The sequence below is a fragment of the Gossypium raimondii genome, chromosome 12, assembly GCF_025698545.1.
Source record: "Gossypium raimondii isolate GPD5lz chromosome 12, ASM2569854v1, whole genome shotgun sequence".
Taxonomy (NCBI): domain Eukaryota; kingdom Viridiplantae; phylum Streptophyta; class Magnoliopsida; order Malvales; family Malvaceae; genus Gossypium; species Gossypium raimondii.
The window spans coordinates 4,752,898-4,824,986 of record NC_068576.1 but is presented as its reverse complement, the minus strand read 5'-3'; the positions used below and the strand labels follow the sequence as shown (position 1 = coordinate 4,824,986).

Genomic DNA, 72,089 nt, shown 5'->3' with positions numbered 1-72,089 from the left:
ACGTATTATAAATTAAAAGAAAAAATCTCAAATTTCAAAAAGTTGAAACTTATCAAAGAACCCAGATAATATAATAGAACATTTTGCTCCTCTCTTGCCCTTTTTTCCTAATTTTTTCTCCTTTTTTTCATAATTATCAAGAAAGTCCTATAAATAGGTGGTTGACGGTAGAATATTTACGATTCTCAAAAATGAAAGTAGTGTTGCAAACCTAGGTTTTGTTTCTTGAAAACTCGAGTAGCAACAATCAATCTAATAGTAGAATCCAAATTTTGCATTTAAATGTATTTTGCTAAGACTTTTAGGGCTTTAAGGAAAATAAAATGCAAAGTAATTTCTGAATAAAATAACATGAAGTTGATGTGATTGAAGTTGTTCATCAATGGTGGAAAATAAATGGAAATTAGTTTGAAATTTTTAAGATTTTTTATATAATTAAAATTTACAGGAAATGTTAATTTTAAACTTTTTTTTAGTTTTAATTTTAATTTTAATTTTTTTAGATTTATATATATTTAAATATTGGGTAAACTACAAAAATAGTCACTTTTGTTTGCCTCAGGTTACATTTTAGTCACTTATGTTTGAAATGTTACGTTTTAGGCACTTATGTTATTATTTTGTTACGAAGTGATCACTCTTCCGTTAAGTTCCGTTATCTCCCTAACGGTAATCCTACGTGACAGTCCAACTAGATTTTAAGTGCCAATTTGGATTTCCTAATGGGATGAGAATAGATTTTTAATTAAATAAATTTAATTAATTAAAAATTTTAAACTCTAAATCTTAGTTAAAAAACCGTTCATCTCCCCCTTTTTTTTAGTTTTCTTTTTCAGGTGGCTAAGAAAGCTATTATCATCAAAATTTTTTATTCACCTACAAAAACAAATTGTTTTAGCTTTTCATTCTAGGATGTTAACTAGAACACCATTTTTTCACATGTTGCAATCATTGCAGTTCATCTTATTACATAAATTTGTCGACAACCACTTGATTTTAAGTCTTAGAACATAAATTTGTCAGTGAAGAAGACATACCTGGACCCTTCATTGAATCCTCTTTTGTTTTTGTAGGTGAATAAAAAATTCTGATGATAATAGCTTTCTTAGTCAACTGAAAAAGAAAACTAAAAAAAAAAGGGGGAGATAAACGGTTTTTTAACTAAGATTTAGAGTTTAAAATTTTTAATTAATTAAATTTATTTAAATGAAAATCTATTCTCATCCCATTAGGAAATCCAAGTTGTCACTTAAAATTTAGCTGGACTGTCACGTAGGATTACCGTTAGGGAGATAACAGAACTTAATGGAAGAGTGATCACTTCGTAACAAAATAATAACATAAGTGACTAAAACGTAACATTTCAAACATAAGTGACTAAAATGTAACCTGAGGTAAACAAAAGTGACTACTTTTATAGTTTAGCCTTAAATATTTTATATTTTTATTGAATAATATTATTATTAAATTTAGATTTGGATAGTAATATTTGGAAGGTGGCCTTCCTACTTGGAGAGTGTCCCATCAATTTTACTTTATCTATATTTTATAACGTTATTGTTTATACCAATTAAATTAAATCAAAAATAATAATTTTAAAAAAGAAGCATTTTATTGAATTAAATGATAAATTGTGTTATTAAACTACCATTAATGTTATTAAATTATTAGTACGTTTACATTTTGATCATTTAATTTTAAAAAGTTACAAAATAGTTATTTAGCTATTTGAAATTTGCATTTAAGTCACTAGGCTATTAAAATCGTCGCTATATGTTTGTATGTTCGTGCTACCTACACCAATTGAAAACACTCTCGTTCCCCTTTTCTTTTACAATCTAGTTTTTTTCATGAAATTGATTTGAACATTACGAATTTGCAAACCAAAATTCAAATAGTTTTCTTTTTCGATCTTCGACATTGACTATCATATCGACTTAGATTTAATGTATGTTCTACTCGTTGATGGGTTTTAATCTACCGTACCGGTTTTCGAATTTTTACTCGGAATTTGCTAACCAAACTTAAAAAAAAAAAAACTTTAACCAACATAGACTTAATATTAACAAGTTTTGAATAGTTCGGTGACTTAAAAAAAAATCTTTTTTGTCACCAATTTATGAAAAAGTTACAAAATAATTATCCAACTAATCAATTTTTTTATTTTTTTGGTCACCCGTCGTTAAATAACTAACAAAAAGTTGATGTGGTAGTTTTTATTTTTTTTTTTTGAAGAAAAAAATTGGCTTAATAAAAACTTTAACCCTCACTATTTATACAATGGGCCAATTTAGTATTGATTCTAAAAAATTAAACCCTCAATGTTTACACATTATGTAATTTGATCATTTTTCAGTTTTGCTTTCTTTGTGACCCTTTCTAATGTTGTCCTTACGTTTGATTCAATGAAAAAATTAGCAATAAGAACAGACAAATGACCCAAAATTTGAAAAATGGTCAATTCGTCAATTCAATTTCTTGAAAATAAAAAAAATACTCACTTCGTCAATTCAATTCAATTGTGAATCTAACAACTTAAAATAATTTAAGTTTGATTTGTTTCACGACCAGCTCAAGTTAAAAAAATGAATTAATAATATTTTTAAAAAAATATTTTTGAGGAAAACTATATATTTGAGGATTGTCTTGTTCAATAATAAATAGATTTTTTAAATATTTTTAGGAAAGTTATGTATTTGTGGATTATGTAGTTCAACAATACACATTGTATATTGAATTATATTTTCATGTAAAAATAGAATAAAAGTAAGCAATGTGTAAACATCGAGGGCTAAATTTTTAAAGATTAAGACTAAATTGATACAATGTGTAAATATTAATGGTTAAATTTATTATTATGACGATTTTAATAGTTGCCACATTATTTTCTGTTAGCCATTTAACGGTGGGTAATTAAAAAAAATGGCATAATTGAGTGGCAGTTTTGTAACTATCATAATTTGAGTGACAAAAAAACGAATCTTACTAGTAGCTGGATGACTACATTTTTAGTTTACCCAAAAAATATTTTTCTTTTTAAAAAAAATAACAATTGGACTTTATTCGAAGTAATTAAAGGAACGGTTCTCAAAAAGAAAAACAACAAAAATAATGAGTTAAAATGACTCCCAAAAGCAACAATACTATCCAACCATAAAATAAGATTTTAACCTACCCAAACCAACATACAAGGCATCACAAACATTAAAGCATAAGCTCATTTAAAAACTTAAATCGTCCCTGTAAAAATAAGCTTTCAGGGATTCTAGGTAAGACTGTCGATCTCCCTTCCTAATCTAGCCAGTCCACCCACCATCAGTCCTTCTCGACTGCATTTGTGGCAAAATCAGAAACACCTTGCACCAGATAAGTTGTTCCCTCCTTTCTTAGTCCTTTAAAAACTAAAATATGTGCCACTTCATTTGCTCCTCGTAGTGCATGTCGAAAAATACACTGATGATAGCCTTCGCATATGAATATACAGCTTATAATATATACACTTATCTCTGATCTGTCATCATTCTATAAAATGAGTTTTTTTTTATAACCGTGAGAGCATCCCCTTCAATTTCCACTTCTAAGAAACCCGAATCGAGGCCCCATTAAGTTGCTTGGACACATGCAATTTCCTCCGCAACGAACACCAAGGGTATATGGTCATTCATTATTATCTTTGGTCCCAACACCCCACCATTTTCATCTCTGATAATAATACTTTTACATGATCTTTTTATGTGATTTTGAAATGTAACATCGAAGTTTATCTTCACCAGAGGACTCTCTAATGATCTCCAGCGTTCAAGCCCCATCTTTTGAACATGTATTTTCTGGTTAATTACTTCCAATTCTCGATATAGGAGAGAACAAAATGTTTAGTCTCACTTGCTTTCTGTTTTAACTCCCTCATGAATAGCTTTATTCGAACCATCCAAATAGCCTATATTGTACATGCCATGATCCTACAATGAAGATTAAATATGTTCATTAATGTTACTCATCCAATCCCTATATTCCATTTCTGATACTATATGTGGTCAACAAATGTTTAGTGATTGCCAAATCTCTTTTGCAGTGGAACAGTCTCTAAAAAATTGTTCAATAGATTCCATTCCATCAAAGCACTTGGGACAATTTGTTGAACCAATAAGTCATCTATTGTATAAATTATGAAACGTAGAGATGTGATTTTGGAACACTCTTCAATTTGTAATATTCATCTTAGTCAGAAGGTTAAGTTGCCATAATTTCTTGTAATAAGGAGAATAGGTAGTATGCACTGTGTTAGGTATTTATGTATTACCTCATTGTAACAAGCAGTTATACCTAATCTATCGTAATTCGGCGTCACAAATTAAACTAGTTTTCGCACTTTGGGAGCTTGAGTACAAACCTTTTTATTATGTTCTAGTTATGTTTTTGTAGTTTAGTTTGAATTCAATAAAAAGTGTAATTTGAGTCTTTTATTGACCTTAGGGGCTGGATGAAACCTAAAGGCGAGCTAATATACTTAATGAGTGTGCAGGAGAAAATCCAAGGGCATAAAACTCAATATTGGTCACTGTGTTACAACACAAGGAGTTTGATGTCGCAACATAAGAAACAAAATGCAATAATTTTGAGATTGCCTTTGGTGTCACGACACAGAAAAGGGATGTCGCGACACACCCCTGAAGCCACCCTGAATCTGAGCATACTGCCTTTGATATAGCGACACAGGCACCAGGGTGTCGGATATCGGTCCTGTACGGAAAACACTTATTAGCTAAGGGTATTTTGGTCTGTACAATCAAAAGTTAAACACGAGAGCGTCAGCTGACCTACGATTGAGGACGATGCAACCCTAACTCTATAAATAGGCTCTTAAAACACTCATTGGTGCACAACTTTCATATTGTATAACTTTCTTCCTAGATTTAGTCTTTAGCTTTTCTCTTTTCTTAGGCTTAGGTTTTATTTCAATTCTTGTTATTTGTTTTTGTGGGAGAAATCATATTTGTAAAACACAATCAAACTCTATGAGGATTTTGTGATTAATTTTAATACAAATCAGACTTATTCTAAATTTTATACTCTTGAATTATTATTCATGTTTACTTTTTCTATCAAGTTTATATTGTTTATTAGATCTATGAGGAACTAATCCCCATGTGGGGGATTAGTGAGTGGGGGTATGATTAATTAACTATTTTGCAAGGTTCTCTTAACGGATCAGCTGTTCAGGAAAGGAAGATCCTAAAACCTTAGGCCTGGTAACCCTAGGAAGTCATCTAGGTGGGAATTAACCCAAATTTCGTATGGCCTATTCGTAAATACCTTAACCCTGAACCGGTCTAGATTGTGAGGTCGAGAGATAAGAAGTGTTTGCCGACTCAATATATCAATAGAAGATCGAAAGATCCTGTTGGGGTATTGACTAGTTCATTGAACAAGAAAACATGAAACAACAGTTGGTTATGATTACTGAAGCGAGCTAATCACCCATGCCCATATTTGATATACATTTCACTATTTGATTTCTCGTGATTATTTATTTCTTTTTTTTTATTATTGTTAATTTAGATTACCAAAACCTTTCCTTTTATTCATCGTAATATAATCTATTTAAAGTACTAATTAAATCTATTTATGTTTAGATTAGAATTAATTTAGTGCTCGCCTCCATTGGGTACAATCCTTAGAGTACTCTCCTACTCCATTGTAACTATATTACAACCAGACCCGTATACTTGCGGATACCGCCTTTTATATATTTTGTACAGGATTTCTACTCTAGACGTTGGTACATCTGAAGGCGGTCAATATCCACTTCACACGAAATACTCCCCTAAGCCTTCCCTCTGCCATACCAGTTTGTCTTCATGTGGGGCACTAGCAAATGGAATGCAAAGAATTCTATTCGCAACATCATCATTAAAGGTATTATATATCAACTTTGCTCTCCAACATCTAGTTGTAGGCTCTATCAAATCGACCACTATTTGAATAATTGGATTACTAACCATGTTCCCTATTATGTTAACAGCCTCTAGAATCCAATCCCCAGTCCAAACCAAAATTTTGGGACCTTGTTCCCACTCTCCTACACATGCCATCTTGAAGAAGCTTTTTGGCCTCCTAAATGCTTTTCCAAGTATAAAAAGGGTGAGCTCTCAAACTTGCATTAACAAAATTTAAGTCCGGGTAATTTCTAGCTTTTGATGTGTGAGATAATAACAAATCACTATGACAAATCAAATGCCATCCCTGCATCGCAAGCAAAGCCAAATTGAATTTCACCAAACTCCTAATTCTCATTCCCCTATTCTCTTTAAGCTCACATAACCGCTTCGAATCACACTAGTGGATCCCACATTTACCATGGTTTTTCTACCACCAAAATTCGCTAATTATTCCTTCCATTTCTAAACATAAGGAATTAGGTAATAGGAAACACATAATCGAGTAAGTCGGGATTGCTTGCAAAATCGCCTAAATCAAAACTTCCTTTCCCCCTTATGAGAGATACTTTATACTCCAGCCTTTAATCCTACTGCTCATGTGATCTTTTAACACTTGAAAGCTAACTTTTTCACCCTTCCAACTAAATTTGGGAGACCTAGATATTTTTCTCGGATTTGTGAAAAATCTAACATTTAGAATATTGGAAACATGAAATCATAACTCTTCAATTACATTTGAGCTAAAATAAAGCAAAGATTTATCAAAGTTAATACACTAGACACGTATAAACTTCATATTCACGAAGAATATCTTTTATAATATGAGCATTTCTCGTTGTAGCTTCACCGAATAAGATGCAATTGTCAGCAAATAATATATGAGAAATTAATGGTCCCATTTTGCAAACCTTTGCTTCATTTAGTAAACCATCATTTTCCGCTAATCTCATCAAAGTTGATAAACCTTTATATAGATTAGAAAAAGGTATTCAAGGGATCCCCCTGCCTAAGTCTTCGAGATGGTGAAATAATTTTCCTTTTTCGTCATTTAGCATAATCGAATATTTAACAATACTAATACAATGCATAATAAAATCCACCCATGAACTATCAAACCCCATCTTCAACGTCATACTTCTAAAAAAAGCTCATTCCACTCTATCATAGGCTTTGCTCATATCAAGCTTTAGAGCCAAAAAACCTTTTTGACCGGTTCTTTTTTGTTTAAAAGTGTGCAATACTGTAACACCCCTAACATGTCTTCATCGCCTGATTAGGGTTACGAAGTATTACAAAACAAATTGAAACATTCAACATCATATAGAATCAATTATTCAAATTTAAATATTAACATTCAATTTCAAGTTTCATTCATAGCATAAATACATTTACGGGCCTTAAACCGAGCCTATGAGGCCTTAAAAATAGTTTGGGAACATTTAGGGACTAATTTGAAACAAAATAAAAAATTATAAAAAATCTTGAAAATAGGGGTCACACGGCTCTGTGGCCAGGTTGTATGGCTCAAAAAAAGGCCATGTAGCCAACCGTGTACAATTTGAAATATGGGTGACACGGTCGTGTCCCAACCCGTGCACCTACCAGTGTGAGTATTCGAAATAACGTCACACGGCTGTGCCGCAGGCCATATGTCAAACCGTATTTGTATTTGAAGTAAGGTCACACAACCGTGTAATTCTCTATGACCATGTGGACCAACCTGCACTTATAATTTAAAATGACACACAGCTGTGTGGTGTGACTGTGTGTCGCACACGCCATGTAACAACCCGTGTCCCAGGTCATGTGCTTCCAAAATGACCCCTGATGCAAGCCAATTCATCAACCCTTTTTTAAAAACCAAGCCAAAACATTTCTAATTACTTTCACATGATTAAAACACATTTAAAAACACCAAAAACATGTTAAAATCATTCAACCTATGTGCCTAACCAATATGCCATCACTTGGCACCACAATTCATACACCAAATGAATCCAAATTCAAAGCTACATGTCCATATCATAATCATGTATCAAACATACCAATTAACCAATTCATATACAATCCATTCCACCATTAACTATCTACTTTAAAGGCATCAATAAGTAACCAAAGACATATATACTTAGACATTTACAAGCTCAAAAGCAAGGTCATATATATACAAGTAAGCTAGTAATAAGTTCAAACCACACCACATTAGTACAATAACATAAAAGCTTCTATTACATGCCATTTATAACCATCAACAAAATAAACAAAAACTACCAAAATGATGGATGGATAGTGTGTATGCACTCCGACAAGGTTCCAACCGATCTAGCTTTTTGATGATCTACAAGAAAAGATAACAACTAACATAAGCAACTAGTGCTTAGTAAGCTTAATCATAAACGTAAACTTACCTAATAGGCTCAATTTATATATATTTGATGCATAATTTCCTTATCATGCTCATGAATTCATTAAATCTTATACACATCACAAGTACCATAAGTTAGTGAGCTCAATAAGGAAACATATAATCTTATCATGTCATAAAATACATAATAGTAACATATAAAATATACCTTACATTCATCACATTACCAATTTGAATTACTCATCCAAATCAAAGCATTATGCCAAAATATTCCATTTCCTCTTTCATAATCACATAACATTTCATATAATTAAGCTCACTTGTTTTAGTCTTTATTACCCGTTGAACTAAATGAAGCAACGTTGGATACACATGAACCATGCTCACACAAAGTGTGTTAGTATCTATACTGTAACCATATCTGCAATACTCACACGAGCTGTGGGTTGGAATGTTAAGCTATATGATGCTGCTCACATGAGCTGTGGAGAATCAACAACAAATGTAGGACCTCAGCCATCGGTAGGACATCCAATACCAACACCCGGAACCATATAACCTCTAATGACATGTCATGTGTATCCTAGGTATTCACAATGTTCAAACGGGACACTTTACATATAATTATCCTTTAACTTCATTTCCGTTATAACATTTCATACTCACATACATGTAATCCATATTATCTACAAATTTCATCAATTGATTACTATAGAAATTTAATCCAATTTAGCATATAATATACACTAAACATTTAAGTTACCTAGCATAATTATTCATTAGCATTTAAAAATTCCACAAGAAATAAATTAACTATTATACGAACTTACCTCGACAAAAACAGTTGCAAAAACAAAGCCAACGATTGGTCTGATACTTTAGCTTTTCCACGATTTAAGTCTAATTGGTTCGTTTCTTGATCTAAATAATAATTTTCATTCAATTAAACAATTCAAATTGCTTAAATAATTAATTCAAGCCTATAACCCTTATCAATGTGAATTTATAAATTTACCCTCACATTTTAACATTTATGTAATTTAGTCCCTAAACCTGAAATTTACAAATTAACCATATTTAATCAAAATTCATGCTAGACAAATTTCTTAGGGTGTCTCTACAGCCCACATTTATCACAATTTCACCAAAATTCCATGAATTTTATCATTTAAACAATTTAGTCCTTTAGCATTAAAATCAACAAAAATTACTTTACAAAATAGTCATATTTAACAATCAAGCTTAATAATCTATCAATTAAGTTCACAAACACACTTAAACCATCATGGTAAGTCCAAAAAATTTTAACAGTTTTACGAATGGACTCTTAGGTTAACTAGATTAAGCTAAAACGATCACAAAAACATTAAAATTATTAAAAACAGACAAAATTTACATACCATGCAAGATGAAATTAACTAGTCGAACCAAGCTCCTTCAATGGTGTTTTCTCCCTTAAAAATTTCGGTAATATCTTAAGAAGATGATGGCTTTCTTTTATTTGATTTGTTTTAGTTTAATTTATCTAATTACCAATTTACACTTAATAAATTAACTAACAAAATCACAAAACATTTTCCATAAATATCCACTACCTATATGCATGGTATATTTTCCTTTTAAGTCCATTAATTTACATTTCTATGTCAATCAATACTTTAACTAATAAATATTAACTTCTACAACCTTTACGATTTAGTTCTTTTTATTTATTAACTATTTAAATGTTAAAATTTCTTAACCAAATTTTTATATGACTCTAATAAATACTCATAAATATTAAATAAATAATATTTACTGACTTACTTATCGAAATTGTGGTCCCGAAACCACTATTTTCGACACCACTGAAAACGAGCTGTTACAAATACTTCATAGGCAAGAAGAGTATTATCTGTAATAGATCTTCCAAGCACAAAAACACTTTGCACTTTATCAATACATGCATCTAAAACTTGTTTAAATCGATTAGCCACCATCTTAGAGATTATCTTATAAAGTACAACGAAAAGACTAATTGGACGAAAATTCCTTAGGTCACTCGGGTAAACAACCTTCAAATTTGAATAATGTGAGTGAGATTTAAGAACTCTAGGGAAGTACCTCGATTAAGAACATCCATACAAAATGAACCAATGTCTTGCCCAACAATGTGCCAATATTTATGAAAACATAAAGTTGGTATACCATCTGTACCTGAAACTTTTGTTGGACCCCTCTCTTTTAAGGCTGCCAAAATCTCCTCTCTACTATATTCGGCTAGGGGGCTTTGATTCATACTTTTTGAAATACAACTTTCCACTCTCGAGAGAATATGATCCGTGTCTCCAACCCCTTGAGAAGAAAAAAGGTTAGAAAAATACGTAGTTGCTATAACAACCATTTTTGAATTACCCAAAATGAACTAACCATTTTCATCATTCAGACCTCTAATACGATTTATCTGTTGACATTGTAAAACATAGTTATGGAAAAGTTTTGTATTTCGGTCCCTCAATCTTAACCTATTCACCCTCACTCTTTGTGCCTAGTAAGACTCCTCTTTTTCAATTTCCATATTGAGATGCATTTTCACATCGATCAGCTTCAGCAAGATTCTCTTCAGTTCTTTCCATAGCATCCAATTGATTTATGCACCTAAGTAGTTTCTTCGAATTATCAGCTTTTTTGATTTTTCAACTTGTCAGTCCATTCATGTAATCCTCCACATAGATGAGCAAGTTGATTAGTGATGTTACTTGAGCTACTCTCCCATAGTCGTCTTATGTCAATTTCGCGTGATTCATCCATAGTCCACTAGCTTTCAAAACGAAACCTTATTTTTCTATGATGTTGGACATCTTTATCTGTAGTTATCAACAAGGGGTAATGATCCGAAACATAACGAGGAATGTGTCTTAACGAAAATTTAGGGAAAGACGTCCTCCATTCAGCATTTGCCACTCCACAATCGAGTCTTTCTCTAATTTTATTTTATGGCAAATTTCCCTTTCCCATGTGAACTAATTAACCCATATTTTCCAGTTGACATTCCATTAAAGCAGATCTAAACTCCTCCATGCGACCTTCATCCCTAGGAACACCACTCTTCTTTTTAAATGCATACAAAATTTCATTAAAGCTGCCACACATCATTTATGGAAATTTTTGATCCTGCCCTAAAAAGCGTAAGAGATTCCACGATTCGATCCTATGATGAGAATTCGGAACACCATAGAATCCTGTCATCCTTTATTTTGGTTTAATTGGATCTTTCTACACTTCCACATCAATATGGTTTTTTGAGAAACTCCTCAACGTAATAGAGCTCCTTTTATTCCATCCAAGATTGAGCCCTTCACGAGTACCATCAACCAATATATCAATCCCACATTGAAAGTTAGACCTTTTTATAATTTTCTCTATACTGTTTGAATTTAATTTTGCCTCCATAAAGAAGACGAGTTGGGGATGATAGAGTTTCAGCACATGCTGAATTCTACGAACAGCCCGTGAGTTCCCCAAACCACAAACATTCTAGTAAATAATTTTCATTGCGTCCGATCGGTTTTCCCTTTAGCAGCCGTCGATATCCTTTAAAGTAGGGCTTTGTCACACCCATCAACGTTCTCTAGCGAATCTGAATACTTAGAAACTATAAAGCCCGAAAAATCGATCTTAGTATTTTCTTGCCTTCAATACCCTCTAATGGGTTGTCTTTCAAATCATGGTCCATAATGTCCCTGCCCAACCCACTTGAACAACCCACCACTTTCCTTTCCAAGGGAATCAAATTCCACTCCAAATTAAACCCCAATATGAGATTAATTTTGTGCCATGATTCCTGCCCACTAATCTCCGTAAATTCCTCCTCGAATTTTGCTTTCCAAATTTGACATTCAAGAAATTTGCATCATCTTCCTCACAAAGCCAAATGCTGGTCGTGGAGGTAGCCCTCCTCGACGGTGCTTTCAATGACAAGTCCCAACCTAACTCCAGTTCTTGTAGCCTATGCACTAATCTAACTGGACAAAACTTATCACCATGTCCTAAATATCCGCAAAGAAAACAGAAAAGTGTAAACTTCTCATATTAAAATTCGCATAAACAAAGTTTGATTGAGAAATCTTTATTTTCTTTCGTCTCTTTAATGGAAGTCGAACATCTACTTGACCTCGGATCCTCATGAAGTTTTTGTACCCACGACTTTGCTGTTTTGAGTCATACTCTATAAAAACTCCAATGAAATTTTCTGAATTGTCTAGCAACATTTTCAGAAAATAATCCAAGAGGTAAACCTTATACTTGAACCCAGAAAGACAAGAAAACCAATGGGACTTACATAGAATCTTTATCCTTCTTTAATCGATGAAATATCAAAAGGTGGTTATTGAACGTCCATGGGGCACTATTGATCACTTGATCTATATCAAGCTCATGAAAAAAATTGAATAAAAAACGTTTTCCCCTTAAAATAAAATTAATACCCTCTAATGGATGCCAGAGATTTGCCATTGTATTTTGCATCGCGGGGAAATGTACCACACTTGCCGCAAGAAAACAACCAACAAAGCTGAACTCATATGCCTTTTTTTGCAAATAAGATCCATTAGAAAATTGCCAAGCCTTCTCTTCACCATCTTTTATACTCAAATTAATAAGTTTTTTTTTCCATTGTTTAAAACAAAGATCATAAAACAATGATGACCTAAACAAAAAGAAAAAAAGAAATTCAAAAGAAATCAGACAAAGAAAAGACGACATGCTACCGTGAGCAGACAAATAGAGACAAAAACATGCTCGTGTGAGCAAACATCTATGCAATAATGAGTTTTAAAAAAAAAATTAGACCCATTTAAAATATGGACTGAACTTAAGCTCTAATATTAAAAGCTTGAGCACTATTCGATCTATTTTCAATTTTGTAATATATTGTTTTTTCTTTTTTATATAATATATAATATACAATATAAAAAAATAAATATACTATATTCTAAATTATAGTATAAAAATAAAAAATATTAAATTGTTGATATTTAAAATTTAATAAAAATATAATTGAAATATAAGAAATTCATTTATAGATAGAACTATTACATATCAAATAAAAATAAATAAAAAAGAGATATTAGGAACAAAATTAAAAATTGAAACTGGTTGAATTTAAACAATAATGGATAATATAAAAAGCATACTTAATTAGAGCAGAATCCGACCCGGCCATGAACCCCTTTACTCTAGAGATACCAATATTTACGGATCCGATCCAACAAGAGAATTTAAAAAAGTAAAAGGAACAAGCGTGGGTAACAACAAAGCGGCAAAGCGTAGTGGCACAGAGCGAGAGTGAAAAGAGGGAAAAAGGGCCAAAATCCCAAGGTTTGGAAACTGGGAGTCCGAAAGTGAAAGGGAGCGGAGAAGATATGCAATGGCTAATACTAGTAACAGTAGAATTCTGTCGAGTTTGGTTCACGCTCTTCGTGAACGCATTGCAGCAACTCCTTCCACTCCTCCAAACAACAACCTTAGCACTTGCGCTGACGATGATGCTTTAGAGACCAAGTTCCGTGCTGTTCTTCCCAATCTTCTTAACGGCTACGTTGTTCCCTCTTCTTCTGGTATTTTTCTTTTCCTTCCTTTTCTTTTGGATCTTCATGAAATGTGGGAATTTTTACTTGCTGGGTTTTTCTTTTGGGTTTTCTCAGTTTCTTAAGTTTGGGCACTTGATTGCGAAAGAATATAAGATTTAAGTAAAAGAAGGTTAGCCTTTTAAATGGTGTTGTAAGAAAACTAAGTTTCGATGTTGTTCAAGATTCAAGTATTAAACTATAAAGAAAAGCGCTTTACTTTTTTTCCCTTTTCGTTTCTTTCTCTTTTCTGAGCGAACTGATAGCTAAGAAGTTAGCTTTTCTTTCTCTTTTTTTAATGGATTCTCATGAAATTTGCGACTTCTGCTGTAAATAATTTTATTGTTGTTGCTGTTACACTTGTTGCAGCCAATGAACGAGAAGTTATAGCTGTGCTGAAGCTCATTTCTCACACAGCAAGGAATTTTCCTGGAGTTTTTTACCATGGCAAACCTAGTGCAGTTTTGCCCCTGATTGGTCGGATATTGCCTTTTTTTGCTGAACCTGCATTTAGGTTGGCTATTTAATAACACTCCTTTGTTCAAAGCCTTTTTTAGGATTCTCTTTCATCATGCATTTGTGTTTTGTTAAATTTGTTCATTGCATTTTCGTACCTTTTCTTTTATGTTTTCCTTTCTTTTTTCCCGTATTTTCAAGAATTATCTACTTCTTTCAGTTCTCGACATGGAGTGATTTTTGAAACAGTTGGACCCCTTCTATCGCTGCTTCGTACCGGATCTCGAGATGCATATCGAACACTTTTCATCGATGCCATGTGTACCATTGAAGGTAAAAGGAGTTCTCAGCATTTCAATTGATATTATTATGGTTTCACTGCTTTCTTATGTAATTGACTAATTCTATTTTATGATTTATGTTTGGTCTAATCCATGATGCCTCTTTTATTTGGCATCCTAACCGTAATGCATATGGAAACAAAAAAGAGAACTAACACCCCTTTATATCCTTCCAGATATTTTGCATATAGCATCCCTCTCTTCGGAAAACTCAAGAATTACAGAAGCCGCCAGATTACATTTAAAGTGTTTCCATCGGTCCTTTTCCGGAAATTTAAGTGATTCTACATGTCTCTGTGATCTACCAACGAGCAATAAACCCATTGATGGCCCTGGCATCTTGATTAACCTCTTGGGCAGAGACAGGTGGCTGCCTTTTGCAACTTGGATCATAAAGTTTCTTAGCAAATGTTTAACTGAAGGAACACTATATGTAGAAGGTCTCATGAATACATCATTTGTTTCTGCTGCATGCTCTCTTTTATGTTATGGAGATGCTGATTTGCAAATGGTGGGTTTTATGTATGTTTGGCAGCGAGCTTCTTGAACACAATTTTTACATCTTGGTTATTTAGTTTGTTCACACGGTTTCTAATATCCTCTTGTTGTGGTGGCTGACAATTTAATTTTTTTGTAAGGCATGTTTTGACTTTGCACGTGTCATTGGATCAGTGATGAGTTATGACACTGTTCCTCATCAGAACTTAATCCAATCAATATCCACCATTTTAGGTGAGGACAAGGAGGGACTCCCTGTATTCAGGTGTGCCTTCTGATATCTGACGCTTATTTTACTAGAAATTATATTTGATGAATATAATGTTCCTAAGAGGACACAATCCAAATATGTAGGAACCATGTGAAATACTTAAAAAATTCTGACTCAAAGATTGACTTCTAAATCTTGGGAGTTGGGACATAACCTTATCCTGTATAGGTTTAATTAGGTTTGTGACCTTGATGGATAGTGTATTATATTGTGCCCGTTAGTTGCTAATTTCAAAAGGCAAACTTCTGATTAACATGGTTTCTTCATGGCCTATTTTATCAATTCCAAGCATCTTATGTCTCAGTAGAGTGCTTATCATTAATTAATGAGTATTAAATATTGTACTCTATCTGAAAGATTACAAAAGCTTAGTGGTCAACTCACATGGCACCTCATGGACATGTGGGTTTTAATGTTATATGAGGATTTCTGACCTTTTCCTCTTTTTTTGGGGAAATTATGGATGCCTTTTTGGAGGTTTAGATTGTGTGAGGGTTATAACTAGAGTTCTAAGTGGTTACATGCATGCTTCAATCTGATTACTTATTCTTCATAGAAAATTCTTATGTTATTGACATTTGGGGCTAATAAATTTTTTATAGCTTTAATTCTTAGTATTCTACCATTTTTACTTTTCAGGAGCTCAGCATATGATTCCTCCATAGGTGGTTGCCTTAGGGCAATGCACACTAGCTGTCCTGATGATGTTGTCAAGCTAACAGCTGAAGATTTAGTTAATATTTTCCATCGCTCAATGTGGAGAACCAAAAGCATGGAGCTCAAGGTAAACCAAGTTTCTGTACACAGTTACCTTTTTACAGTCAAACAATAAATATATGTATATGTGTGTATCTTCTGGAACTCATGTATATGCATCTCCAGGTTGCATTGTGCACTGCATATATACGGATTTCAAGAACTTGTCCCCCTCATATATGGAGGCCTGAATCTCTTATTAATGTACTTTGTTGTCCTGAGCCATGCATTTTGTTGATTGACTGTGTTCAAGTTGCTCTCTCTGTTCTTGGTCCTCATCGTGTTGGAGAGAGAACAGATCATACTAAGCTGGTTTTATCAACCTCAAGTGATAAACTAATAGCAAGTCCGAAGGTTGGGGAAAAAAGACGTATCATTGATGTTGATAATTTCGACATCAAACGCCAAAAGATAGATGGAGCAATTAAGTTTTCCAACGCTAATGTTCCACGGGATATTAAAATTACTGATATAATTTCTTATGGAAGAGAAGGATATGCCGACTTTATGCATGAGTCACTTCTTTTATTTATTGAAACTTTAAATGCTCCTAGGGTAAAAAATGATACTTTAAGACCAGATGTTGCGTTAACAGCTCTTAGCCTGCTTTCCATTGCCTTCTGTAGATATCCTCAGACCAATATGTCACACTCCATCTTTCGACAGCTGCAGTCTTGGATTCCTTGGATATGTGAGCAGGTGATCTTAGATGTGAAAAATGCAGAATTCTTTAGAACCTGCTCGTTTTCTTGGTTTCCCTTCATTTTATGTAGGTTCATGTCATGCAGGCAAAGCTAGAGAGTGCAATCACAGTTGATATTTCCGTGTACCTGGAAGGAATTCATAGCATGCTGCTTATACAAGGTAAGGCAGTGAATTTAACCTTCGTTAGAAGTTTGATTGGAACTTGACTAATTAGGAATATGGTTTATTAAAAAGCTTGTCAATTTAATGTGCCTTCTAAGTCTCAAAATGAAGAAAATAGCTTCCAATATGTTGCAGTTTCACTGAGCACGCCTCATACTCATAAATCTCATCTGTGAATGCAACAAATTGTACACCCCGTGAGATCAATTTCATAGAGACGGGTATTTGTATGAAAATTAAACCATAATTATTTAAGTCTTCTTTGCAGATATAGTTTCTGATAATCCCTCTTCTGCTCTTTACTAGTTCATATCACTCATTTCAACCCTGTTAAGCTTAATCTCAATTACATGAACAGTGACTTGAATCTTTTTCCTCATTCTGAAAATGTACTTCTTTGAAGCTTAATTATGTTTGGTATTTTCTTTTTTGGCCAGAATTATGTCTGGTATTTAATGTGGTCCGTTTCAACCATTCTTAATTAGGGTCCCATTTCTTTGAGGAAAATCTGTTTAAGAGTGAGAATGATGTGGACATAAATGTGGTGCTAAAGCTTCCATGGACCCACACTCCAGTGGTCCCCAAGCCTCATCTTCCATGGAAATCAAAACTCTTCTCTATTCAAGTTGCATCGAAGCTTGGTCCAAGCTTTAGTTCTAGAACTGGTTTTGAAGTTCTGGACTTAGCTCTTCATGATGAAGTTGAAGAAGTAAGAAAAGAAGCTCTTGTTTCCATGCCAGTTATGGTGATCTCGTCTGGTCTTGATACTCTAGCAAACATGTTTAGAAGATTGGAGTAAGTGAGAAATTGGACCTATTTCTTCATTTGCATATCTGGCAGCATTTGTAACCTTTTATAGTTTATTATGAGGTTTGGAGTCTAAAATTTCATTCAAATGCCATGTTTAAAATATGATGGATGCTAATGATGATTCCCGCTGCAGGGAAGGTATATTCTTTTATGCTTCATATATAAAGGTTTACTCTTTTGTATCATAACTAGATTCCTGCATCAAGAAGTTTGAGAATTCTTCATTAGGCTATTATCAGCCAGCTAAACAAAGTTTTAATTATTCTTTTTTCCTCATTTTGTTTGGGAAGTTTCATATATCAACTCATTTTTTTTAATGATTTCTTTGTGTTTACTCTTTTGCCTTCCTTTTGTACATGTAACACTTGTGATTAAAGTAGTTACTGTCTACTTGTGGCATGATCATTTGTTTTTCTTATAAGCAAGTTATTACAAAGGTTTGTGCGTGCAATACAAACTTTTAGTAATAGGATCTATGACATCGTGAGTATTGAGACCAGTGAATTTCAATGATAGCTGGTTGTTCAAATAGGTTAATTGTAAACTCCTTTCATATGTTAGTTTGAGGAGCCTGCCTAGCATGTTGAGTGTGAGAGTCTCATGTTCTATTATTTGTTTTGATCACTTGGAATGTGGATAAAAAATTCTATGCTAATCTTTATTTTATTTCTAAGGGAGGGGTGGTGAAGAGGGGATGGGTATCTTATCTTTTGGATAAAATGATTATTGCAAAGATTCCTGACTTGAACACATTTGCTGTATCTTCCATCCTTTGAATAAACAGGTCCTTGGAGAAAGATAAGCATGAAAAGGTTAAGAAAGTGATTCCTTACTGTCTTGGATTTTTATCATGCCTCTATGGATCTTACCGTGGTGTTGACGGAACACAAAGATGTTCCTGCAAATTATTTTTAAACATCAAAGATGAGAGACAGATTGAGACTTTAGATTATTTGTTAGAAGGATTTTGGTGTTCAAAGTGTGATGGTAGTGTGTTGCACAAAGATGAGCCTAATTCTAGAGTCATGCTTCCGCTGGAACCAAATAGTTTGGGGAGTAGTCGCAGTTTTGATTTTGCTCATTTTTATTCTTTATATATTAATCTGCTTTTTGATGAGTCTTCCGAAGAGGTTCAGCTTGCCTGTGTAGCAGCTATTCGAAGGGTTGTTTTACATGGCCCCCAGGATGCTCTGTTTAAAATGAGAACAGAGTGGGTTAAATGCATTGATTTTCTGCTGCTCAACAGAAAGAAGTCCATAAGAGAAGCATTCTGCACTCAGATTAGTTCGTTCCTTCAAGATCCAATAGTGAGTTTTCTATTTTCAGATGGGAATGGTTCAAGTAAAAGCAGTGAGGAAAACTTCTTGGATATGATTAAAAATGCTCTGGCAGCCACTGAAGATCCCCAGATAATAGAGACTCTTCTGGAATCCACTGCAGAAATTATGATGGCAGTTGATGTTTATAGTAAACTCTTCCTGTTTTCCCTGATCTTATTGGTTGATCAACTGGACAATCTATACTTGACTGTAAAATTGAATGCATCACGATTAATACACAAATCTTGCTGTTTCCATTTTAATGGAGGCTTTGAACTATTGCTTTCTAAAGCTGTTTATATTCGCAATGAGCTGTTTGATTATCTATCTATCAGGCTTGCAAGCCGTCCGAAAATGGTGAAAGAGTTTGCAGAGGCAGTTCTTGGTGTTGAAACTAAAGAGCTACTTAACAAGATGATTCCTGTTGTTCTTCCAAAGCTTGTAGTGTCACAGCGGGATAACAATCAAGCAGTTGACACGTTATATGAGTTGGCCAAGTGCTTAAACACCGATGTGGTACCTCTGATAGTAAATTGGCTGCCAAAAGTGCTTGCCTTTGCTCTCCACCAAGCAGATGAGAAGGAGTTGTTTTCTGCTTTACAATTTTACCATGCACAAATTGGCTCTAATAACCAAGAAATTTTTGCAGCTGCATTGCCTGCACTTTTGGATGAACTTATATGCTTTCTTGATGGCGGTGATTTGAATGAAATAAATAGTAGGTATAAACCTCCATCCTATCTAAGAATCTTGTGAATAAAATTATCGAATGTTAAATACGTTTATTAATTATTTTCCTCTTTTTTCTGAAATACCCCCTTATATCATTTGCATGAACTTTACTAAGTGTTTGTTTGTGATTGGTGCATGTTGGCTTGACTTTGCACAGATGTCTGTTGTTTACTTCTTTTCACATGCTCTGTGCACATATCCTTCATTCTAAATCATTTATATTGTGTTTTCTTTTTGGATGACAGCCAACATTTCAATGCTTTATTGATGGCACAGAAAATGTTTTAAGTATTGGAGGGCACAATACTGATCATGATTGCTTTCTGTATAGGTTAGATAGAGTGCCTCACATGATAAAAAAGGTTGCTAGAGTGCTGACTGATGCTGAGGATCTTCCAGGCTTCTTGAGGAATCATTTTGTGGGCCTCCTTAACAGTATCGACAGAAAAATGCTCCATTCAGAGGATTTTTCACTGCAGAAGCAAGCTTTGAAACGTATTGAGATGCTAATCAAAATGATGGGTTCTCACCTGAATACCTACGTGCCAAAGTTAATGGTGATTCTCATGCATGCTATTGGTAAAGAATCACTCCAATCTGAAGGACTCTCTGTATTGCATTATTTCATTGTGCAGTTGGCAATGGTATCACCGTCTAGCACTAAACATGTAATTTCTCAAGTTTTTGCTGCTCTTATACCCTTGTTGGAGAAAGATACAGAAAATTCGTCTGCTCATTTGCATAAGGTAGTGGAAATTCTAGAAGAACTTGTATTAAAGAACAGGGTTATTTTGAAGGAGCATATTCATGAGTTTCCTCTTTTGCCCAGTATTCTGGCTTTAACGGAAGTGAACAAAGCTATACAAGAAGCCCGTGGAGCAATGACCCTGAAGAATCAATTACGAGATGTTGTTGCTGGTCTGAATCATGAGAATCTGAATGTAAGATATATGGTTGTGACTGAGTTGAGCAAGTTGCTGAAATTAAGAAAGGAGGATGTTGCAGCTCTGGTAAATGGTGAAGGTGGTTCGGACATGGATATTTTGAGCTCTTTGATCACATCTTTGCTCAGAGGTTGTGCTGAGGAATCAAGGACTGTAGTAGGACAGCGGCTGAAATTAATATGTGCTGATTGCCTTGGAGCTCTTGGTGCAGTTGATCCTGCAAAATTAAGGAATGTTTCATGTCAACGCTTTAAAATTCAATGCTCAGATGATGACCTTATTTTTGAGTTGATCCATAAGCATCTAGCAAGGGCTTTCAGGGCGGCGCCTGATACAGTTGTTCAGGATTCTGCTGCTTTAGCTATACAAGAGCTTTTAAAGATTGCAGGTTGTGAGGCATCACTGGATGAGAATGCTGCTTCTATGTCACAGACTAAGAAGGATAAGGAACCTCTAAAAACCAGTTCCTTGGGGATCAAAACTTCTTATAGTAGCAGTGGGAACAGTAGTAGGGGTCAGAAATTATGGGATCGGTTTTCTAATTATGTTAAAGAGATAATTGCCCCTTGCTTAACCTCTAGATTTCAGCTTCCAAACATGGCTGATTCTGCATCTGCTGGACCAATTTATAGGCCTTCTATGTCATTCAGAAGGTGGATTTTCTCTTGGATAAAAAAGCTGACTGCACATGCAATTGGATCTCGTGCAAGCATTTTTAATGCTTGTCGAGGCATAGTTCGCCATGATATGCAAACAGCAATGTATCTGTTGCCATATTTAGTCCTCAATGCTGTCTGTCATGGCACAGAAGAGGCACGGCATGGTATTACAGAAGAAATCCAATCAGTTCTTAATGCTGCAGCTTCAGAGAACAGTGGAGCTGCTGTTTATGGAGTCAGTGGTCGACAAAGTGAAGTTTGCATTCAAGCAGTTTTTACTCTTCTTGATAATCTTGGTCAGTGGGTGGATGATGTTAAACAAGAGCTTGCTCTCTCTCAGTCTTTATCATCAGCTTCAAGGCAGCAGGCATCCAAGTCAAAGGATCAAAGTTTGGCTTTATCTGCAAGTCAAGATCAACTTCTTGTACAGTGTAAATATGTTTCTGAGCTTTTAAGTGCAATTCCAAAGGTTACCCTTGCTAGGGCTTCCTTCAGGTGTCAGGCTTATGCAAGGTCTTTAATGTATTTTGAATCTTTTGTGAGAGGAAGATCAGGTTCCTTTAATCCTGCTTCCGAGAGAAGTGGCATTTTTGAGGATGAAGATATTTCATATCTAATGGAAATATACAGTTGTCTGGATGAGCCTGATGGATTGTCAGGACTAGCATGCTTACGTAAGTCGCACAGTTTACAAGATCAGCTCTTAATAAACAAAAAGGCTGGAAACTGGGCAGAAGTTTTGACAGTTTGTGAGCAGGCCTTGCAGATGGAACCGACCTCTGTTCAGAGGCATTCTGATGTTCTCAACTGTTTATTAAACATGTGCCATCTTCAGGCCATGGTTACTCATGTGGATGGCTTAATTTCAAGAATACCCAAATACAAGAAAACATGGTGCATGCAAGGTGTGCAGGCTGCATGGAGGCTTGGAAGGTGGGACCTGATGAATGAGTACCTTAGTGGAGCAGATGAAGAGGGCTTACTATGCAGCAGCTCTGAAAGTAATGCTTCTTTTGACCTTGATGTCGCAAAGATTCTGCAGGCAATGATGAAGAGGGATCAATTCTCTGTTGCGGAGAAAATTGCACTATCCAAACAATCTCTCATTGCTCCTTTGGCTGCTGCTGGCATGGATTCTTACACACGGGCTTATCCAATTATTGTCAAACTTCACTTGCTACGAGAGCTAGAGGACTTCCATACTCTTCTCATCGATGAATCTTTCCTGGACAAATCATTTCATTTGGGTGATTTCGGATTTTCAAAAGTCATGGAGAACTGGGAGAGTCGACTCAGATTTACACAACCATCACTCTGGGCAAGGGAGCCATTGTTGGCTTTCAGGAGACTGGTTTTTGGTGCTAGTAACCTTGGTGCTCAAGTTGGTTACTGTTGGCTTCAATATGCGAAGCTCTGTCGTTTGGCTGGCCACTATGAAACAGCCAACCAAGCAATTCTAGAGGCACAGGCTTCTGGTGCGCCTAATGTTCACATGGAAAAGGCTAAGCTTCTTTGGAGTACTAGGCGCTCTGATGGTGCCATTGCTGAGTTGCAGCAATCTCTTCTGAACATGCCAGTGGAGGTTGTAGGCTCTGCAGCAATATCATCAATTACTAGCCTTTCACTGGTTCCGCTAAACCCACAACCTTTACCTGGTGATACTCTAGCTATGAATGAGAACCAAGAGATTGCAAAGACCCTCCTCCTGTATTCTAGGTGGATTCATTACACTGGGCAGAAACAGAAGGAGGATGTGATAAGTCTTTATTCAAGGGTGAGGGAACTGCAACCCAAGTGGGAGAAAGGGTACTTTTATATGGCTAAATATTGTGATGAAGTACTTGTTGATGCCAGGAAACGTCAAGAAGAGAATTTTGAGCTAGGTCCCAGGATGATTCCCTCAGCTTCTGCCATTGCTCCTCCTTCAAACTCAAACACTGAGAAATACTGGTGGTATTATCTTCCTGACGTACTGTTATTCTATGCAAAGGGGCTTCATCGGGGCCACAAGAATCTGTTTCAAGCACTTCCAAGGTTGTTAACCTTGTGGTTTGACTTTGGGAGTATTTATCAGCGAAGTTCAGCTGCCTCTAATAGGGATTTGAAAAACGTCCAAGGGAAGGTAGGCTCAACACTTCAGAATGAACTTTTATCTCTGATTTCTTATAAGTGTGGTGACACTTTTTGGAGCTATTCCTTAACGATTGACACTTAATTGATTCATCATTTGGCAGGTAACTAGTATAATGCGAGGCTGTTTGAAAGATTTGCCAACTTATCAATGGTTAACAGTCTTACCTCAGCTGGTGTCTAGAATTTGCCACCAAAATGAAGATATTGTTAAACTGGTCAAAAACATCATCATTTCTGTTGTCCGGCAATATCCACAACAAGCACTATGGATTATGGCAGCAGTTTCAAAGTCCACAGTTCCTTCTAGGCGGGAAGCAGCTGCAGAAATCATTCAAGTTGCACGAAAAGCATTTAGCCTAGGAACTAATGGCAATAATTTGTTTTTGCAGTTTGCTAGCCTGGTTGATCATCTTATCAAGCTGTGTTTCCATGCGGGCCAGCCAAAATCGAGGACTATTAATATCTCAACCGAATTTAGTGCATTGAAAAGGATGATGCCTCTTGGAATTATCATGCCAATTCAACAATCTCTTACTGTCAGTCTGCCAACCTATGATGTGGATCTCACTGAATCTCTTTCTTCTGATATCTTTGCTGGTGTGGAGCTTCCTACGATATCTGGCATAGCTGATGAGGCTGAGATTCTTTCATCACTTCAGCGGCCTAAGAAAGTACGTAATTCACATTTCCTGCTTTTCCAAAGGAGGGAAATTTTTTCTTTAATATATTTTCTTGTGCTTGTTTATTTTGGTTGGAGATAAGGTTGTCTGAGAAGGTATTACAAAGTTTAAATTAGATTTCCCATATTTGTACAACAGGGATAGAGTTGGAAATGCCATGTGTAGCCCACTTTATCGAATTATGCTCTTATTCTGTTTGTTTTTTTTTTTTAAAATATAGTCTGGTCTAGATTCAGTACTTCAAGTCAGGGAGACTTCTGAACTAGATAGTTATGTCATGTGCTTCAGTAGTTCTTTTAGGGTTTTATGGTATTGGTGGATGTGTTCTCTATCACATTCTCTCAACCAACTGCCTGTGGATTCTAAATAGTGAAATGCTACATCTTTGTAACCTTGATGCCATTGTTGTATTTTCAGATTGTATTATTGGGCAGTGATGGCATTGAACGTCCATTCCTTTGCAAGCCCAAAGATGACCTCAGGAAAGATGCCCGCATGATGGAGTTTACTGCAATGATAAACCGTTTACTATCAAAATATCCTGAAAGCCGTAGGAGGAAGCTTTACATTCGTACATTTGCAGTGATTCCTCTTACAGAGGACTGTGGCATGGTGGAATGGGTACCCCATACTCGAGGCCTCCGGCATATTCTTCAAGACATTTACATCACATGTGGCAAATTTGACAGGCAGAAAACAAATCCCCAAATTAAACGGATTTATGATCAATGCTCTGGTAAAATACCGGAAGATGAGATGTTGAAGAACAAGATTCTTCCAATGTTCCCACCAGTTTTCCACCAATGGTTTTTAACTACTTTTTCAGAGCCTGCTGCTTGGTTTAGAGCTCGAGTTGCTTATGCTCACACAACAGCTGTTTGGTCCATGGTTGGGCATATTGTGGGTCTGGGTGACCGACATGGGGAGAACATTCTTTTCGATTCTACCACAGGTGACTGTGTTCACGTTGATTTTAGTTGCTTATTTGATAAGGGGTTGCAATTGGAGAAGCCTGAGCTGGTGCCTTTCAGGCTAACGCAGGTAAATGGTCTTTAGTACATGCAATTTTTGCACAATCACTGGATTCTGTGGTATGTTGACATTTTATGTTTCTACATGCAATTACTTGAATTTGTTGAATGACAATCTTAGTCTTATTCCCAATCTTGTTTTCCAGAATATAGTAGCGCATTGATTGTAATTTTCAGATCACATGCATTTTAATGCTCTGTTTTCATTTGTGTTGTTTTCATTTAACATGGAACCCACAGAACATGATTGATGGACTGGGCATCACTGGATATGAGGGCATCTTTTTGAGGATTTGTGAAATAACACTTTCAGTTCTGAGGACACATAGGGAGACCTTGATGAGTGTTCTTGAAACTTTCATTCATGATCCTCTTGTAGAGTGGACAAAATCTCACAAATCCAGTGGTGTAGAAGTTCAGAATCCACATGCACAGGTTTGGATCATCTCTTCTGCACTTGGTTCATTATTTGCACCTTTTAACTAGTTCAACATTGTCATGCAAAAAGGTTTATGGAATACTCTATAGCCTAACAACTAAAGCATGCGTGTGTTTGTTGTGGTGCAGCGGGCCATAAGCAATATTGAGGCAAGGTTGCAAGGAGTGGTTGTCGGTGTAGGAGCAGCACCGTCTCTACCGCTAGCTGTAGAAGGTCAGGCTCGTCGTTTGATTGCAGAGGCAGTTTCTCACAAGAATCTTGGAAAGATGTATATATGGTGGATGCCATGGTTTTAGCAACTATGTAAAAATATCTTGGAACGTTGTATATATAGATGATATTGTTGTAGTAAAGTTTTTGGTTGGTGTAAGATTAAATGAAACTGTTAAAACCCTCATGCTTCGCTTGGGAGGATGTAACTTCCATCTTTCTAAATACAAATTGATTAAATCATATTTTTGTTTGGAACGGAGGTGGCCCAAGTTCATGTTCTGTTGGTACCTTAACTTTTTTGGTACTCTATTATGTATTTTAGCTCAAAATTTTAACTTCCATTTAGAAAAAAAAATGTTCAACCTATCAAGGAATGTGAAGGTAAGGCAAATTATCAATAAAAGCTCCTTTATTTTTAAAATTATTGAAATGGACCAGGTTCTAAATTAACTACTGGAATGGGCCAATTTCCTTTAAATTGCATCTACGTCAGCGCGTTGTTAGGGGATAAAGCAGGAAAATGCTTTCTCAAGGAAGCGCTTTGTGTCCACGTGGATAAAGCGCTTCCTTGAGGAAGTGTTTTGCCCCCTTTTTAGGGTTAGGGTTTTCTACAATTAGGGTTAGGATTTTGGGATTTTTAGATTTTAGGGTTTTAAGGAAAAAATTAAATAAATAAGGGTTTAGGGTTTAGGTTTTCTTAATTAAATTAATTATAAATTTTAAAAAAATTAGATTAGGGTTTAGTGTTTATGGTTTTTAAGGAAAAATCAAATAAATTAGGGTTTAGGTTACTTGAGTAAATTAATTATAAATTTAAAAAAATTAGATTAGGATTTAGTGTTTAGGATTTTAAGAAAAAATTAAATAAATTAGGGTTTAGAGTTACTTGAGTAAATTAAGTATAAATTTTTAAAAATTAGATTAGGGTTTAGGGTTTTAAGAAAAAAATCAAATAAATTAGGGTTTAGGGTTACTTGAGTAAATTAATTATAATTTTAGAAAATAAATTAGGGTTTAATGTTTAGGATTTTTAATAAAAAATTAAATAAATTAGGGTTTGGGGTTTAAGGTCACTTAATTAAATTATTTTTTAATTTAAAAAAGCTCCCACGTGGACGCTCTTTTGCTACAGTAGTTCCTGAAAATATAATTTTGAGAAGACGTTTCTGAGCAAATAGTGTCAAAAACGCCTTAAGCAGGATGCATTGTTAGCAAAAGTACTGAAAGAAGCTCTCACGTGGACGCTCTTTTGCTACAGTAGTTTTTGAAAAAATAATTTTTAGAAGATGTTTCTGAGCAAATAGTGTAAAAAATGCTTCAAGCAGGATGCAATGTCAGAAAAAGTACTAAAAGAAGCTCCCACGTGGACGCTCTTTTGCTACAGTAGTTCCTATTTGGCCTGAGGCTATAAATGAGCCAAATTTTTTTCTCAGGTTGCATAAGTTACAACAAAAAAAATTAGAGAGGCTAAGAAGGATAGAAATTGAAGATGAGTGAACGTATTAGTGCTGTTATTTACTATGATAGTGAGGTTCGTCACACCGAGAACGGTGTTGTTTTTTTATAGGAGATTACAGTGCCATTGGTTTTTAACCAGAACATAGATTTGACAGAACTTCGTAAAAGAATTAGGCGTAAAATATTCAGAACGACGCCAATGAAAGTTTTGTCTATTAGGTATCGATTTTGTGTTTCTGTTGATCCAGTGACATATGACTCGTTCGACATCAAAGGTGTTTGTAGCTTGGAGGCAATGGTGCAGACTCATCTCGCTAGTGGAGCATCCTATATTGAGTTATATGTACAATTTGCATCACCAAATGATGCATTTGCGACTGCTGTTCGAGAGGAATACACGACTCCTGCCTGACAATCCGTTAGTGGGTTACAAAACACGGAACCGCCCGTGTTTGGCAGCAGTATGGAATACACAACCCCTGCACGACACTTCGTCAGTGGATGGGACATGCACCTCGGTGGGTTGATGTTTGATGCTGGAAATATGTACTGGGGAACGGCATCAACTTCTAGTTATTGATAATCTACATCCAATTGGGGATGTTATGAAACGCCCCTAGCTTAATACTACCCATGGTGGAGGCAGATACCATGACTTCAGTGCCGGTCTTAATTGCCAATATTCGTAGCCAAATGGGGTACACGCCCTCTTACCGCAAGGCTTGGATAGCTAAGCAAAAGGCATTGGAGAAGATGCATAGTGGGTAGGACGCTTCATATAATGAAATATGGCAGTGGTGTCAAGTGCTAGAGAGATACGTCTCAAGTTGCATAACAGACCTTGAAACGGAACATGCGTACTACAACGACCGATTGCTCTGTGGATGCCAAGTGTTCAAACGTCTGTTCTAGACCTTTAAGCAATGCCGAGACGCATTTCTATACTACAAGCCATTGGTACAAATTGATGGTACCTTTATGTTTAATAGATATACCCATCGGCTATTGCTAGCAGTGGCACAAGATGACAGTGGGAGAATTCTTCCACTTGCGTTTGCAATAACACCGGGGGAGTCAACTGATGATTGAGATTTCTTTCTATCTAGGTTATGGAGGCATGTGTGCCCCCAACCTGATATCTGCGTTATTTCGAATCGGGGCACTGGAATACTAACTGCAATTGACCGATAGGGAAGCCTATGACAGCGCATACACCATCGGCACGTTGCTTCCAACTACTACAATCAATATCTATCTAAAAGTGAACGACGACAAGTGACCAACATGGGTATTTAGTCTCTATTAATATAATTTCGTTTGTCATTTTGAATTTATTCTAAATGAAAGAGTGGCATGTAATTTCACTATGAACTTATATTGGCAGGGTATGAAACAAGTAAAGACCGTTTTCATGAGATGTTGGCAGTTTTACGTTCAGTTAACGACGAAGGCACGAACTACCTTTGTAACATACCTTTTGAACAGTGGACACAAGCATATGACGGCGGTCTACGATATGGTCATATGACCTCAAACCTGGTTGAATTCATAAATTCTATTCTAAAAGGAACGCGCCATTTACCGATAACATCGGTTGTGCGAGAGACATATTTTCGTTTAGCAGCTCTATTTTCAAAGCGAGCAGCGAGTTATACAGGCCAAATGCAGGGAGGCCATGTATGGTACAGGAAGGTATTGCAAGAAATTAAAAAGATGAATACGCGAACGAACACCATGCACACAGTGTGTCACGATCGAGATAACTTATGGTTTCGTGTGATGGAGTTTGACAGACCGCACCAAGGTATTACTGGCGGGCAATATCGTGTACACTTGAGAAATAGGACTTGCGACTCACTTCGTTATCCATGCGCTCATGTAATTGCAGCTTGTCAGAATCTCCGTCTAGATCCCATGAGCTATGTCGATGAAGTGTACAAATTAGAATACATGTACAACGTCTGGAGACACGTATTCCCTCCGGTCCCAGATGAACGTAAGTGGCCGTCTGTATCGCTTGCTCCCTTTAAGCTGTTACCGGATAGAGAATTGCGTCGGAAACCAAAGGGTCGACCTTGCTCGACTAGAATACATAACAATATAGGTATCCGAGAAACAACCAATCAACAGAAGTTGTGCGGATGGTGTAGGAACCCAGGCCATACAAGTAGATCATGTCCAAATCGCAATAGTTGATAGTTGATGTAAAAAATTATGTTGTATTATTTATATTTTATTAAATGAAATAATATAAAAATATTCAAAATATTTCCTTATTTAAAATAATTTATATTTTATTAAAAATATAAAAGTAAATTACAATTACTTTATTCAAAACAACCTTTCATTTTATTATATTGAATAATATAAAATATTCAAAATGTTTGTACAAATATATTAAAATATAAAAGTAAATTACAATTACTTTATTCAAAACAACCTTTTATTTTATTACATGAAATAATATAAAAATATTCAAAAAATTTGTACAAATATATTAAAATAAAAATCAATGTCCGTGCCCGCCGGATTCAGTGCCACATGGAGGTCATCGAAGGTTACATGCTGGATTCCTCCTTTGTCCAGCTTTGGGCGGGGGTTGTGGTTGCTCTGGCAGGGATTCTGGTTCCTCCGGTAAGGGATCTGGTTATCGGTGTTGGGAGGATGACACACCTTGATAGAATATTGACTGCGGAGGTGTTTGCATCACCAATGGAAAATGTGTTTGAAAATCATAAGGTGATGGGGATTGGTAAAAAGAAGAGCTCCCCGACGGCCCCTCGTGTGATCCTTCATGTGACGGCGGCCTATAGATCGGCGGTCCACTCGGAGTAATCGAAAATGGAAATGAACCGGGCCATTCATTCCAACCTGCCATAGGACTAGAAAAAGGAAACATATAAGGGTTAAGATACATAAAAGGACTAGGATACGCACCTGGCATCATCTGAAAAGGCTGTGCTGTGGGTGTCATCGGTTGAAATGTTGGGCCCGGTGACTGTGTAGGTGCTGTTGTTGAGCCTGGTGATTGTGTGGGCACTATTGATGGGCCTGTGTCGTCGTCCCTTCTTCTTGGATTTAAAGGGACATGTCGTTCCCTTTGGACACGCAATTGTTACCGGCTCTCCTCTTCCGACAGTAAATATGGCTTGCCATAGATCCTAAACCATTGCATGTATTCCGGCATGCACGCTAAATCTGGAACGATGATCGGTTCCCAAGTAGGTATATAGTCATACCAATCTTCCCACATTTGGATATAGTGTGACCAGAATCTCGGCCAATCCGTATGCAATTTTCGTAAGTTGATTCTGTGATGATCATCCAACACCTTAGATGCCACGGGAATCGGTTGTCGGAATCTAAATTGTCGTAATACTCTGTCTGACTGGTGCATCTCTATGATCGCAATGTTGACTAATGAGACCTTCACAAGCCAAGCGTTCAAATTTTGCAAGTATTCATTCGGAATTACTACCCGAATTGTCGGATCCTCGTATGGTGTCCATTGAAACTATATGAACATGATGGAAATATTAGTTATATACATAATATTAAACACTAAATACTAAATACAAATCGACTATCTCATTATGCATATCTATTTTATTTAATACTTACTTGTGCTTCCGATCGTTGGTCTAATAGAAGTCGTATATCTTCAAAAGAGGTAGGTAATCCAACATAACTTACCAAATGGTTCCACCTAATTAAATAAATTTTTAGCATACGATTATATTTTAAATCTACGTAATAATTGTAAAATCTAATATAAAATTTACCTCGTTATGAGTGGGAATGTATATGGGTGGTCCACTCGAGGACGTAAAAATGAAAAGCGAAACCGTGCCCATGATTGCAGTAGTGATAGGCAACCTCCGATTTTCACTTTATTCGGTCGTGTCGCCCCACACATCTCCCGGTACAATGTTGCCAACACGGCAGACCCCTAACTAAATTCACCACCTGCTCTAAAATCAATGAGTTTTAGCAGCCATCTCAAATGTACAAGGTTTCGTAACAAGTCTGGCATCAGATAACCTCTAATTATCTCAAGAATGTATCACCGAGCATATCGTATTCTTTCTAGTTCGATAGAATCATCATCCGGCTCCGGAAATGTGTCTCGTAACCAGCCCATCTCGATCCGACCTCCGTTAATATTATCCGGAATAGCACCCAAAAGCTCGTAGCATACTGCTCCCCAATCACCAGATTGAATGAACCCGATGACTGCGTACCTGTCCATTGGCAATCCCAATTGCAAATTCACGTCTTTCAAAGTGATAGTACACTCTCCACATGGAAGATGGAATGTGTACGTCTCGGGTCTCCACCTCTCTATCAACGCACTAATGAGTTTCGGGTCCAACTTGGACCCCCGGCCTATCGTCGACACGTGCCAAAAACCCGCTTCTCACAGGTAATTCTCTATCAACGGTGATGGAGGACCAAACATATTACGGATATAGCATTGCAATATCCGATCTACACACTTTTATAAGAAATAATAAAATAAAATTATTTAAAATTGCATAAATGAAAAAAATATTAAATAATATTTAAAAATTAAATTTAACACTTACCATTTACATTTTTTCGACGGATATGTGTTTATCATCGAGACGAATTAATTCTCCGGCCATTGCTAACACGATCAATTTTTTTATTTAAAAAAATAAATTTTAAAAAATAAATTCAAAAAAATAAAATTACAGACTTTTTCGAAAAAAATTAAAGAGAGCTTTGAGAGAAATTTGAGAGAATATTGAAAGATTGAAGATGGAAAGGATTTAAGTGTAAAAAAATAAAAGGGGGATTTTATAGTTTTTTTTACCGTTGGGGTTACCAACAGTCAAGAAAATAGTCGTTGGGGACTGTAGTAGACATGGGCAAAACGCAAACTCAAGAAAGCGCTTTGTTCACGTGGACACAAAGCGCGCCCTCAAGGATGCGTTTTCTGTCCACGTGGACAAAGCGCTTCCTTGAGGAAGCGTTTTCTTGCTTTATCCCCTGACAATGCGCTGACGTGGACGCGTTTGGGGGAAATTGGCCCATTCCGTAATTAATTTAGGACCTGGCCCATTTCGATAATTTTGAAAATAAATGGGCTTTTATTGGTAATTTTCCCGCCAAGGTTCTTGTTTTATCGTGTAAGATGAAAATTTTTTAAAATTAAAATTATTTTTTTATTATTGTTTCTGTCACTCTAAAAAATCAACCACTCATTTCATCTTCTCTCAAAATTCGAAATTAAGAATGAATTTAGAAGATTGAAGAGATGATACCAAAACTCAACAAAACCATTTCGAGTGGTACTTTTATGAATATGAAATCAACAATGGAAACCGACAAAACCTAGACCGATTGGTTTTTGGCTTCTTCGCCTCAAATGAAATAGCTTGAAAATCTCAACCTCTACCGAACAACCCAATTTCAATCTCTGTTGTTTGGTCAAAATTCATATAAAGGGTATGAAAATCCCAATAATCTGAATTGTTTAGGAGTTAAAATGGTAAATCTCGGGTGGATTTTGTTCTACTTACAATGACAAAAATGTAGCGACGTTATTGCAAAGGAGTTTTTGTAGTAACTCTGAAGGAAATTAAAGCCTAACTTTTTGTTGACACCATTTTTTTGATTGAAAACGGGGTCGACTTGGGTTTTGAAAAATGAAACGGGAGTCGCCACCAATCTTTTTTTTATGAGGTGTGATCGGATCACCTTGAAAAGTGGTTGTTTTTAATAAATGATTTGATTTTATTAAAACAACGGTTTTGGTCCACGAAATTCAAAAAAATAGGTTCGGGAGTCGGTTACGCACGAGGAAGGATTAGCACCCTCGATACGCCCAAAAATTGGTACCTAGTTGATTATTTAATGTCTTAGTGTCGAAAAGCTGAAAACTTTAAAGAATTTCAAAATACGATCCTAAAAATTTTTTTCGAATGGCATGGATTAAAATTCAAGAGGATATTTAGCAATTTGGCTAAACATGAAATCGAAACCCAGTACCTTAGTGCACGTTCCTCGAATTTCCAAACGCAAAATATTGCCTTATTTTGAAAATTTTTGAAAAGGATATTAAGTCATTTGGTCGAAAGAGAAATCGAAACACAATACCTTAGGGCACGTTCCTCGAATTTCCAAACGCAAAATATTGCCTTATTTTGAAAATTTTTGAAAAGGATATTAAGTCATTTGGTGGAACGAGAAATCGAAACCCAGTACCTTAGGGCACGTTCCTCGAATTTCCAAACGCAAAACATTGCCTTATTTTTGAAAAGTTTTTAAAAGGATATTTAGCTATTTGGTCGAACGAGAAATCGAAACCCAGTACCTTAGGGCACGTCCCTCGAATTTCCAAATGCAAAATATTACCTTATTTTGAAATATTTTCCCTTTTTTAAAATATGATATTCATGTGCATGATGGAATAATAAACATGATTATGTAAATAAAATAAAAAATGAACAAAACGAATAATAAATCAATCATACATTCCATAGCAAATAAATAAATAAATAAACTAAAGCATAAAATGAACATATAAACAAATACATAAATGAACATAAAAATAAAAAATTATATGAAAATTATAAAATATATAAAAATGTATGTACATGTGTATTTTAAAATTATTAAGTAAAATACATATATAAGTATGTATACATATATTCATGAGAAAAAAGGTATATAGATATACGTACATAAATATGCATATATATAAAATTTTTTATATATATTAAATAAATTATATGTAATATATAAACACTTATAATAATGATAATATAACATGGCACATATATTTAAAATTACATAGTAATTATTAATGAAAATATAATAATAATAATAATAATAATAATAATAATAATAATAATAATAATAATAATAATAATAATAATAATAATAATAGGACTAAATCAAAAGCTGAAACGAAATCTTAGGGTGAAATCAAAAATAAAATTGGGTAAGGGATCAAAATGTGAGGTAGCGAAAAAAGAAGGGCCAATTAGGAAATTATTCCTATTAATCGAACAGGCATTGCTTACGCCAAGACCAGTGCATGGTTCTGGACCAAATTGAAACGGATGCGAAAATTTGTGGTCAAAATTGCGAATATGGGAAAACTTCCTTGAAAACGCTTCAAAATTGGAGGGACTAAATGCGAAATATCCCCCTTTTAGAAAACGCGCGGATCCTCCCCTTGGGTCGGGTCACCGCGCGGGTCAAGTGGGCCTAAAACGGCGCCGTTTTGTATCCTTTATTTAAATCAAAATTTTTTTTAAAAAATTTCATTCTTTCATTGTTTCGGAAAAAAATTTCAGAAGAAAAAAAAAGAATCCCCTCAGCCCTTTTCTCTTGGCTAAACGGGCCACCCATGACCCCCCGCCACATGCGGTGGTCGGAGGTTCTAAACAGTTGGTTTTTAACCCCGCTTCAGGGACCGACTAAGGATCAGGCTTTAGAGTCGTAGGGTCGAGGACCGAAACCCCCAAACGTCGCCCTCATGGTCCGATCTCGGAGACCCGAAGACGGACTCGGCTGACGACAAAAGCAAGTGACTCGTGTACTGCTTTCGTTTCCTTTTTCATTTCTTTGTTTGTAGGTGTAGAGAGAAAAAATAAAATAAAATAAAATAAAATAAACAAATCCAAACAGGAGAATCGCAAATCACCTTCAAATTTTTGTTTTTGATTCTGAATATCTTTTAAAAGAGGGAAAACCGAACCCTTACACCGATAATGTTTGGCTTTTATAGCCCGAAAATTTACATGTTTTTCTCATTATTTTTCTACTTTTTGTTCTTTGTTGTTTGGTTGCTTTTTTGTTTTCTTCCTTGCGTGTGGCGCAAGTGGATGGGTCGACATGACTGTGGCGGTGGTGGCGTGGCGTTGGCGGCGACGTGACGTGGCGGCAGTGGCAGAAGGCCAAGGGTCAGAGGGCGGCGCCGGAAGACTAAAGGTCTAAAGACCTTAGGGGCGGCGCCTAGGGTTTCAGTTTCTGAAACCCAAGGCAGATATTTTTTGGGGGAAATTGGGCCCCGAATTTGGGCCTGGGCTAAATGGGCTTCGGGTTAGTGGGTTAGGCTAGTTGTTGGGTTTGATTGGTTTTGGGCTGTTGTTGTAAATGGGTAGAGGGTTTGGGTTTATTTTGCAATTGGGCTTGTAACGGGTAGTGGGCCACCGGGTAAATGGGCCTGCAACACTTTTCACATAAAATCTTCTTTGATTCTCTCATGCAATCACGTAATTTTCAAGGTCGGGCTTTTTAAATGGATACAAGAAGAATAAACTTGCTTTTTGAGCTTTGTGAATCAAGCTCGTCTTTTTTATGACCATAAATTTATGCAATGCTCATAATTTGGGGTTGAAGCATTAAACTCACATATACGGTGACAAGAAATACAGAATGAGAGGAATAGGTTTCAACGATGACGGAATCATTTAATTAAGAAAAAATGTTTTGTCAAAATTTGCTATATATGTTGATTTTAATTTTTATTCAGGCTTTTGTGCCCTTATTTATTTATTTATTCTGAGAAATATGTCGATTTCAGGAGAGAGAGAGACGCTTTCCCCAATGGTACCATGCAACGACTTTTTTAACACTACCGCATCAATGGTAAAAAAATTAAAATCCTAAACCTAACGGTAATTTTTTTACCCTATAAATACCCCCAAATTTTTTTTTCATTCACATCCTTCTTTCAGCTCTCTCGTTTTAAATTTTTTGGCATTTTCATTTAAAATTATTATTTTTTAATTATCTCGTTTAAAATTGACTTCTCACAAATGACCGCCTCTCTAATCTGCTTCGATGACAAGCATATTTCTGCCACCCAAGTAATAATGGTAAGACGAAATTTTAAATTTCATTATTTTCAATTATGTTAAATTAATTTTTTTAATTTGATTTTTTTTATTATTATGTAAATAGGCGGATAATCGTGTTCTGGAGGGCTTCATTCATAATATAGGAAAGCCTACGATCCCTGAAATTCGTGGTCACTTATAGCAGGCTGAATTCTTGTATGCGTCTTACATGACTGGGGGCTGCAAACTCGATTTTATACTAATCAGTACATTGGTGGAAAGATGGAGGCCCAAAACACACACTTTCAATTTTTCATGCGGCAAGTGTACAATCACAATCGAGGATGTAGGACTACAACTCGGTCTGTCAGTGGATGGGTCAATCATCACGGGATCAGGGGTTGTTCTGGGTAAAGTGGATCTCAGCAGAGCACTATTGAGGAAGGTTCTGGACAAGTTTGAAGGTGGTCAAATATCGATCGATTGGTTGGAGAGAAATTTTAATGAGCTCCCTCAAGACCAAACGGAAGAGGTCATAGAACAATATGCCAGAGCATTCATCATGACGTCAATCAAGGGCATTTTAATGCCCAACAAATCTCGAAATTTGGTACACGTAAGGTGTCTACTACATCTAGTGGACTTCAATGAATGCGAAAAACTAAGTTGAGGATCGACCGTCTTGTCCACGTTATACCGAGAGATGTGTCAGGCCACGGTACCGAATAAGATGTCGATTGGTGGTTACCTGCTCCTGCTGCAGTCGTAGGTCGGGTGGCAACTACCATTTCTACGCCTTAAATGACCGACCCATATATGTTTCCATTGGTGACGAGGTAAACATCATTTAATAATAAATACTTATTTTGTACAGTAAATTTTTTTATTTATTATACGTTTCAACTAACATATCGTTTATACAGGTGGAGACATGGGCCGAGTTCCGTGGGACTACCTGAGAAGCTGGAAGATTTTAGGCTACTGTTAGACCAATGCTCAAAAGTCGAGGTTAGTTACTGATTCTTTCAAACCTATATTAATTACGTAATGATTCATAAAAAAAATTCATACATAACGATATTTACAATTTTGCTTTTTAGTTTGAATGGATGTCGTATGTTAACTCCGATATCATATTTTGTATATTACCAGAAGTGTTGGCCAATCGGGAGATGTGGGAAGCCAATGTGTTGTTGGTAGTGTACACGATGGTGGAAATGCACGAATCATATCGGGTATTGCGACAGTTCGGGTGGATACAACGAATTCTGCCGCCATCGTGAGACCTAAAGGACCTGCAAAAAGTGGACATACGTGGGAAGAACGATGATGATTGGGCGCAACGACATGAGAAGCATATCGAGGCTTGGGAGCGCAAGATGCAATTCTTACCTGTCCGTGAACCATTTTTCTCAACGAACAGGGCGGTAGTTGTCGAGTACATGTTATGGTTTAGACTCGCTGACAACTCGTATTTGCTGTCACCGGAGAATAGAAGGTAAATTTGGCACAAGAGGCAATGATAACCGCCACAGTAGCAGCATAGGAGGGGACGCAGTCGCACGACGGGATCATCATCGGTAGAAGAAGTACCGCATGTGTCTACGCAATATATGAGTCAATTCACTCCACGTATTATAGTTTATTACACTAACCCCATATTTTTTCACAAGCACCACCACAGTACGGACCACCGCTGCAAGTGGTTAGTTCTTTTGTTCACGCAGGTACATATTTCCTTGCACCGATGTTCCCTGTATACTTCACCCCCTATTGGCCCAAATGCCAACCTAGATGTTGGGCCAGATGCCAGGGCATGCATCACCATCGATGATGATGCCAATGTTGATGTAGATGCAGATGCCCACGAAGCACTCGATGCCGATGCCTACGTATCTGAGATTTGTGGCACTTTATGGTTACTCGCTTATAGTGACCCAAACATTGACCGCATTACTGTTTTACCAAGGTGAGTCATTAGTGCAACCATTGCCCGCTGGAGTGCTGGATACACAATGAGAGGTTAAGACCATGCAGCAATTGACAATGGAGGACGAGGACGACACTGGCGAACCCGAAGATGAAGGCCAATGGGCATTAGTAGGTGGGAGTCCCAGCGACAATAATGCTGAGGAGAAAGTCTACAGGCCTGCACCTTCAGATACACCTTTGGTTGCGTCTTTGGATGTATCTCCGGTTGTACACAGAAATTCTTCACGCAGTTGTCGTCCACCGCCTTGCGACACACATTCTTCCGATGACACGATTAATGTAATTTTATTTTTCTTAATATTGTGATGTAAATATATACAAAAATAAATAAATAAATAAACCATTTTATTCGAACATTACATTTGTCTTTGTTTCTGTGTAACGTAAGTCATGTGGAAGTTAACAATACATAACAAATTTTAATTTTTTGAATAAAGGAAGCATTGCATCTGCAATATTATTTGGACAAAAATAATTCTATCAACGCTAAGGCCCCAATGTATCCTTGTACAGAGAACATGTTGCCTTCGTATGTCCTGGGTTTCTACACTACTCTCATAATCTCTGTTGACTGTCCCTCTCTCGAATATCCATGTTGTTCCTTATCCTTGTAAAATTCGGGTGACCTTTTGAGACGCGATGAAGCTCATTGTTTGGCCTCAACTCATACGGCGCGCTGGACACCGGCGACCACACAGTCTTATCTAGGACAATCGAGAATTTAGGACTCTACACACTGTGAATTCGTTCTAGTCGGTAGACGTCATTGATGTAAGACCTGTGCTCAATTCATATGTTCTCACATGTCAATCATATGTGTGCTTGGGAACCGAAGTACTTCAAATATCCCACAATTGCAAGTCCCTACTATTAGGTTCACATGATAGGATGCCGTCAACATGTCCTGCTCAGGCCTAGCATGCTTCGTGATGTAAAAATAGAGGTTTCAATGCGAGTGGCACATTACATATATAGTGTTCACCCTCACTATGTTCCGTCAGATCTCTTTCATGACTTCATTTTACCACGTACCACTTCCCACTATCTGTCCAGCATATGTTGTTACCACTATATGTTTCCTTGGCAAACGAGGTCACCAAAAAATAACACGTCCTCTTTAGTATGGAATTGATGCACTCAGCTAAGTTTGACGTCATATGCCCGTATCATAGGCCTTGTTGTATAATTGCATCTATTATTGGAACAGTATATTCGTTAGGTACACTGCACCTTAGACGTTGATGGTGCTTAGGTTATTCAGCATTTCATGGAATTAACGTTGGACGAGTTCGTAACTTGTCGAGAAACTCTTACCCATTAGTGCAAAGAACAAACACCTGGATAGTGGAAGCATTATAATGTATATACTAAATAGTTGGTAGTACAAATTCATGTCAATGACTACGTCTCGCTCATTTTCTGAAGGATATTTTTTGTGGTAGTTCGATCCCACATGTCATAAGTAATATCGATGATAGGTGTGATCCTAGAGGCTACCATGTCACTTAATCGCGGACAATATTTTTGGTCCCCTGTCCGATACGATAAATATGTCGGGCTATGAGCAAACGTGGCAGCGCAATCAGCTGAGGAAGAAATCCCAGTCATCTACCGTTTCTCAAGGAGTTATCACAAACACTATCGGCAGAAACCTCCAATTACTGTCTTAAGAAACGACAAGCAACAAACAATGTTGATACCTTTCGTACAGCCAGTTGCCGCCAATTTGAACTAAGGGCTTACAGTGCCGAAAAGCCTTTCTGTATTGTTCAAAGGTCCAAAAGATTCGATGGAACACTCTTTTCCCAAGGACCAATAGATTGCCCAAGTACACTGAGTGTGTTTCCAGATTGGTTGTGGAACCTGATACATATCGATCTAATACCTGACGCCATTGCCATAGATAGTTGTACGAATTGTCCCACTCGTGATGCAACTTATCCACAGTCTTCTGTTTCACAACCCACGCTTTATAGTACGTTAGAGTGTACTCTTACTGGAAGCGGATGTTCGCAATCAACACCGGGATTGGGATTCTGGGACTCGCCTTTACCATCAGTACAATAATGTCAAAAATCATATCCGAATCTAGCCTCGGATGGTCTTAACTTGCACCTGCCGCAACATAAGTATGTGGACTGAAATACATTTTTATCGTCCACAGCCTAGTTTTCTTATGGAGAGACGACATTATTTTCCACTTGCATCAGTACTCCCCAATTATTCTGCATCTCATAATGTGCTCCTCGGGTATCTTGAAAAGTTGCTTGTACCCTTAGCAAGAAAGAAAATTTTTTTAAAGGAAGGCCCACCCAGTTGGGTGTGTTTTCTCTAACAAAATTCTTCTTCCCAGAATTAAAAGTCTGACGTTTTGTATTTTTTAGCCGCTTTAATCACGTTTCGAATATGTTATTCTCTCCTGCAATGCGTTTTCAATGAAAGAGTTTTTTTTTTTTGCAAATAAACCCTTTCCTGCGCCTATAAAAAGGGTCACACACACCAAGCTTCAATTGCCCCTCAAACATCTTTTACCACACACTCTTCACCTCTACTTCATAAATCATTTTTCGGTCCTAACAAAAAATATATCCTTAATGTTCGAGCTATTCTTGAGTTGTCGGTGATGCAATATCGCTTTGAACCACACACATTTCATATATCATGCCGATTGGAAACTATTACCTCCGAAGCCTATTGCAAGGAAGTTAGGTTCGGGGTGGAGTTCTAAATCGATGACCGTTATGCAGTAATGGATCGGGGTATAACAGGAGAGTTAGTTGACGATCGTTACTCGGCCACGAGCTCAATATTTTCGAATACCAAAAAATGATGCCCTATAAATACCATAGAAGTTTGATGGCATATTCATACGAAAAAACTCTGGGACTTCTCGCTATAATCAATGTAATTTTTTTCTCTATTTCCAGGCAATCAGTACCTTTAACCTTTCTTTTTATTCTAATGTTGGCATCGTCATGGGCATAAAAGAACTCTTAGGCGGGGAGCGACTGTTGTGGTGCAGTAAAGGTGATGCTCCTTTCGGGGCGACAACATTTTTCTTTATTAAACAAGTCATTAATAACTACAACCGTTGTTGCACCATCCGAGTTTAACCTCTACTGTGCTGGAGCATCCACTCTCCACATGAAAGCCCTATTGTGTCCACTTCGGTGTCAGCCTTCGGATAAAAATGAAAGGTCAAAGATATCGGCTGCTTGGAAATAGAGAAAACATTTACATTGATTACACCTGAAGTCCCCAAAGTTTTTCCGTTTGATTATGACCTCAATATTATATATGGTATATATAAGGCATCGTTTGTGGGTCTCCAAAAAGCTTGAACCCCTGACCGCGTAACGACCATCACCTGGCCCCCCGATTATACTTGAACCTGTGACCGCATCACGGTCGCCGACTAAGACCTTCACCTAGACTTCGACCCCTAATCGTATCAAGCATTATTACGCCCGAAACTAGATTTTCCCACGATGGGTTTCTAAGGTGATAGTCTTATCCCGCCATGACATATGAAATGTATGTGTTTTGAGGTGCGTTATCACATCCCCGACCCCTCAAATCTATTTATAAACTTTCACACTTTCAGCCGAAAACTCTAAACCCTTCTAAAAAACCCTAATCCTTAAAATTAAAAAAACCTAACCCTAAAAACCTTTACCCTAAAAAAATCGATTAGGATTTTTAAGAGAGAGAAATGAAAAGCGCGCCCAGCTAGGCAAGCTTTCCTACCACCTGTGCAGAAACCGCGCCTAGCTGGATGTGTTTTTTCTCTCTCCTAAAATCGGGCTATTTCCCTAAATAAAAAATAACTCAAAGGTCTAATTAAAAAACAAAATCAACATATTCTGCTTATTTTACCAAATATTTTTATAATAATACATATTTTGAACAAAAAATAATTAGAGAAGCCACCACGTGACATCTTGTGATTGGTGGATTTTTTTTCCTAACGTTCATTTAAGAATTGGACTAAAAACATAATAGAAGAATATTTTAGGCATTAAAGTAGGAAAATAAGTAAACTTTACGAGCCAAATTATGAATTAAGCATTTTTTACTTTACGGGTTAAAATATGCTATTAGTCCTTGTACTCTTACAAAATTTAAGATTTAATCCCTATACTTAAATTTTAAAATTCAATTTTTTACTTTTTCAATTTAAAACCGTAGTTTAATAATCATCAACATCAATGGTAATTTTGTCAAAATTTATCAACTTAACATGTTAATTTATTATTAATCATATATCACATCATATGAAAATAATCTACTCAATTATAACAGAAATACTAATAGTGTTAATATTGGACTTGGACTTGGACTTTATCATAAAGAGCATTTAATTGTTAGCTTTTTAAGTGCTAAGACTAAACTTAGATTTTGTCAAAGTACAAGGACTAACCATGGAATTTAACTCTTTTTTTTCGTACAAAGAGTGAAAAATGTGGACGTTGCCAATCGAATTCCTAATTAATTAATCGTTGGGACTAAACCAATAGTCTCGTTTTCCAAATTATTGAGCGATGATCTGCTGCTACTGGTGTTTCGGGCTTTAGAACCATGGTTCTGCGGCGTTCCTTGCTGAATTCGTTGCGTTTTTCGTCTACTTTAACACCCAAAGCAGCTTCTTCTAAAGCCAATGACTTGTATGCAATGAACAAGAAGCTTTCCGAAATAGTAAGAACCGGAAAAATTCACGAAGCCAGATCCATGTTTGATAAAATGGGAGAAAGAAACACGGTAACATGGAATTCCATGATTAGTGGGCATGTTAAGCGGCGAGAAATGACCCAGGCGCGAAAGCTTTTCGATGAAATGCCTGAGAGAGATATCGTTTCTTGGAACTTGATGATTTCTGGTTACGCTTCATATTTGGGGAACAAATTTCTGGAGGAAGGGAAAAAATTGTTTGAACAAATGCCCAGGAGAGATGTAGTTTCATGGAATACAATGATTAGCGGGTATGCCAAGAGTGGAAGGATGGATGAAGCCATAAGGCTTTTTGAGAGTATGCCTGAGAGGAATGTGGTTTCTTGGAATGCTATGGTTACTGGGTTTTTCCGTAACGGTGATACTTTAAGTGCTACTCAGTATTTTGAGAGGATGCCTGAAAGGGATTCTGCCTCTGTTAATGCCTTTGTGTCTGGTTTAGTTCAAAATGGTGAATTGGATGAAGCTGCCAGGGTTTTGATTGAATGTGGGAATAGGGACGGCTGGAGTGAAGATTTGATTCCTTCTTGTAATACTTTGATTGCGGGGTATGGTCAGAAGGGAAGGGTAGATGATGCCCGAAGACTATTTAATCAAATCCCATTTAACAGCGTCCAAGCAGATGGGAGAAATGGGGTGTTTGAAAGGAATGTGGTGACATGGAACTCGATGATCATGTGTCATGTGAAGGCAGGAGATATTTTGTCTGCTAGGGAGCTCTTTGATCAAATGGTGGATAAAGATACTATTTCTTGGAATACCATGATTAATGGCTATGTTCAAATATTAGATATGGAGGAGGCCCTAAATCTTTTTAATATGATGCCTAAGCCGGATAACATGTCTTGGAATTCAATGATATCAGGGTATGCTCAGATGGGTAAGTTAGAGCTTGCTCGTGATTATTTCGAGATGATGCCCCAGAAACATTTGGTTTCATGGAACACCTTAATAGCAGGGTATGAGAAAAACGAGGATTACAAAGGAGCAATTAAGTTTTTCATACGGATGCTAGGTGAAGGAGAGAAACCTGATAGACACACACTATCTTCAGTTCTCAGTGTCTGTACCGGGCTTGTGGATATGCAATTAGGTATGCAGATTCATCAGCTGGTCTCTAAGACTGTTATTCCAGATGTACCTATACAGAACTCTCTCATTACAATGTATTCAAGATGCGGGGCACTGGTCGAGTCACGGACCATTTTTGATGAGTTGAAATCTCCAAAAGATGTAATCTCTTGGAATGCAATGATCGGAGGATATGCATCGCATGGTTTTGCTTTAGAGGCTTTAGGATTCTTTGAATTGATGAAGAAGAACAAAGTTCAGCCAACCTATATAACATTCATTTCTGTTTTGAGTGCATGTAGGCACGCAGGATTAGTTGATGAAGGTTGGGCATATTTTAAGTCCATGGTAAGTGAATATGGCATTGAGCCTGGAATTGAACATTATGCTTCCCTGATTGACAATGTGGCTCGACACGGTCAATTTGAGGAAGCCATGGATTTAATCATGAGTATGCCGTTTGAGGCAGATAAGGAAGTTTGGGGTGCATTACTAGGTGCTTGTAGGCTGCATAATAATGTAGAATTAGCTAGAGTTGCTGCTGAAGCATTGATGAGACTGGAACCTGAAAGCTCTGCTCCATATATATTGCTGTACAACATGTATGCTGAAGCAGAACAATGGGATGCTGCAGCAGAAGTTAGAGAAATGATGGAAAAAAACAACATCAGAAAGCAAACAGCATACAGTTCCATAGACTCCTCTTGTTGCTGATCGGAACGATGCATTCCTATCAGTTGGCCACTCCATATTTAATTCACAGCTCTTCATACACACTGAAAGTAAGACTTCAAAATTTTTTTTTCATTTTGGTAGTGTAGCATTGTGCTATGTGTTCTCCATGCACCTGGTAGATTTCCATTTTCTCAATGTTATATTTGTTGTTTTTTGGAATCCAGTCCATTCATTCTTTACCCACATTCATGGCTTTATAATTTGAAGGCTCATTTAACAAAAATTAAACTTTAAAGCTTCATTCTTTATAGCAAAGTCTGGCCATTGACAGTAAAATTCAGAATTGGCAACACTGAATTAGCACCCTTTACTATATCTTTCTACGGGGATGATTTATTAAGGAGCCGGGAGGGGACGGCCGTAACCCTTTATTAAGTACAAGTGTTTTTACTTATTTAAATATTAAATAAATGAAATTGGTTTTTATTGTACATGATTTAACCGGGTATATATGAACTTCAATTTCGTGTAATTATACATGCGAAACTTTAATCGTGGTTTAAATGTACACTTGAAACTTTAATTTTGATTTAATCATACACATTTAAAGAAATAAATATATCAATTTATTTTTATATTGGATAAATATAATTGTTTTGTATATGCAATATATTAACATAAAATGATATTATATTAATAACTGTTTTAATAATTTATAAAATTGATTAAATCAAAATTTTATGTATAAAATTACACAAAATCAAAGTTTACATATAAAATTACACATTAAAACGTAGTTTATGTATAATTTTAATATTTATCTCCTTTGTCATTTAAATAAGACAAGCCATAAAGACATTACTTAAAACTGTTTTTTTTCTTTAATACAATTGTCAATCTCTTAAAAAATTAATATTACCAGTTAATTTAAAATCAATTTAACCAAAAAATTATTTAAAAATTGAATATTAATATAATGACAAGTTCATTTTTCACTATTTTTATATAAGTTTTAATAAAATAAATAAAATGTAATATCTTCAATTTTAGCACAAGCTTAATGAAAGTTTACTTATAAAAATAATTTTACCTATAATTTAATATTTTATTATTTTGTGTAAATATAATTTAAATATTAATATTTTAATAATGTAAGGGTGATAAAATTGAGTAGAATATTATAAGAGTGAGTATTTGAAATTCTGACAATTTACTCTCTTTTTAATTTCACAAATAGTTTTAAAAATTAACAATTTACTCTTTTTCACAAATAGTTTTAAAAATTGACATGTCTTTTTTTTAATTTCACAATAAGTTCTTTTTTTTAATGTCTATTTTTTAATATTTTATATAAGACACTTGTCAATCCCTAATCTTACTTGTGGAGTCTAAAAACTGCACTCACTTTGGACTCGATATTTTCCGATATTATAATTAGGGTAAACTATAAACATAGTCACTTTTGTTTACTTCAGATTACATTTTAGTCACTTATGTTTAAAATGTTACATTTTAGTCACTTATGTTTAAAATGTTACATTTTAGTCACTTATATTATTGTTTTGTTACGAAGTAGTTACTCTGCCGTTAAGCTCCATTACCTCTCTAACGGCAATCCTACGTGACAATCCAAATGGATTTTAAATGTCAACTTGGATGTTCAGCTGGAATAAGAATAGTTTTTTCAGTAAGAATGGAAAAGAAAACAAAAAAAAAGGAGACAAATGATTTTTTTTCCAATTCAAAGTGTAATTAATTTAAAAGTTTCAATTAATAAATTTATTTAATTAAAAATCTATTCTCATCCAATTGGACATTTAAGTTGGTATTTAAAACCCATTTGGATGGTCACCAGGGGCAAAGCTAGAACAATTTTTTAGGGGCAGAATGAAATTTTAATTTTTTATAGTCTATATATTTATAATTTTTAAATGATTAAATTAATTTTTTATTATTTTAAGAGAACAAAGTGCAATTTTATTTTTACTAATTTAAAATTTTAAAAAAATTTAAAAGGCCTAAATAGTAATTTTCTATTTTAGGAGGGCCGAAGCCCATACGAGCCTCCTAGATTCGCCTCTAATTGCCACGTATAATTATCGTTAGGAAAATAATAGAGTTTAACGACAGAGTCACCTCTTCTTAACAAAAACAGTATCTTAATAAACAAACAACATGCATTAAATTTGGAATAAAATATAATTTATAAATTAAAAAAAAAATCTCTTCAGACCGGTGGTAAGCTCAATTATGTTTGCAGAACTCTCGTAAAAACGGCGGAAAGAGAGTGTTCGTTCATTAGAAACTCTGAAACCAACGCTTTAATTCTACAGCTCCCCCCCCCCCCCCCAAAAAAAAATCCAATTTCTCTATTAACTGGCTCTGATTTACCGAGTCATGATGAACAACCCAGAAAACCTTTCTTTCATTTTGGTTTGAGTTCCCCTTGTTATAACCATATTTCCCTTCTTTTTTTTAAATAAAAAAACTTGACGATGAAGAATAAAAGGGCAAGGACGAGCGTGGACAAGGCGGTGGTTGATGTTTGGCAACGTGAAGTCGGGGAACTCTCCACTAGGAATTTCGCTCACCGCCTTGCTGCTTCCGAGGTCTATCTCTTTCTTCTTCTCCTTCTTCTTTTTGCTGCTTTTAATGGGGTTAGTGGTTATTCGTTTATGAACAGTGGGTAACTGTATTCATTGCCCTGATTCTGGTTGATTTTGTTAATTTATAACTCTCTTGATCTGGGATTGCGAAAACAAATCATGAGGATTATTGATAGGTAAAGCAATGATAAAAATTGTCTTCTTTTACAATGATTTTATCAGAAAAAAAATTACCTTTTTCCTTCAAACTGAATGGTTAACTCAGAAATTCCAATGTCTGCAATTTTATTTTTTAGCCCTTGTAATTATTGTTAGTCTAGTATGCTGTCATTTGATGTAATTGTTGTTGATCAGAGTTAGCTCCTTGTGTAAATTTGTGCCTTAATGTTTTGAACTAGTGGATATGCTTATTGGCTTGCTAATGTGGTGCATAATAGTGTGACAGACCAATGGGCAGAATATAACTGAAAGGTGGAAGTAACAAAATGTAATATCCTTTACAAAGTTCCATCTTGCAGTAGGTTTTGATTAGTTAATTGTTGTTATGCACCAGGATCTTGTGCTCCGGCTTGACATTTACAAGAAACTTGAAAAGCACCGAGGTTGTGTCAACACTGTGAGCTTTAATGCTGATGGTAACATTTTAGTCTCTGGTTCCGATGACAGGCGGGTTATACTATGGGATTGGGAAACTGGGAATGGCAAGCTTGTTTTCCAGTCGGGACATGTCAACAACGTATTCCAAGCAAAATTCATGCCCTACACCGATGATCGCTGCTTGGTTACCTGTGCCGCAGATGGCCAGGTGAATTCTTATTTATGAGTGCAACTTTTTAAAAAAAATTGGTAGGATCAGTTTTCAAGATGAAGCCTCTTTCAGATTGAGCACAAATATTAATATCTTATTATATTATATAAATTCATCCACCGCTGATTGATTAAACAATTTTTTTCTGGAGCCAGGAGGTCAAAGTAGTTCTATTTCAAGACCTTGTTACACAGTATGAAAGACTTTTGTCATGCATATAGGATTTTTAATTTATTTATATACTAAATTATGGCAACCCTTGAGTTGGTCTACAAAATCCTCAAATTCGAACGGTTGGCTCACAGTAAGTCAAAACAATCTTTTCTCTCTTTTAATGTGATCAAGTTTAAAAGCTAACTTTTCTGAGCATCTTTGTTTTCAATCTTTTCCTCTGTATGCGAAAGATATTATTAGTCTCTCAATATCATGAATTCATTCAACGTTCTGCTATATTTCACACGGTGATAAGTAGCAAACTGTAAAAGTTCTGTTAAACTGCAAAATTTTTATCAACCTCCAGCATGAGCAGTGTTGCATCCATATATTTTCTGTCGAGTAGTTTTTAAAATTGGACTTAGTCGACTAAGAAGCTAACATGTAGCATTTGCTTAGGCAAAGACCTCTATAGAGTGAATTAAGGAGTTCTTAACCTAAATAAAAATGGTTTCTTAATTGTAGGTTCGACATGCTCAAATCTTGGAGCGCGGTGTTGAAACTAGGCTGCTAGCCAAACATCAGGGGCAAGTTCATAAATTGGCCATTGAACCAGGAAGCCCTCATATATTTTACACTTGCGGTGAAGATGGATTAGTGCAGCATGTGAGTTATGTTTAATTGCAAGTACCTTCAAATTCATTTTAGTTGATAATTTACAAACATTTATGATTTATCGGATTGAAGCAAAAATGGTTGGTCAGAGAAATTTTTTATTAATCATAAACGGCTGAATCGGGAAAATCTTTGAGTGAGTTCAATTCTGATATCAAGTTGTTTGCAATTGATCCTTTTCTTATCATCTTATGTTTCTTCCTACCTGTTTTTCTTATTAAATGGCTTTGGGCCATATAAATGCAGTGTCTTGGATAGGACAAATGCTAAAAAATTGTCATATCATAACCTCATAATCGGTCTTTAAAAGGAAGTATATTGATATTTATATAGGCTGCTAGCAGACTACCGATCCTAATCCTAAAAGAACTAAGTCTCCTATTCTAAAGAAAATACTTGACTCTTATTAGAAGACTAAATAAACTTGACTTAAAAACAAAGCCTAATAGGATAAAGAAAACTACACTAAGATAATAAACCCTAATATAAGTGTAAAAGACTAAATTGTATGAGATGTTACAATTAGCCCCATAAATACATCAAGGTTCTTATTTGCATTCTGCATCAAGAGCATAATCTCAAGTCTACATGCTCATGTTATTCTTCTTCTGAATTTTTTATCTGGATCTTAATGTATCTGACTTATACAGCCTGTTACACATCACTTGCATTTCAGATTGACCTTAGAACTGCAGCAGCTACAGAGCTTTTTGCATGCCATGCAATTGGTGATAGCAGGGGTTTCATCCCAGTTATCCAGCTCAATGATATTGCAATTGATCCAATGAACCCAAATCTCTTTGCAGTTGTAGGATCAGATGAGTATGCTCGACTATATGATATTCGCAAATATAAGTGGGATGGCTCAACTGTTTTTGGTCAACCTACAGAGTATTTTTGCCCCCCTCATTTGATTGGTGATGATCAAGTTGGAATAACGGGCTTGGCCTTTTCAGATCAGAGTGAGCTTCTTGTCTCCTACAATGCTGAGTTCATCTATCTCTTTACACAGGATATGGGACTGGGACCCAATCCAGTTTCATCTTCTCCATTGTCTGGTAGTGATGCAAGTGAGATGGGCCCTGATCACTCAGTTATGTCAGCATCAGCTATGGAAAAAGCTGATGAAAAAGCTATTCCTCAAGTTTATAAGGGACATAGAAATTGTGAAACAGTGAAGGGTGTGAGCTTCTTTGGACCTAAATCCAAGTATGTGGTCAGTGGATCTGACTGTGGCCGAATATTTATTTGGAATAAGAAAGGTGGAGCACTTCTTCGTGTTATGGAGGCAGATAAACATGTGGTCAATTGTACTGAATCTCATCCTCATACCACAATTCTTGCTAGCAGTGGAATTGAGAAGGACATCAAGATATGGACTCCAATGGCTGCCGAGAAAGCTACTCTTCCAGCAAACATTGAACAGGTATGTCTTGTCTTCCTAATCTCTTACCAGGAAGAAAGAACTATAAAAAATAAATAAAAAAATAAAAAAGAAACAACGCTAGTATTACTTTTCAGGTTATAAATAAGGTATTAGCTTTAGACATGAAATGCATTTTACTTGTCAACATGCTGCTTGACACAATAGGGCAAAACGGTAGAAACATCCTGCACCATTCTTCCTTATTGATTCTCTCTCTTCCAATAGAGACAATAACATATGATTTGGTTCAAGAAATAGAGCGACAAAAGTGCCTATTACACTGTGGTTTTGGTAGCTCTTTAAACTAATCTGTTGTGAGAGTTGGAAGGAGGTTTTGTGATGTACTGAGCTAAGGTCGAATGGCTTTTAGTAATGTTTTCTTGTTTAGTTTTTGTTTGAGATAAATTATTGTGTAATCTCTTTCAGTCCGCCCCTCTGGTCCAATATTCATGTACTCCTAGGAATTTTGCAAAAGGTAAGGAATCTGACAAGTATTTTAGATGCCAAGGAATGTATTGGCTTGCTGTTGTTCATTGTGTATATTCTCACGGATTGGTTTGTAAAATGATAATATGAGTTCTACAAAAACGGCAGAAGTAGAGGAACTAATCTCTGTCATTACTCCTTTGCAGAAGGCTCCAAATCCAGCCTTCCTTTGGTTGCCCCTTGTTGAGAATGAAGATGATTATTATTTATTATTTGATGTTGATGTTACTGATGACGACAACGACGATGAGGTCCATGAGGATGAAGATGACAGTGATGACTATTTTCATGATGTTTATGATGATATTGATGCTGCTGATGATGATGACAACGATGATGATGATGACAATGATAATGAAGTTGGTGACGACGACGACGACGACGATGATGGCAGTGAAGATATCGAAGGCGGTGATGATAGTGAGTGTTAAGGATGTTGATGACAGTTAATGACAATACTGTAAAAATTTCTTGGTAGTTACGATTCATACTGCTGATAATTATGATGATTGTAATGTTGCTTTTTCTGTATGGGGTTCAAAGTTCGAACCAAAACATAGGGGGGCTTAATATATGGAGAACTAAATGAAAAGACCCAATGTTGCCATTCTAGAACTTATATTGACGGTGATACTTGTGCAGATGATGGGAGGGATGCCTCTGGTCCATATGACTTGTGTAGCTTAATGATATGTTTAAAAATTGTACATAACACAGGGCTTCAACTTAAAACTGCATTCAATTGGAGCTAACAAATCTTTTAAGTCCACTGCTTTTATTATATATCTTACTTATTTCTCATTTCTTCTGTTGTTTATTTCAATTTGTTAGTGAATTATATACTATAGTTCATGTTACATGGATTCGGATATTGGTATATAGTGTGCCTAACTCATATTTTGTTTAAAATTCAGTAATCAAAATGGATTTTATTGTTAGTGCCCTCAAACGAGAGTCCATGTATAATATATACTCGCATGGCTTGTTCTTTCAATTCTGAAGCTATAATGGTGTTCCTCATATTTTTACATTTTTTTAATAATAATTTATATCGTTTGTGCCTTCAAACGACTCGATTTTTGTTGGTGTCATAAAATTTGATTTTAGGACCGAATTTTTTAAACTAAGCTGTACAAAATATTAAATAGAGTTGTTTTTGGGGGTGAGAACGATATTAGGAAAGGAAATCATCAAGTAAATTATTAAATATAGTATAGAGATTAAATTGCATAGTAGTTAAACTAGAGGACATTAGATGAGAGATTAAGTCCTTAAATGGAAATTAAACGAAGGACCTATGTTAGTGGTTTAACATGATCAATGCTCATCCATTTCCATTATCTCATTCCTAAATAAAAGCTAGCCATTGGATTAAAGATTAATTAGGTTTAATTGTATATATACATACACAATAGTTGGAGAGAGTACGTCTAAAGAAAAGCTTCATTCATCTTCTCCCCCACCGTACAGGGAGAAAGAAATGTTCGAAGAAGCTTTCTTTGAATTTTTTATATATTTATGAATTTTTAGCTTAAGTGGCCCATGTGTTAGAACTGAAAATAGTTGAGATTTAGTTAAATTACCAATCTTGGGGATTGGAAGGCAGTGAGAAAAGTGATGACTTAGTATAGGAATAAAGTAGGATTTAGATTCGAATAGGAGGATTGAGAGATACGAGAAAATAAAATATTAAATTCTAAAGGGTTGATTGTATAACTAACATTATTTTCGTAAAATGTATTATCGCATATAGCTCAAGACAACGTTAGAATCTCGAAAGGGAAAGAAAAAGAGAAAGCAAACATTGATTGACTACTGTGGTTTGTGTTAGCATAATTTGTTTCCTTTCCATAAAATTATTAATTAGTTTAGCTTGTGGAAACATTGGTGTTAAATATGGACATGAATATGTTTTGTGCCTTATTGATTATGAACCTGAATAGTAAGTTATTGAGTATATACACGTGAACTTTGCCATTATATTATGTTTTAAGATGTGTTGAAATCATGATGAGAACCATATCGTGTTATATGATCATAAAAATGTCTTATTTCGGATATAGTTAATATGCTATAAGATTCATTATGCCAGAGTCAACTTTAGCATTGGTCGCATCTTATTTTTTTAGCACTGGATGCATCTTATTTAATAGTTCTCTGAAGCTCTAGGGGTCTAAGAATGTATCACTACTCTAAGTACTAAGCGTACAAGTGTATATTGATGTGATGGTGGATTAATTTGTGTATCGATTCTTAAGTCCGAAATCAAAATGTAAAGGTGTTATGATATGCGAGATATATGAGAAAGAAATGAAATGTGATTAAACTAAGGAAATGGAATCCGACTCATTTAATATCTATGTTAACGAATACGAGATATGAATAATATGTGCAAGACCATACATGATGCAAATTAAGAGCTTTAAAGGCCATATGACGCAATTATATGTCAATTCAAATTATGTTAGCACCATTGAGCTTTCAATGTTTAGCGTATGGATATATTTGTTTTCGTGCGTAGGTATCAAGTATATTTTAATTTGGTTGTGAAGTACAACACCATCCAAAGATTGTTCCTTGGCTCAACTCAATGTTTGTAATGTTATTTTGAAGTTGAATTGCAATTTCCATGTACCAAATTCTTGGAGACCAAATGAGCCTTAGATATAGTTTTGGTTAGTATATTATGGTCATGCGATTTCGTATGTTTAGGACATTTACGTATACAATGGTATATGTTGAACTTTGGATGCTTGGTTAGTGGAAGTGTATGTTTGTCATGTATGCTAAGTTACCTACTTAACCATGTTATGGTATAATGAACTAGATGCCATGATTATATATTTTTTAAATGTCTTCGTGTATGTTAACATCTTGTTTTTAGTTAGGCTTATGCTGAGAACCATTTTGCATGGCTTATTCAACCAAATGGCATGTTTTAGGGGTTACATAGCAAATGATGTCCCGAGCTCCAAATCCCGACATCGCTGTAATGACCAATTTATGCCCGGCCCGTACCAGGTAAAAATATAATAATAACAGTCCGGTTACAAAATGGGCCACAAGGCCCAAACCAAAACAAACAGAGGCCCAAGACAGATGATGAAACCCTAGGGTTTCTAATCTTCAACAGCGCCGCAATCGAGCCAAGCCGAATCTTCGCAATCTTCACCTGCAAACACAAAAATGCAAAGGGAATCAAAGATTAGAAAATCAAATCGGAAGGAAATCTGTTCCTTTATTTATTTTATTATTATGGCTATAAGAAGCCTTTGAACATACTGTAACGGGATCCGATTTCGAAATCAAAAATAAAAAACTACTACTTTCGCAATATAGAGAGCAAAAATAGAATCAAAGGAATGGAGGTTTTATACGGTACTAAAACGGTACTGTTTTGGAGGGCCTCCAGACGCCCAAAACGGCGTCGTTTCGAAGAGGCCGACCCGAATCCGACCCGACCCGGCCTAGGATCCGCGTGTTTTTGAGCGAAGGGGTAAATTGCACTTTTAGCCCCTCCGCCTTTTAATGTTTTTACAATTAAGTTTTTTTTTATTTTCTTAATTTACCCTTTTACTTATTACTATTTTCAATTTCATCCGAATGTGAACGGCGTCGTTTTGAGGAGAAGAGAAAATTGCCCTTCCAGCCCCTCTGTGTAATTCGCGCGTTCAATTTAGTCCTTCAGACTTGATTTATTTACGGATTTACCCCAGTTTTTTTTACTTGCAATCCAATTTAATCCTTTTTTATATTTTTCTTAAAATCAATTAAAATTGATAATATAATTATTTTTTAAATCTTCATATTTAATTATATTTATTATATATATATATGAATACTTATTTTTATGTACATATTTATGCCTTTTTAAAAAAACTAATATTTTTCGCATATTTATACATATACTTGTTTTATTTATTTAATCAATTTTGATATCATTTCAAACCTATATATTTTTATGTGTACATGTATACATCTTTTTTTGTTTATTTCAATTATTTTCTTATCAATTGATGTTTGCATATTTTTATTTTTATTTTGATCATTAATTTGATATTTTGTATGTGATTATTTTTATTATGTATATTGATTTTATTTATTCATTTATTTATATTATTTCTATGACGCTTTAATATTTATTATTGCATTGTATATTTAATGTAGCATCACATCATCTTTTACTCGATTTCAAACTTTTCAAAATTGAGAGAATGCTTGTATTTAGGATTTTCAAGGAAATTGAGCCCTAACGTATTGGGTTCCGATTTTCTTTGTTAAGTCTAACAATCGAGCATTTCTCTTTAATCAAAAAATAAGAACTCATTATTGGGAATTCAACACGTTGTGTCCTAACGTATCTTGGATGTGACGCATTGATTTTTCGAAATGAAGATTTTTTCTAAAAAATAATAAAAGAAATATTCCGAGTTTGGGGTTTTGGAGGAATTGTGCCCTAACGTATTGGGCCGCGATTTCTTAAATCTTGAATAAATGGATATTCTTTTAAAATTTTATTGTATGAGTATTTTGGCCTAATTCATTTTTGAGGAAATTAGAATGTTAATTCATTTTTGAGGAAATTAGAATGTCGTGCCCTAACGCATTGGGTGTGGCATTTTCTTTCTCTGAAATGATAAGGGTCTTAATACGCAACGTTTTTAAGTTTTTGCTAAGGATTATATTTTTTTCAAATTTTCGACATTAAGACATTAATTAATTGACTAGGTACCAATTTTTGGGCGTAATGAGGGTACTAATCCTTTCTCATACGTAACCGACTCCCGGACCTGTTTTTCTAAAATTCGTAGACCAAAGTCGTTTTTTTAGGTGACCTAATCACACCTTAATAAAAGTTTGGTGGCGACTCCCAATTTTCATTTTTTAAAGTCGACAACCTAAATTTTTTTTGTTTTCAAAAAAATGGTTTCGACAGCTTGGCGACTCCACTGGGGAATTTTTAAAAAAATAAAAAATAAAAGAGTCGAGCCACAAAGTTAATTAATTTTTGTCTTATAGTCGAAAAAATAAAATTCGTTTTAAAAATCCTCTTGCATTCATGCTTAATTGATTTAAGTACTTTAAATTATTTTGCATTGTACATTACATATACTGGATAATTTTACCCTTTAAGTGGGAGCGAGAAACTAGTCCTTCGTGAGGTTTTTACCTCCGTGCAGGGTAGTGGACCGCTTTCGGGATACATCTGTACCTATGTCTTCGTGAGATTTTCATCTCCGTGCAGTCATAGGGAAATGTATTCCCCTGAACCGAACTCGATCCATATGAGCCTATAATGGGTGAGGATTGAGGAATCTGCTGGTTTGGGTACCTTTACCCTAGAAGTCGAACTTCATATAATGAACCTTAGGAATCCACCCTAGGTAGAACTATACTAAACCCTAGTAGATATCCAATTAGGGATTTTACTATTTCTTGATTATATATTATGTTTTTATGTGATACTGACTTTTGGTGTTTTATTTGCATGACATGGCATTTCATTTCATCATAAAAGGCGTCAGTCCATATTCAGTTGCTAGATAGAAGGTTTATCATGGAAAGAGGGTTTCTTGATAAAGTGGAGGACAATGCGGCTGTCCGAACTTGGTCTGAAACAACGCAGCAAGAAAAGGGTGATAGTTTGGCTGACGGGCATATATCGGAGTTATGGGACTTTACGCATATCAGTGTAACTCAAAACAATTTGCAAGAATTGAAAGAAATCTGGGGTCAGTAGAGTGATGAGATTAGATAGTTATTTTATAATAATTATGGGGATTTGCCTTATTTGCTTGATGTAAAGGTAGACAAGCATTTGTTTCAAGCCCTCGCCCAGTTCTGGAATCTTGCTTACAGCTGCTTTACGTTTGGGAAGGTCGATTTCGTGCCTACGATAGAGGAATATATGGCTTTACTCCGATGTTCAAAGTTTCAAGTGGACAGGGTCTATTCAAGAGTGGTAAATGTGCCAACCTTTTCAAAGAAGCTGATGAGTGTAACAGGAATGAGTGAGCAGTGGGTTGTCGCATGAATTAAGCAAAAGGGGGATAGTAAGTGCGTTCCTTGGAGAAGCTTGAAAGATGCAATTCTCACACACCCAGATGTAAGGAAAAGGTTAGATGTTTTTGCTCTAAGTATATACGGCTTGGTTGTCTTCCCTAAAGCCTTGGGGTATGTGGATAAAGCATTCACTGATTTATTCGACATGCTCGATAAGAAGGTTACACCGATTCCAGTAATTTTGGCAGAAACTTTCAGGTCATTGAGTGCATGCCGGAAGACGGGCGAAGGTAGATTTATTGGATGTGTACAGCTTCTACTCGCATGGTTTCACAGTCACTTTTGGAAGGTGGATAAAGTTTCGTATCGGGTTTTCTCTGAAAATTATTCACCACTAAAGGAGATAGTCGCTACGCCGATGAGAGACGATATTGCGAAAGAGAAGTGGATGGCAATTCTTTAAAATCTTCAAGAGGAGGACGTTGAGTGGAGAGCTCCTTGTTTACTTCCAGATGAGATCTTTTATAGTTGTGGTAGTTTTGATTGGGTTCCTTTGCTGGGTATTTGGGGAGCTGCTGGATATGCCCTATTATTGGTACTAAGGCAATATAGGTCAAGGCAATTTATACTTGCGACCCAAGGGATAGCTGATTGAGAATTTTCATACAAGGATGATGGTTATAGAAAGAAGATTCAAGAGATGTCTAGTGCGTAGAAACAGACTTGCCGAATGAAGAGGCTAGCTGTGGGTCCAATGACAACTCCTGAGTATCATGAATGGTGGGCTAGAAGGATTAATGATAATACACCTAAGCTAAATTAGGAAGACAGCCAGTCAATAGAAGAGCATTTGCGAGTTATTCCTTCTGAGTTGGAAATCATAAGGCAAGATTTTGAGAGGAGAAATGCGGATTTAGAGAAAAAGATAGAGCAAATGGAGGCGGAAAAGACGAACTTAAGATTGGATATAGACATTCAGAAGCTTGAAAATGAGAAGTTAAAGAAAGAGAAAAACAAGGCTGAGAAGGAGCTGGGTAGTCTGAAGACGGATTATAAAAAATGCGTTTGTCAATCAGAACTGATGGGCTGGGAAAGACTTCAGAACAGTGGCGAGTAGAAATCCAAGAAAAAAAGGACAAATCCTATAGATGGGAACAGAAATTTCAAGAGATGCAGAGACGAAACGAAGTTTTAGAAAAGAGTTTGTCAGAAAGCCAAAAGGAAAAAAGCGAGCTAAAGGATAGGGTGGTTGTGTTGGAAGGATGTCTTCGTCAATATCGAAATCGAAATTTGGCAAAAGAGTTGAAAGCTAGCTTGAGCAAGATTGAAGAAATGAAGGGTCCGTTGATTGCCAGTAAAATGTTTTCCGTAAAATGATTTCTGGAAAATGTTTTACTTTTCTGTAAAATGATTTACTGGAAAATATTTTCCGGTGTTTGATTGAATCTGTGTAAAATATTTTTTGCTGTTTGATAGATTTCCTGAAAATATTTTCCGGAAAAGTTGTTTTTACATTTGTTCTAGTGATTCAGTGTTCTATCCACATATCCTTATGTCCTATAAATCTATATTTGGGCTAGAATGAAATGGTAAGTGAAATTTATTAGTGAATTGATAAGTAACATATAATAAATAGTTTTGAGAATCTTAATGCTTAATGTCTACTTAATTCCATTTTAATATATCATAAACAAGGTATTTATATGTTTAATATTGATTACTTGCAAAGGCAAAGCTTAATTCTCTAATAATTAAACTTTCATCCTTTAATGTCCAAAGAGACAAAGTTAGATTATAGATACGACCTCAGGGAAAGTAAATATTGATCTCAGCACACAAAAATGCAAAGCCAAAACCTTTAGCTAAAACTATAGGGAAAAACTGAAAGATATTCTCGTATTTTCTTCAAGTAAAATCGCTTATTATATATATTTAGACCAAGCTGTGTATAAAATGTCAAATCACATAACAACAGTGAATAAAATAACTCGAAGTCTAAAAACTAACCATGTACGTATGTATGTATATATATATACACATAGGCACGTAACAACACCAAGAAATTAACAAATGTAAAAAATGTAAAGGAAACCAGAAAAGAATCAGTGAACGATATGTAATAAAGGTTTGCTTAGTTCCCACAAAGGCCATTTTGATGTAGGAACACACTTCGTAATGGCACCAATCGCAATGGTCATGTCCATTCTCTCCTCTAAACAAAGATTACCAACCCCACCGTGAAACTGTCATCATTCAAAAAGGAAAACATAGGAGATTAAACAAACGGGACCAAAATTATAAACACGAGCTGCTAAACTAGTAATGTAGGGTTGAGAGAACTTACCCAACAATGAGTAAAACCATAGCTATCACCAAAAATAAGTATTGGTATGCTTTATGCTTAGATGTTACACGAGCACCGGCAGGAAGATGTTTACGTCCCACCCACCCGAATTGGGGACGAAGTAGCAAAACGAACCCGAGGAGAAAACCGATTAAGAAACCTCCAATATGCGCAAAGTTGTCGACGTGAGGAAGAATCCCCACTGCTAAGTTAATGACAATGATGACCGTGAGTGTGATCAGAGCTGCAGCCTACAAATTAAGGTAAAAAATCAATATCCTCTATTACTTTTCAAGCCACATGAAAAAAGAAATCACCTATAACTCTGGTTTCCCTTCATTGCATTTCTAAGTAGATAGGAACCCGATGCAACTAATATTACCTTATTTGTATAGATAGTCCAATTAGTCAGTAGCTCCGACAACATTGCTCCAAGAAGGCCAAATAAAGCACCAGAGGCACCAACAGAAATGCTACGTTGAATGAAAAGAGACAATAGTACGCTACCACTGCAAAAGGGAACAGATAACGTACTGAATCCAAATTGTTGTTCAAGGCGAATTCCAATGAAGATCAAGCTCAACATGTTTGCAAGCAGATGAATAACACCACAAGCGCGACCGGATGCAAGTGATAAGCCTCCACGCTTGATTGCCATGCACTACCTTATCCCATTTTAAGGCTCCCAATTTTTCCAATCTGAAGGAGGAGGAGAAAGAACAACATAAAATTACACAACTCACGATTATCAACGACGACATGGCATAATAAAAAAAGGATTTGCATTAGACCATACAAAAACAAAAATAAAGCTACAAATCAACTAACTTCATTAACCAGTCCTTGATTTCCAGACAAAGTTCATTACCCAAATTAACAAAGCAACTAACTTAAGTTCCTATAAAACCATTAATCCTTAAATTAACAAAGCAACTAACTTCATTACCCAGTCCATGATTTCCAGACATGCCATTATTTAACAAAGCTCAAATTTGACTCAATTGATAGCTCGACCGAGTTCGAGTCTTTCTTCAAGTAGTTTGCAAGCACCTTTACACCCCTACTATAGACAAAGCAAACCATGACATTTCATATTGAGAATTCCTATTGCTGCTAAATGAACAAGGAAGAACAAATCTAATAATAACCTTAAATAGTATCAATCATATCAGACACAAATTTCCAATAGAATCAAAATAAATCACAGATTGATATATCCTTTAGCATGATCCAAGGATAATCCTATAGAAGATCAATTGGGAACTGTAGTTGAATCATCAAATAAGAACTTCCTACATGAACAACTTCTAAAAGATACCGTCAGTTCATATCTAAAACTTGCAAGCAATTTTTTTCCCCTTCTTTAGAATTGAAAGTTGCAAAAGGACCCTCAACTTCAATTCCAACCCAATTTCCCATCACATTAAAAAAAACACAAAAACTGAACAAAATCTCGAAAAACCGAGACAAAGAAAAGAAGTGAACAAACTCAAAGCATGATCAACATTATCGAAGCGGTGGTCTGTTTTTCCCTTTCCTCTAACAGGCATGGACATGGGTTTCTTACTTAGGCAGTCGATGTGGGTAGCAATGGTGTTAGAAGAAGAAGAAAGAGTGAAAATTAGAAAGATGGCTTCCAAAGATTAACAACCGAACGAAGAATAAAAGAAGAAGGAAGCTTACCCATCATTTGAAAGCGAAATGGCAACAGCGATGGCAACCAAAAAGAAATGAAAAATAAACGGAACATAAAAGCCAAAAAGAAATGAAAAATAAACGAAGTAACCACAAAAATGGAAACGAATTGCAACGTACCAAAGACGGTTTCAGATTCGAACCAAAATGAAGCTTTCAATAACGGAAATTTGAAGGAATGAAGGAAGGGAGAAGAATGGATGAATGGAGCTTACTGGATGAAGGGAGAAGAATGCCTGAGAGCTTTAGGAAAATGTCTTACGGAGATTGAATCGGTAAGACAATTTCCCAAAAATTGTAAGGTATTTTCCCGTGTTTTGCAGTTGATTTTCCAAAAGGAAAATATTTTCCTCCAATCAAACACTGGAAAATGGGGAAAATCAATTCCGGAAAATATTTTCCCCTATCAAACAGACCCGAAGAAAAGAATCGAAGAGCTAGAAACGGTGCCGTAAAATTGTGAGATCCAGATCAAGCACTTAAAAGCAAACAAAAGTCGTAATAATGAACAGCTTCACCACTTTCAGAGTCAAGTTAGAAGCAGAGATCATCTTATCGAGTAAGCTGTGGTTCAGATTCGAGAAGTAGCTGATCATATACAGACTTTAGCGATGACAGTGACACTGAAAGTGTGAAGTATGAATTAGAATCAGATCGGGGGCAAGAATTAGCTTTGTTACTTAGAAAGATTAGAGTTCTGGGTACTAGGGCAAAGTCTTATTTGTAATTCACTTTATGTAAAGGAATTTAATTTCTAGTAAAGTTTTCTTATATGGAATTGAATCAAAATTGACGCATTTCTACATTCATTTCATGCATTGCATTGTTTTATATGCATTAAGAAATACATCAAGGGATTCTAATTAATTTAAATCACTCTTCAGTTAATCTGGAAACCAATCAACCTACCAAACACCACTACGGTACTCGATCGAAAACTAAGGATATGGATCAAAGGATGGAAAGACTAGAACAATCCCAAAAGGAAATACAGGAGCAGCTTCAAAAGCAAATGAATGAGCAGCAAAAGATGATAGACAAAATGATGGAATCTCAAGGGAGTATGATGGCTCAGTTAACTTAGTGGTTCAACAAAGGAACTGATAAAGGAAAAGGCTCTGTGCTCAATATTGAAGGAGACAATGAGGGACCTGTCTATCCTCCGGACTTTACCCCCCAACAAGTTGAGATATACCCGCGTAGGTCCTCTGTTACCATTAATCCTCCGGGTGACGCTGCAACGCTAATGAATCTCCAGGCAGAATCAGGCTCTAACCCCAGAGCCAACTTTGTTAATCCTGCTATTCTTGATTTCGATGAGACGGCTGGAAAGGACAAAATGAATGATGAATTGCCAAAACAGCTAGAGGAAAAGTACAAATGACTGGAAGAGAAATTTAGAGCGATGGAATGTCTAGAAGGCTATTATGGGACGGATGCTAAAGAATTGAGTATGGTTCTGGATTTAGTGCTCCCTTACAGATTCAAAATGCCAGAGTTTGAGAAATATAATGGAACCAGTAGCCCCGAAGCTCATATTACCATGTTGTGCAGACGAATGACCGGTTATGTCAATAATGACCAACTCTTAATTCATTGCTTCCAGGATAGCCTCACAGGGGCAGCATCCAAGTGGTACAATCGATTGAACCGTACCTAAATTAATTCATGAAGAGATCTGGCACAGGCGTTCATAAAGCAGTACAGCCATGTGACTGACATGGTACCTGATAGGATCACTCTGCAGAATATGAAAAAGAAACCAGGCGAAAGCTTTAGGCAATATGCGCAGAGATGGAGAGAGGTTGCCGTACAGGTTCAGCCGTCTCTTCTAGAAAGAGAGATGACGATGCTTTTCGTCAACACATTGAAGGCACCATTTGTTACACATATGTTAGGAAGTGCTACTAAAAGCTTTTCTGACATAGTTATGAATGGCGAAATGATAGAAAATGCTATAAGAAGCGGGAAAATAGATGCTGGAGAAAGTAGCAGAAGGGCGGCCCCGAAGAAGAAAGAGAACGAGGTCAACAACACAAGTTCATATTCAAAGACGATTACGGTGAATCAACCAGAAAAAGCGGCTGTTAACCAGCAAGAATCATCAAAGCAGAGATCTGATACAAGATAAAATGCAGAGAAGATTCAATTTACGCCAATTCTAATCTCGTATAGGGAGCTATATCAGAATCTATTCAATGCACACGTAGTTGCCCCTCACCATTTGAAACCCCTGCAGCCTCCATACCCCAAGTGGTACGATGCAAATGCACAGTGCGACTATCACGCAGGAATTGATGGGCATTCTATAGAACATTGTACGGCATTCAAGAAGCTAGTAGAAAGACTTATAAGCATGGGTGTGGTTAAATTGGATGATTCGCCCAGTACAGAGAATCCGTTACCTAGTCATAATGATAATGGAGTGAACATGATAGGTGCGATCATGGGTAGAAAAATCAAAGAAGACATAGCAGAAGTGAAAACTCCTTTGAGGTGGGTCTGAAGAAGTATGGTAAAAAGGGGATTAATTGTTCTAAATTCAGAGAGAAGCTTCGAAAGGATGGAAAATTACTGTGAGTTCCATCACGAGGAGGGACATGAAATCTAGGAATGCGCAGAATTCAGAGCCCTGGTTCAAGGCCTGATGGATAATAAAGAAATGGAATTTTATGAGGAAGTTAGGAAGGAAGGGAGTATTTGCACATCCGAATCCTCGAAGGTTCCAAGAGTAGCGCAGCCTGTGGTCATCATCTCGTGACCAAAGAAGGATGAAGTGAGAACGTCGGTGATGCCAAGAATCATAATAAAGAAACCTGCAAACTTTTCTTACCAGGACAGTAGGAAGGTTTCATGGAGCTACGAGTGCAATACAACTGTCCCTGGAAAAGAGACTACAAAGGACTAGTGTGTGAGTGCCAAACTAGAACCTATGAAAGGGGCCATAATAGGGGAGCAGAAAGGGAAAATAGTTGAGCCAGTGAAAGAGGAAGAAGCTGTGGAATTCCTTAAATTTCTGAAGCATAGTGAGTATAATGTCGTCGAGCAGTTGCATAAACAACCGGCTCGCATATCTGTACTAGCCTTACTCTTGTATTCAGAAGTACATCGAAATGCACTAATGAAGATACTAAATGAGACTTATGTGTCCAAGGATAATTCTGTCAGCAAACTAGATCGGTTGGTCAATAATATCAGTGCTGATAATTTCATATTTTTCAATGATGATGAAATACCTCCTGGGGCATGGGATCTACCAAAGCTTTACATATCACTGCACGATGCAAGGGGCATATTTTGCCAGGAGTATTGATTGACAATGGATCAACTTTGAACGTATTGCCATTATTCACACTTAACAGGCTACCCATAGACAATTCACACATAAAAACATGTCAAAATGTAGTGAGTGCATTTGACGGTACAGAAAGGAAGGTCATGAGAAGAATTGAGATACCCCTACTGATCAGCCCAACAGTTTATGAGATAGATTTTATTGTGATAGACATCAAACCTTCCTATAATTGTTTATTAGGAAGACCATAGATACATTCGGCGGGGGCAGTACCGTCATCATTACATCAGATGTTGAAGTTAGTGTCAGATGGTCGGCTAGCGACAATAAATACCGAAGAGGATATAATAGCAGCTGTATCAAATGAGACGCCATACGTGGAGACCAATGACGAGTTAGTAGAATGCTCATTTCGATCCTTAGATTTTGTAAATGTGGTATCTGTTCCTGAATGGAGCAAAATTTTGGTGCCAAAATTATCCAAAACTACAGAGATGGGTTTACAGTTGTTGGTAGGAAAATGAGCTTTACCCGGAAGAGGGCTGGGGAGATATCTTCAAGGGAGGACTGAGGTTCCAGTACTGAAAGAAAAGTAGGATCACTTTGGCTTAGGATACAAGCCAGATAGAGGACAGAGAAAGAAGGAAATAGAAAAAAGGCAGGAAAGGAGAAGAGCGCGTTTGAATGGGGATGAAGCTAAGTGGGAGCCAATGATAATTCCCCACATATCCAAAACTTTCGTATCTGGAGGAGTTATTCATCATGAGAGAAAGAAATCGGTTGAGGAAAGCATTGAGGAGACGTTGGGAAATATGCATATCAATGCCATTCATGAGCATGTGAATAAAGAGAGAAGCTGGCTGAACATTCGTCCTTATGAGCCCGGAAGTGTTCTAGACAATTGGACTGCGGAAGAAATACCTAAAGTCTTTAGAAATGTCTCAGAGTAATGTTCAGAACAAACTTGTTGTTTTAGCCTAGAAATAACAAGAATTCTTTTGTGAAATAGGCTTATGTTTGAATATCATTATAATAAAACATCTTTGCAATCGTTTCGAGCAAATATTCTTTCGTTCTTTTCATATAAGTAAATATATTCTTTCATTATTGCACAAGTAATTGTACATAAATTCATACATTCTTTTGTAACCATATTAGGTCCATGTGTATCAACGATGTGAATGACGCTGCTACGAGCTCAGAGTGCCCTTTTGAACGAAACGTGTGTTTAGAGGGATCACATGACTTTGAAGGTGACGAAGATAGTAGTTTATCTTTAGACTTGTTGAGGATGGTAGAACAAGAGGAAAAGCAAATCCTACCTTACAAAGAATCAGTAGAAATTGTGAGCTTGGAAGAAGGAAAAGAGGTAAAAATTGGAACTGAGATTTCTGCAAAGACAAGACGAGGCCTCATTGAGTTACTCCAAGAATTCAAAGATGTCTTCGCATGGTCCTACCAAAATATGCCCGGATTGAGTGCTGACATTGTAGTGCGTCGCCTACCTATAAAAGAGGATTGCAAACTAGTTCAACAGAAGCTCAGAAGGATGATGCCTGATATTGTGCTCAAAATAAAAGAGGAGGTTAGGAAACAGTTTGATGCTGGGTTTTTACAGGAGGTCAAATATTCTGAATGGGTAGCCAACATTGTTCTAGTCCCTAAAAAAGATGGAAAAGTACGAATGTGCGTGGATTACAGGGATTTGAACAAGGCAAGTCCAACGGACAATTTCCCATTGCCACATATTAATACTCTGGTGGATAATACGGCGGGATTTTCGCTGTTTTCTTTTATAGATGGGTTCTTAGGATATAATCAGATAAAGATGCATCCGGAAGATATGAGAAAGACTACGTTCATTACTTTGTGGGGAAAATTTTGCTATAAGGTGATGCCATTCGGATTGAAGAATGCGGGAGCAACATATCAAAGAGCCATGGTAGCCTTGTTCCACGACATGATGCATAAAGAGATTGAGGTTTATGTTGATGATATGATTGCCAAATCCAGAACAGAGGAGGAACATGTGCAGGTCCTGAGAAAATTGTTCTTAAGATTAAGGAAGTTCCAACTCAAGCTTAATCCGACAAAATTCACTTTTGGAGCCAGGTCAGGAAAGTTGTTAGGCTTTGTAGTCAGTGAAAAAGGAATCGAGATTGATCCAGACAAAGTCAAGGCAATACGACATTTATCGCCACCACGTACCCAGAAAGAAGTTCGAGGTTTCTTAGGAAGATTGAATTACATTGCTCGGTTCATTTCACAGTTGACTGAGAAATGTGATCCTACATTTCGCCTCTTGAAGAAACATAATCCCGATGTCTGGAATGAAGAATGCCAGAAAGCCTTTGAGAAGATAAAGCAATACTTATCTAACACTCCAGTGCTGTCACCACCTAGCCCAGATAGACCTTTGATTTCGTATTTAACGGTGTTCGATAACTCCATGGGATATGTGCTGGGTCAGTATGATGTGACTGGAAAGAAAGAAAGGGCGATATACTACCTCAGTAAGAAATTCACTGATTGTGAAATGAGATATTCGCCTATCGAAAAATTGTGTTGCACCTTGATATAGACAACCAAGAGGTTGAGGCAATACTTCCTCTATCATACGACTTGGCTAATTTCAAAATTAGACCCTTTAAAGTATATGATGGAGTCAATGGCGTTGAATGGGAGAATGGTTAGATGGAAAATCTTGCTCTCCAAGTTTGATATAGTATATGTGAGTCAGAAGGCCATCAAAGGGAGTGCGATAACAGATTTCTTGGCTAGTAGAGCTTTAGAGGATTATGAACCTCAGGATTTTGATTTCCCAAATGAAGACTTGATGTGTGTGGCGAACGTTGAAGGGGATCCCCAAAAAAATCATTCTTGGAGGTTGAACTTTGATTGAGCTTCGAATGCATTAGGCAATGAGATTGGGGCAATCTTAGTATCTCTAGACGGAGATTATTATCCTTTCACCAGTAAGTTGGACTTCGATTGCACTAATAATATGGCCGAGTATGAAGCCTGCATCATGGGGATTCGAGCATCCATAGAACGGAAGATTAAGATACGAGAAGTGTACGGAGACTCAGCATTGGTAATTTATCAATTAAAAGGGGAATGGGAAATGAGAGATTCCAAGTTGATCCGTTATTGGAGATTGGTTCGGAATTGATTGAAGAGTTTGACAATATTACCTTTTGTTATCTCCCACGGGAAGAAAATCAGATGGCTGATGCTCTTGTTACTTTAGGTTCCATGATTAAAGTAAATCAGTTAGAGGACATGGAACCCATTCAAATTAGTATTTATGAGTTCCCGGCCCACTGTTACAGCATTGAAGAAGTGGAAAGTGATAATCGTCCCTGGTACCAAGATATATTACTTTATGTGAAGAATCGCGAATACCCTGATCAGGCAACGGAAAATGATAAGAGGACATTGAGGAGACTAGCTATTGACTATGTCTTAGATAAGGAGATCCTATACAAAAGGGGAAAGGATCGAGTACTGTTGAGATGCGTGGACGCTGTAGAGGCTAAGGAAATTTTAGAAGAAGTCTATGATTGTGTTTGTGGAATGCACACTAATGGATTCACCATGGCTAGATAGATTATAAGATCCGGGTATTACTGGTCCACCATGGAAAGAGATTGCATCAATCATGCCAAGAAATGCCATAAATGCCAAATTTATGGGGATAAAATGCACGCGCCTCCTTCTCCTCTTCATGTTATGACTTCTCCATGGCCTTTCTCCATGTGGGGTATGGACCTCATTGGACCAATATCACCGAAGGCTTTTAATGGACATCGTTTCATTTTTGTGGTTATTGACTACTTCACTAAGTGGGTAGAGACAGTCTCATATCTAATGTCACGAAGTCAGTAGTTAGTAAGTTTTTGAAGAAAGAGATCATATGTCGATATGGAATGCCTGAAAGGATCATATCTGACAATGCGCTGAATTTGAATAACAGCACAATAGCAGAAGTCTGTGAATAGTTCAATATCAGACACCATAATTCGTCACCGTATCGTCCAAAAATGAATGGTGCAGTAGAGGTGGCCAACAAAAATATTAAGAAGATTGTGGCGAAAATGGTTGAAACTTACAAGGATTGCCATGAGAAGTTACCATTCGCTCTTTTGGCTTACCGAACATCTGTCAGGACTTCTACTGGGGCAACACCTTTTTCGTTGGTTTATGGAATGGAGGTAGTTTTACCCATTGAGGTTGAAATTCCTTCCCTCTGGGTATTGGCTGAGTTAAAATTGGATGAGGCCAAATGGATCCAATCTCGGTATGATCAACTGAACCTGATTGAAGAGAAAAGATTAAAAGCCATTTGTCATGGTCAAATGTATCAGAAGCGAATGATGCGAGCTTATAATAAGAAGGTTCGTCCCAGAGAATTTCATGAAGGGGATTTGGTTTTGAAAAAGATCCTACCTTTATAAAAGGATTTCAAAGGGAAATGGATGCCAAACTGGGAAGGACCTTATGTTGTGAAAAAGGCTTTTTCTGGAGGCGCTTTAATTTTGAGTGAAATAGATGGCAAAAATCTTCCGAATCCTGTAAATTCAGATTCGGTCAAAAAATATTTCACTTGAAAGAAGAGAGGAATCAAAGTGAAAACCCGCAAAGGGCGCTCTGATTTCCTAAAAAAAAAGGTGAGGTCAATGTGAAAACCCGAAAAGAGCGCCTTGAGACCAAAGGGGGTTTGAGTTGAAAACCCGAAAAGGGCGGCTCAAACATTGTCAGATTGGGGCATATGGTGATCTTGCTTCACTTAAGTCAACAATAAAAGGATATATGACGTTTTGGGGCATCAAAAAAGTACTGTAGATCCCCTAAACACATGTTAAATTCAGAATGGTTCTTTGCTTGTACGGAGAAGTTCAAGCGACGATATCCAAAGCACCTATTCTTCATATTATTTGTACCAAGTTCGTTGGTTCTTGTAATACTTCATTCTTTGCTGTTCTCGAATATTTTTTTCTTTTCAGGACACTTACTATCAATAAATTCTTGAATTAATTCATCTCTTACTCGGTATTTTTGCGCAAGCATGTCGCATTAGAATAATGATTGATGGACTAATAAACTTTCACAAAAGAAGTTTTGTATATTACTCTGGGAATTTCTAAATAATTTAGCAACTTGAAACAGGACTATTGTTTAGAATACCCAAAGAGCCTAAGAAGGAAAAAGTTTAAATTAAGACTGTTTTTTCAGATTTGGTTGTCTAAATAGCGAATGAGACAGCAAGAAGTCTTGATGGGGTAGAAGTTCCCTATGGAAAGAAAGCTCCTCATTTGGGCATAAGCCTTTGGTAGGACACCTTGAGAGTGGTGTAAACAAATTTCATAATCTGTATCCTTGAATTACGATAGGAGAAGATTGAGAAGAGTCAAATTTTCCTACTCTTAAGTTACGGTGGAAGGAATATAGTACAAATTCTGCGTCCTAGAGGGTTGAGCTTTGAAGTGCACAATGGGGGGCAATTTGATTAAGCGTTTCTTCGAAGATATCAGCCAAGCAAAAGGCGTCAATGACAAAGCCTTAATAAACTTTAAGAAATGATAATTCTTGAAAAATGATATTCTGTATTCATTCAAATATCATTCATACATGTCTAGTTAGGAGCATTGAATTTATTTTGATCATAACATCCTAATCGCTAGGCATAATTAAGTTCATAGAACAAATTTTTACAGGTCTTGTTCCCTAGAGAATAGATCGGTAACCAGTAGTCTTATCTCCCTGAAGTTGCAGTGGAGCAGACTAAGCAAGCAAGTCTTACCCTCCAGAAGTTGCAGTGAGGCAGACTAAAGACGGCAAATCTTATCTTTCCAAGATAGTGGGAAACAGATTTAAGCCACAAAGCCTTGTCTCCCTGAGCAGCAGCGGAGAAGGTTGAAAATTGTAGATCTTATCTCCCTAAGCAGTAGTGGAGCAGGTCGAAGACGGCAAATCTTATCTTTCCAAGATAGTGGGAAGCAGATTTAAGCCACCAAGCCTTGTCTCCCTGAACAGCAGCAGAGAAGGTTGAAAATTGTAGATCTTATCTCCCTAAGCAGTAGTGGAGCAGATCGAAGACGGCAAATCTTATCTTTCCAAGATAGTGGGAAGCGATTTAAGCCACCAAGCCTTGTCTCCACGAGCAAAGAATGAGAAGGTTGAAAATTGTAGATCTTATCTCCCTAAGCAGTAGTGGAGCAGATCGAAGACGGCAAATCTTATCTTTCCAAGATAATGGGAAGCAGATTTAAGCCACCAAGCCTTGTCTCCCTGAGCAGCAACGGAGAAGGTTGAAGATTGTAGATTTTATTTCCTTAAGCTATAGTGGAGCAGATCGAAAATGGAAAGTCTTATCTTTCCAAGATAGTAGGAAGCAGATTTAAGCCACCAAGCCTTGTCTCCCTGAGTAGCAGCGGAGTAGGTTGAAGATTGTAGATCTTATCTCCTTAAGCAGTAGTGGAGCAGATCAAAGACGGCAAATCTTATCTTTCCAAGATAGTGGGAAGCATATTTAAGCCACCAAGCCTTATCTCCATGAAGTTGCAGTAGAGCAGACTAAGTAAGCAAGTCTTATCCTCCTGAAGTTGCAGTGAGGCAAACTGAAGATGGCAAATCTTATCTCCCTGAAATTGCAATGGAGCAGGTTAAAGTCGATAATCCTATCTTCCTGAAGTTGCAGTGGAGTGGATTAAAACCTTGGATATTATCTCTCTGGAGTTGCAGAGAGCGGATCGCGTTTAGTCTTATCTCCCTGAAGTTGCACCAAGAGTGGACTAAATCAAGTTGAAGCTATAAAAGTTGCAGTAAAGTAGCTTGAAGCATTAGTTCCTATACCTCTGAGGATGTAGTAGGAAGGAATGAGGCTACTTGAAGAAGAAGAGTACCAAGATCCAGCAAGACCGGGCAAAATCAGGCGTTTTAAAGTCTTTGCTTCGTTTCCGTTACACGACAACGAGCAAAGAGGGGCAGCTGTAATGACCAATTTATGCCCGGCCCGTACCAGGTAAAAATATAATAATAACAGTCCGGTTACAAAATGGGCCACAAGGCCCAAACCAAAACAAACAGAGGCCCAAATACGGAGGCCCAAGACAGATGATTAAACCCTAGGGTTTCTAATCTTCAACAACACCGCAACCGAGCCAAGCCGAATCTTCGCAATCTTCACCTGCAAACACAAAAATGGAAATGGAATCAAAGATTAGAAAATCAAATCGGAAGGAAATCTGTTCCTTTATTTATTTTATTATTATGGTTATAAGAAGCCTTTGAACATACTATAACGGGATCCGATTTCGAAATCAGAAATAAAAAAACTACTACTTTCGCAATATAGAGAGCAAAAATCGAATCAAAAGAATGGAGGTTTTATACGGTACCAAAACGGTACTGTTTTGGAGGGCCTCCAGACGCCCAAAACGGTGTCATTTCGGGGAGGCCGACCCGAATCTGACCCGCCCCGGCCTAGGATCCGCGTGTTTTTGAGCGGAGGGGTAAATTGCACTTTTAGCCCCTCCGCTTTTTAATGTTTTTACAATTAAGTTTTTTTATTTTCTTAATTTACCCTTTTACTTATTACTATTTTCAATTTCATCCGAATGTGAACGGCGTCGTTTTGAGGAGAGGAGAAAATTGCCCTTCCAACCCCTCTGTGTAATTCGCGCGTTCAATTTAGTCCTCCAGACTTGATTTATTTGCAGATTTACCCCAGTTTTTTTTACTTGCAATCCAATTTAATAATTTTTTATATTTTTCTTAAAATCAATTATAATTGATAA

General features: G+C 36.3%; 3 protein-coding genes and 1 non-coding gene across 7 annotated transcripts; 3 read left to right on the top strand and 1 right to left on the bottom strand.

Annotated features, from left to right (window-relative positions):
* The first annotated feature begins 13,590 nt into the window (after window positions 1-13,590).
* Window positions 13,591-26,314, top strand: LOC105762955 (serine/threonine-protein kinase ATR). 3 transcript variants are annotated; one of them, XM_012580947.2, is made up of 15 exons: window positions 13,591-13,901; window positions 14,280-14,424; window positions 14,587-14,699; window positions 14,884-15,218; window positions 15,346-15,470; window positions 16,116-16,260; window positions 16,359-16,931; window positions 17,021-17,096; window positions 17,585-17,894; window positions 18,694-19,950; window positions 20,292-23,685; window positions 23,798-24,367; window positions 24,794-25,417; window positions 25,648-25,842; window positions 25,975-26,314. In XM_012580947.2, the coding sequence occupies exons 1-15, from the start codon at window positions 13,712-13,714 to the stop codon at window positions 26,140-26,142; spliced, it is 8,220 nt and encodes a 2,739-aa protein (XP_012436401.1). In that variant the 5' UTR covers window positions 13,591-13,711; the 3' UTR covers window positions 26,143-26,314. The 3 variants fall into 3 exon arrangements, with proteins under 3 accessions (XP_012436401.1, XP_012436405.1, XP_012436407.1); XM_012580951.2 differs by lacking the exons at window positions 13,591-13,901; window positions 14,280-14,424; window positions 14,587-14,699 and having other exon boundaries at window positions 14,961-15,073; XM_012580953.2 differs by lacking the exons at window positions 13,591-13,901; window positions 14,280-14,424; window positions 14,587-14,699; window positions 14,884-15,218; window positions 15,346-15,470 and having other exon boundaries at window positions 16,141-16,260; window positions 16,859-16,931.
* Window positions 26,315-42,768: 16,454 nt separating this feature from the next.
* Window positions 42,769-45,042, top strand: LOC105762954 (pentatricopeptide repeat-containing protein At1g62260, mitochondrial). Its single transcript, XM_012580946.2, has one exon. The coding sequence runs from the start codon at window positions 42,904-42,906 to the stop codon at window positions 44,836-44,838; it is 1,935 nt and encodes a 644-aa protein (XP_012436400.1). The 5' UTR covers window positions 42,769-42,903; the 3' UTR covers window positions 44,839-45,042.
* Window positions 45,043-47,031: 1,989 nt separating this feature from the next.
* LOC105762953 (uncharacterized) lies at window positions 47,032-51,594 on the top strand. Of its 2 annotated transcripts, none has more exons than XM_012580945.2 (5): window positions 47,032-47,408; window positions 47,959-48,210; window positions 48,892-49,032; window positions 49,718-50,467; window positions 51,103-51,594. In XM_012580945.2, the coding sequence occupies exons 1-5, from the start codon at window positions 47,295-47,297 to the stop codon at window positions 51,382-51,384; spliced, it is 1,539 nt and encodes a 512-aa protein (XP_012436399.1). In that variant the 5' UTR covers window positions 47,032-47,294; the 3' UTR covers window positions 51,385-51,594. The 2 variants fall into 2 exon arrangements, with proteins under 2 accessions (XP_012436399.1, XP_012436398.1); XM_012580944.2 differs by having other exon boundaries at window positions 47,036-47,408; window positions 51,100-51,594.
* A 7,652-nt stretch (window positions 51,595-59,246) lies between these two features.
* On the bottom strand, window positions 59,247-63,800 carry LOC105762810 (RHOMBOID-like protein 3). Its single transcript, XR_008191819.1, has 6 exons — window positions 63,702-63,800; window positions 63,571-63,639; window positions 63,217-63,301; window positions 62,191-62,320; window positions 59,683-59,999; window positions 59,247-59,551 (listed from the first exon to the last, which is right to left on the bottom strand). It is a non-coding gene; the product is annotated as an RHOMBOID-like protein 3 (transcript).
* Between the last annotated feature and the right edge of the window lie 8,289 nt (window positions 63,801-72,089).

Coding starts and splice junctions, on each gene's coding strand:
- LOC105762953 (XM_012580944.2), top strand. CDS start 47,295: ATGAAGAATAAAAGGGCAAGGACGAGCGTGGACAAGGCGGTGGTTGAT. Junction 48,211..48,891: donor CCTGTGCCGCAGATGGCCAG/GTGAATTCTTAT, acceptor TCTTAATTGTAG/GTTCGACATGCTCAAATCTT. Junction 50,468..51,099: donor TTCCAGCAAACATTGAACAG/GTATGTCTTGTC, acceptor ACTCCTTTGCAG/AAGGCTCCAAATCCAGCCTT.
- LOC105762954 (XM_012580946.2), top strand. CDS start 42,904: ATGGTTCTGCGGCGTTCCTTGCTGAATTCGTTGCGTTTTTCGTCTACT.
- LOC105762955 (XM_012580947.2), top strand. CDS start 13,712: ATGGCTAATACTAGTAACAGTAGAATTCTGTCGAGTTTGGTTCACGCT. Junction 16,932..17,020: donor TTCCTTGGATATGTGAGCAG/GTGATCTTAGAT, acceptor CATGTCATGCAG/GCAAAGCTAGAGAGTGCAAT. Junction 24,368..24,793: donor CACTTCAGCGGCCTAAGAAA/GTACGTAATTCA, acceptor TTGTATTTTCAG/ATTGTATTATTGGGCAGTGA.